Raw genomic sequence first — 72,089 nt, 5'->3', positions numbered from 1 at the left:
AGCATGGTGTTGTAATTTCTTAACTATTTAATTGATAAATTAATATTATACTTTGATAGGATTTGTCTCAATTTAATGCTTCTAGATCCATTATTTTGTCTTGATGATAAAGGTCAACCCAATATTACTCAGTGTGATGGATCCATAAGCATTATCATCAAAATTGAGAATGTCACAATATTCTTTAATGAAATTTGAAAGCAAATCTTTAATCAAAACAAAGATGCATATGCAACTTTCACAAATATTGAAAGAAATGGTGATAACAACGATAATTATGAAAAACTAATAACAAAGACACTATTACATGTATTTAGTGATTCATATAGTATTTATGGTCTTCAAAATAATCAAGTAAATGTTGTTCATGGTATAGGATATAAGCCCTTAAGCATTTTCAGAGATAAATATTCAGGGGAGACGAGTTTCCCTACATTGTTCTAAGGAGAAAAACAACCAATTGAAATTACATATCACAAAATTCGTCAATGAGAATTTGGAGATGAGTTTCCCTACATTGTTCTATGGAGAAAAACAACCAATTGAAATTACATATCAGAAAATTGTTCAATGAAAAGTTTTTCACAAATATCGTGATTTTGCATATCATACAACTAATATGCTTTACAAAGAAATACAAACAATCCTAAACAAGTGTTCAATTGTATTCGGACTTGGATAAGGAAAGGGTCATTAACAAAATTTGTTAACAAGTACTTGTCATGCGATTCAAAAGTACTTTCAACAAATAGTAAAAGTATTCAACACCATTGACATACACAAGCTTGTAAAAACAACAAGAAAACATGCATCGTAGTTTCAATTTTCCAATTTCACCAATAAGAAAGACATAAATAATTGAACCTATGAAATTTGATTATGCAACCATGAAATAAAATGCAAAATTGATATTCGATACCCTAGAAAATGTGAAACTTGATGAAATGTATACATTTGATAGTTTCCTTAATAAATTAGGTATAACAAAAATTGACTGCATCCTTACAATTCAATGTAGTCTAAATCAAATAACAATATTATTGGAAAGGAAGCCAAAAGACATATGGGCTAATAGATTTGATCGACATATTCCAATGATCTAGAATGGAAATACTGATGGTCAATTTGTACTTGACTATTATGCTACAACTGCATATTATAGTTCATACATGACAAAACTAGACAAACCAACGACATCAATGTTTAAACATATACAAAATGATTCTCAAGAAAAGGATCTTGACATCATAGAAACAATTACGATAATTGGAAAAACTCTACTAAGCCTACAACAAATGTCTACACAACAAGTTGTATATGTAGTATTGTCATTTCTACTTAATAGTGGCTCAATAAAATGTATATTTATTAATACTTTACAAATATATGATTGGACATTTGTACTAAAAATCCGAAAAGAATTGCGACGTTATCCAAATGATTCAGATAACATAACATGCCTATTACTCATCGGTCATTATGTACAACAACCTCAAATCATTGAACATATATGCTTAGCACAATTTGGATCATGCCACACAATAAAGACAAGATGCAAAGAAAGTTTGACAAGGCATATGTCATAAGATATGTAAGATACAATAACCATAATGACTATGATAACTACTATAAAGAATGATTGATATTATATTTTCTATTTTCCATTTTCATGGGAAAATATTCTACTTGGAAGAATGCATATCTATCAACTAAACAAATCATAAAATGCCATGAAGAAAACTTCATAAACAAAACAATAACATCATGGACTGATTTTGACAACATAGCATATGAAGTTGAAAACAGAGATAATGAATTGTTTAATATAGATATATCTAAAGATCAAGAAATAGATATGGAGACATGTGATGAGTAATATAACATCAATTTAAATTTTGAATACTTGCAAAAGGTTAGAAATGGAAAATCAATAGTCGAAAGACCTTACCAAATCATAAAAGAGTCACATTTTTTGGAAGAAGCAGATTTTTATCGAATGATGATACAATTGATTAGAGAAAGAAATTATAGTTAAGGAAATAATGACAACAAAAAAAGCAAATCCAAATCAACCAATACACTTTTTTTTTATAAGTGGTGCGGGTATTGGAAAAAAAATTATCGCAAAAGAAAATTTCTAATCTCTAATCCACATGTACAATAACATATTAGAATATTACACTATGCATTTAACAAATCAGAATAACTTCCCCTTAATAGTGAAAATTTAGGTACATTAACAAAACATTGTCAACAACTCTGTGTACTACTTATTAATGATGCATCCTTAATAAGTGCAACAATATTATACCAAATTCACAAAAATTTATGAGAAATAAAGCATAACCCATTAACCTATTTTGGAAATATTAATGTAATATTTTTAGTTGACTTATTTCAAGCACAACCTATCAAAGATTCTCTAATTTTTGAATACCGAATTCTAGAAAAGGAGAAAACATCATACCACTTTTGGAAGGAAAAAATAAAATGCTATGAGTTACATATGACAATGCACCAAAAATATAAAATAAAATATTGAAATCCTTAACAAAATTCGAATAGATCAATAATCTAATGAAGACAGAATATATAAATGATCATTGCCATAGACCGATTCCACTAACCCCATTATTTCTAACCTATTTTATAGGAACAAGGATGTAGAAAAACACAACAAATAAATGTTGTTACATGTAAATGAAGAATTAATACTTATTAATGCAATTGACAAGCATGAAAGTAGGTAAACAACTTATTCACCATATGAAAAAAATTAGGTTAACACCAAAAATTCTAATCAAATACAATCTTCTCATCAAGCTATATGAAGGAAACTATAATGTAAAGGATGGCCTTGTTAGTGGTGCTGATGGAATATGTAAAAGATATACAAAAAAAATGAAGATGTAGATGTAATATGGATAGTTTTCATAAATTAAAACATTGATAAATTGAAAAGAAAACAATATCATGAACTATAAGACACAAAAATCTCATCAAGTTGGACTCCAGTGTTATACATAATCTACGAATACGGATAGAAGTATCTTCCCTGTATTGTGTGGCCTAGCCTAGAACAATAGAAAGACAAAGAAGCTAATGTTTTCCTTAAATCAAACAGATAATGGGATGAAGCCTACCTGTGATCCATAGTATGCTTCGCTCCTCTCGTGGCTCGAATGCTCCAATCCTAGCTCTGATCGCTATAATTAGAACTTACACAATCAAACAAAACAAGCCAATGATCTATGAAATCTATGTAACATCATCTAATTACTTTATTCAATGGATCAACATGGCATTGAAATACATTAAATCATAACATCGCATATAGGAAAAAAAATAACTCTTTGCATTAATAGAAATGGAGTGAGTTACAACCAAATATAGGAGTTGATATTGTAGAAGAGCTCCTCCAAGTTGACTTATGCCTTCTTTGCTACAAAGTGTACCTCTATGTCACCCTAATATATAGCCAACCCATAGATTATGGATGGCCACAAATATATAGAAAAGGATGGTAAGTTGGGAGTTCTTATTCATTTACCAATATAGGCTTGAGATCCACTCTTGATGGGAGGATGAGCTCAAGTGATAAGGGATGAAAAATCCAAGGTAGGATAGGATAGGATTCAAGAGTTTTATTTGAGGTAAATAGTTGTAACAACTCTTGGAAGCTTCTAGAAGAGGAAGCTTCGAAAATCTTTTTATTTTTCCTGAATTTCTAGAATCAATGCACCCCAACATAGGGAAACTTGCTGGTGATCAACCCTACCCAGCATGGAGAAACCTATTGGTGAATGTAGGTCCACAAGCTTACAAATTTCATTGGTGCTTAAAATCACTGATTTGAGGCAGTTTCATGCATAAACTATGGGATTAAATAGAGCCATGCTTAGGGATTTGTGCAATGATATTCTCAAGGGGTAAAAGGATGTTGATTGATCTAGTTTGTAGGCCAATTGACCAGATGTGAAAAAATAGCCTATAAAATATTTCCCCCTAAAGTGCAAAGTCAGAAATGGGAACTGATGACTGAAGTGATTTACTTTGTGACAAGTCAGGATCAAGAACCACTGACGATATTATCTTCCATTACAATACATTTATATCATGATATCTTTGTTGAGGTAGGCATACCCATACTTAACACATAAGCTAACATTACATGTACAATGATCAAAAGACACGTCCATTGATGAAAAATGGTGGACCCATGATTGGATGACTGTCTCAGTGATCATAGCCATCATATACTATGATCTTGTATTAATCCTAAAATCGCAGCCCGAATGGATGAAATTAGATTTGGGGTCTTCTATATTGTTCACACGACCGTCCAATGTATGAGTCTAACCATGTGAATCAATGAGCTGGAGTCAAACATGGTAGACCCCATCTGATTACTCGCCAATGGTGTAAGTTGTTAATAGATGCGAGGGAAACCACCGATGATGTTAATGAATCTCAAGGTACTGCAGTACGTTCCGTATGGTGTGAATGAATGAGTTGAAATCGAATACCACATAGAATATTTCAGTCAAAGGGAAATGATGTAAACCTATCACCGAGAGTGAGGAAACTTACCATTGATGTATGCAAGCACCAAGGTAACGAAGGGTTGTTTCTAAGTCAACTTCTCGGATAATGATTTGATGTTGACAAGAAGCAACCCATCACAGGAGGGCCTTGATGTATGCCCCATCAACAACATGTGTATCATGATTTGAGACAGAATGACGATGATATAGAATTGGACCAAGAATGATAGACATGGAATTAAGGCTTAAGAGTATTGTATCAGATATTTAATGAATTACTTATCTTGAACATAGTGGTGACACTGAATGGAGTTGGGAACATTGACCCAAAACTGAAAATGGAGGCTTTGAAAACGATAGGATGAACCAAAAGACAAGAAGATTTCCCAACCCAACAACCACGATGATGAAGTGAAAGAGTGTCGTGTTCAAGAGTGAATCGTTGCCATTAACAAGTGGAGTACACTATTTTACCAATTTCGCTAACCATACAAGCCAATACCTCTTTATTTTTTAACAAGATTGAGGAGGATAACATATGCTTGATATGTAAGTTCATCCTTCATATGAATCCCTCCTAGTATGTTTAATGAACCCTGGGAAGGAGTGGTTTGGCCTCGTCATGTTTGAAAATTCCATCACTAGATGTTTTAACAAGTCCAACAAAGGTAAAACTCAACATCCTTTTCATGTTTAGAGAGTTTGAAAAAGAGGTGAAAAAGAAACCTCTAGATGTTCCTTTTTGTAGATAGTCCCGTGAATCTGAAAAGGCATAAAATATTACGCAAGAGAACCTCTTAGCCATCCTCAACTAAGGTATTCCATTTTCATAAATAATCTGTCTCAGTTAGGAAAAGGGTTAAACTTATATTGAGTAGACGTCTTTTCATTTATTTTAGCGAGTTCGAAAATATAAGTGCTCGACAATCTTTTCAATTTTGGGAGTATGAAAAGAGATGAAGAGGACTCCACCCGGAGGAATGAGTGGTATACAGGGTAGCAACTAGTTTCCATCATGATGTAACTACTAAAACCATGTAGAGGTTAAGAGGTTGACTAGTAAGACCACTCATTGCAACTATTCCTCAGGAAAGGATAAACCAACCAAGTGAAAGCGCATGATCAGCCAAACAAATGGTGATGATGGAATGAGAAAACCAAGGCTTATCTAGCAGAAATAGGTAGATGATAATGGAAATCACAAGGGATAGGATGAAAATGGTTTCATTTCTTAAACAAGCTTGAAACATGGGAAACTAGGCTTGAGATTACTTGAAGAAGGTTTCACTTTTTTGACAAGCTTGAAACATGAGAAAAACTATGCTAGGAATTGGTTTCATTTTTAGGCAAGATTGAAACATGAGAAAAACTGTGCTTGAGATAAGTTTGCATTCCCCCAACATAATCACTCAATTCAAGGTACATGCCCCCAAGCTTCATTTCACTCACATAAGTAGACTACTAGTTACTAACAGGTGGATGGAATGGAGGTTCATTTACGATATCCAGTTAAAGAATCAACTGGGAATTTATGAGATCTAATTAAATACTCAACTTGGAAGGGGATCTAGTTCATTTTTTAATGAGATTGAGACAGGAAAATAATAATGCTCTAGGGACCTTGTTTCATTTTTTAATGAGCTTGACACAAGAAAAGGAACTCTGCTCCAAGGACCTTGTTTCATTTTTAACAAGCTTGACACAAGACAAGGAACTCTGCTCATAGGATCTTCTTCAATTTTTTAATGAGCTTGACACAAGAAAAGGAACCTTGTTTGGAACCTTGATCATCGCCCATAAGAAGCCATGGCTTCCAAGAGGTTCTCATTTTATGGGAGAACAATACTCTGGAAGGGATACATATCAATTGATCTAATGCAAAGATCGGGCTCCAATGCCCTAATACATGATGCACTATATCACTTACTAGATCATCAATAGACATGGGCATGGAACATGTTTCCACAAAATTAATCTATGGTGGGGGAGATACTACTTTTATATAAGGACCATTTAGGGATGTTTATTGATTGGGAGTCAAATTAGGACCAATGAATGAAAGATGGTCAATGGCCACGATTTTTCCTTCATGCGGGAAACACATCACACAAAAGAGTGAAGAGATAAGAGCTCCCATGACATAAACATAATCACACCCAAGGATTAAATTAAAATACAAAGAGCCTTGGACAACCATCACATCGATATAGAAAATATTTCCTCCCAAAGTAATATGCAACGTAGGAAGGACCCCTAACGGTTGACTGGTTCCTCTGTTAAAATCCAACAGATTCGAGGTAATGGGCACAAGTTGTAGAGAACCTAAATCTTGCCAAGTGGTTGAGTACATAATACTAATAGACATGCCTTCATTTATGATTGTGCTAGGTACGACCACATTATAAGCCTGTACTATGATCTGGAAGGGCATATAAGGAGGAAGATGATATCCTGCTAGCTGATTCAATCAAAGGAAGTGACCACACTTATTGGAGGGGGTGTTGTGGGAGAACTTCCCCCTTGTAATGTGGGAACAAGAGGATTTCCTCCTAGTTCATTGGAATCTGAAGAAATAAGAAGAACTTGAGTGGTATGAAGTTCACTCTCTATGAGAAAGGTATGATCAACTAAAGGTGGAATCGAGTCAACCATTTTCTCAACCAATTTTTGGTCGGGAACTGACTCATGGGATTCAAGTTTAGAGAGAGTGGGATTGACTAGAGATGAATTCTGATCAATCACTTCATACACTAGTGGAGGATTAGGGGAAATATTTAGATAACTAGCTGGAAGATAGGGCTGAGAAGATGTAAGGTTGTCCAACACTTTTGAGGCTTCACCCATATAAGGGCAAAGTTGAATAGGATGATTCCCTTCACATAACTTGCAAGGAAATTTGACTTTACCCTTCTTCCAAGTGGGCCTTACTATCACTAGGTAATGGTTTATCACCAACATGATCTCCAGAGGCTGATGTGAGCCTGTGGACCACACTTCTAATACCTTGGGAATACCAGGATGATCTCTGAGATGGTGGTCACCCTTACATAACTTGCAAGGGAATTTAACTTTACGAAGCTGATTGGAAGATATCTCCATACTAGTTGCATCGATAGAAATGGATGCTTCATTTCTCCCTTGCTTATTTTGCTTCTTCTTCATCATCCTTTTCTTCTTCTTCTTAGCTTCCTGGTTACTAGGATCAAGACTTTTACCAGGTGAGGAGGAAGAACGGGATGAAGAAACAACGGGTGAAGAAGACAAAGGGTCAAATTTAGGATCAACTTGAGGTCGATATTGTTCAGGTGGAGGAGAATTTAGTTAAGGATCATTTTGGACATTCGGAACCATAGGGGTCAAAAATAACCAAATTGGTAAAGAAATGGTACATATGAGAAGGGACAACATTGCCATATAAGGAGCACCAATATTTCCAAAAGGAGGAAAATTACCAAGATTCACATCAGAGGGGTTTCCTTGATTGATAGGCTCGGGAATTGTTGCCATTAGTCTCCACCTAAGATCTACTAATGAGTTGTTCCATGGGGAGGATGTTGTTCTGTGGTCAGTTAATTGATTTTATGAGTTAAAGACACAAATAAAAACAAAGAGGGGTAACTAGGCAAAAGGGTTACCAAGCAACCGTGAACTGCAAAATACACCTTGGAGAACCAAGGACTTAACGTACATGTAGGAAACATACACAAATTTTGTTTTCGATGTATCATAGTATACAAGACGACTAACTCGGTTACTTATGGCGAGGATATAAATTACCTATGGTGGACTTCCAAAATATACTTGACGATACGGGGAAGTGCAATCTGTAGTAGTGTTGTCTAATGTGTAATTATTCAATGAGATTGTTCCCATATAATTTTCATGTTTGGAGGGCCATCCAATATACCCGAAGGTACGTGGAGTATGATCCTATCCATTTACGTGTGTGGAATGGGGTATCACCCCCGAAATGAAATGATGGAAAAAAACTACAACTCCTACATTTAAAGACATCATAACACGTCTCTAGCCTAGACCTCTTTGGTCTATGAAACCAAAGATTCTGGGTTCAATCCCTAATGGAGTCGCCAATTTTTTATACGTAATCTACGACTGTGGATAGAAGTATCTTCCCTAGACTGGGTGGCCTAGCCTAGAACAATAGAAATACAAAGAAGCTAATGTTTCCTTTAAAGAAAATGGATAATGGGATGAATCCTACCTATGATACATAGTATGCTTCGCACCTATCTTGGCTTGAATGTTCCAATCCTAGCTCCGATCGCTATAATTAGAACCTGCACAATCAAACAACACAAACTAATGATCTACGACATCTATGTAGCATCATCTAATTACTTTATTCAATGGATCAACATGGAATTGAAATACATGAAATCATAACATCACATATAGGAAAACAAAGAAATATTTGCATTAATAGAAATGGAGTGAGTTACAACCAAATATAGGAGTTGATATTGTAGAAGATCTCTTCCAAGTTGACTTGTCCCTTATCTGTCACAAATTTTATGTCTATGTCACCCTAATTCATGGAATAATGACTCTTCACAACAACAACATGAGAGTATAATCTATCTCCAAAAGCCAACCCCTAGCTTGTGGATGGCCACAAATATATAGAAGAGGATGGTAAATTGGGAGTTCTTATCCATTTACCAATCTAGGCTTGAGATCCACTCTTGATGGGATGATGAGCTCAAGGGATAAGGGATGAAAAATCCAAGGTAGGATAGGATAAGATTCAAGAGTTTTATCTGAGGTAAATAGTTGTAACAACTCTTGGAAGATTTTGGAAGAGGAAGCTTCGAAAATATTTTTATTTTTCCTGAATTTCTAAAATTAATGCACCCCAACACAGGGCAACATGTTAGTGATCAACCCTGCCCAGCATGGAGAAACCTACTGGTGAATGCAGGTCCACGGTCTTACTGACTGTAGTGGTGCTTAAAATGACTGATTTGAGGCAGTTTCAGGAAAAAACTTTGGGATTAAGGAGGTTCATGCTTAGGGCTTTGTGCAATGATGATGTCAAGGGGTAAAAGGATGTTGATTGATCCAGTTTGCAGGTTAATTGACTAGATGTGACAAATAGCCTATAACACCAATATTACACATTTCAAAACAATTGACTTGTAATAGTAAAAGTTCTCAAATCATAGTACATAAATAATTTCTAATATACTAGCTTGTGCTAGAACAATACATCAATCGTAGGGCTTGGAATTAGATAGAGCTGCATTTGATCCAAATCATATATCAACACATGGACAAGTAGCCATATCATTAGGGTATAGATTTGACATGCACCCCTACTCGTTAAGTACATTTTTTATGAAGGGTTTATTTTTCAAAATTCCCTTCACATTTCATTTTATATATATTTATGCATGTCATCTAAATTTTATTATTATATCTATTTTATTAATTTTTTCCAAATAATTTTTTTGTTGATATGAGTTTTGTGCAGGTCACAATGTGAAAATATGACTGAAGAAATCACACCAAAAAATGCGACTAGTCGATGCTCGCAACCTCAAAATGCAGGGTCAAGTCATGGTAACCTTGGCATGTGACTATGCGACCTATCCCTTAGTCACAAAATCATATTTTAAACTTTCAACACATAACCATAAAATACGACTTAGCTTGATTGCGACTATGTGACCTCTCCTCAGGTCGCAAGGTCGCAATGATGTGCCCAAGAATGCAGCAAAATATTGTGACCTCCATTGTAATGTGACCTCGCGATCTGTCTTGCCCTTAGGTCGCATAATTGTGATTTTCATCCTCAAACATGTTTATGGAAGTGCAACCTACCCCTGAACTATGACCATACGACCCCCAAAGTCACAAAATTGCACTGCTTGTTCTTAGACAAGTGACCAATAGATGTGCCCTATGTTGGAATGCGATTCTACGACTTCCACAAGTTTCATTTCTAAACATAACTACTTCTAGCCCATAAATTTTGACATGCATTGTGATCTGTAATAGGATTCCAAATTGCATTCTCATAATGCGATTAGCTTCTTGTTATGACATAACAAATATTTTAGGAAACTGATGAAATGAGCCATCATTAAGGACATATATTCATAACATTGTTTATGAGAATAAGGCTCTTCACATGTTGTATTGGGTCATTGTTCAACAAAGTGACCAACCTGTTTTACCCTTAAGTCACTTTGTTGGAGCACATATGAGAATTCAAGGATCACGTAGTTTAGCAAGGTCAGTTTTGATATTGGTTGAAGTTTTTAGGAATGCTAAATGGATTTTCAAATCATGGAGTGTCGTCATTTCCAGGCATGCACTGAATGATTGTTTTAATGAGGCCTTGGTGCCCATCAAGCAAATGTAATAGTCTAGTGTGAACCTAAACTTGGTCACCAGTTTTACTCTCGGCATGCACACATTTGGAAACTTTACACCCTGGTGAATACATTTAATAAATACTTTAAAACACCTTTGTCTTCCTTTCAATAAATTTAAAACATTTATGTGAAACTTCCCATGGACCAATTAAGGGCATCCATCCAGCATATATTAATCTAGGAAATAATACACTTGCATGATGTTGTATATACCATAATGAAGCCAGGGGTGGACTAAGAGAAAGTACAAGGGATCAAGGTAATAAGATCTTGGCATGTATGAATAAGGTTGGAAATGTTTGGAGGCACCACAACACCCAAACACTAGCAGAAAAAAATGATGGATCAAATGTGACTTAAATTACCTAGGTAAAAGAAGATGCCCAAGATTAGTTGGAACAATGCACAGAAACAAATGAGGTTGGGAACTTGACAAAGGAATACCTCACCAAGAATATGATACCCAAATCACTATGTTACAACTCACTTATTGGTACACATTGTTGTGGTCATCACAAAATATTCAGAGTTGTAACCAAAGTGACATCATTTAGGAAGTTCTAAACATATCTACGGATGACGACAAATCCTAGGGTCATTTTTCATGAGATATCAAATGATAGAGCTACCTCCTGAGTTATGTCATGGCTCCTGCGTAAGCTATACATACCATAATGACATTGTGGTGTTGAAAGGGGCTACACAAGAGTCCCAATTAGTGTCTTTCTTTCAATCAAGTGATTACGTTTTTAATTCCATTCTTTGTTGGAAAGTATGTATGACCAATGTAATTTGATTGCAGGTAGAGGAAAAGAAGCAAGAATATTGATCTATAAGCAGGGATCAGGTTTTCTTGCAAGAAGTTGCACAACTAGGGTTTTGAAAAACATGCTGACTAGATCCATGTAGTTAACAAGGTAGTTCATCAACCATTGATGGCAAGTGTATTACCAGGAAAATAAACATTCACACAAAAAATGAACATTACCACCCTATTCATCAACCTATACGGTCACCATAAATTTGTAACAACATTATACACTGATATTAGTTTTCCAACAACCCTCTCTATTCTCTTCACAATTCCTCTTCTATCAATATGTACATATTTCTGATCATAATTCCCATAGCTATGTAGAGATTAATTGGGCACATAATAGTCATTGGACATGAGAGAATGGTGCAGAAGGTCAAGCGTCATGAGAGTAGATGAAAGGTCACCCTCCTCACTTCTACAAGTAGACCTTCATGCCTCATTTGGGGGGGACCTTTAGCACTTGATTTGGGACCAGTAGTAGATGGTTTATTTGTTCTTGAGAGCTAGAGGCACTCTACCCTTGGAAGCTATGAGGGTGAGTTGAAGTGAGGATAGGGTTTTGCGTTGGATAATGGCATAAGAAGCCCATGGCCCACTGTTGGGCTTTGATGAATTGCATGACATGTACTTGTATTTGTAGCAACATTAATAATATGTTCTTCATTTTTTGCACTGATTCCCATGCTTATTCATAGTAGTTGTATCAGTTATTTGATATAATCGCTACATTTGTATGTGTGCTTTCATACATGCAATATGTTATGGACTAGTTTGTAGTTGTTGCATGTATTTTTTCTTTCGAATATGTTCTTACTTATTCCACGCCATGTCGGTGATCTATTGTGAACTAATTTTCAATTAACCTTTGCCATGTTCTTGTTCATGTATGTGTGATTGGGTTTTGGCTCACTGATCCCTCTCATGGCATACCTCTTCTTAGTATTGTGGTGACTTGCTTGTACCTATTTGTAGTTTGTCAATCTTGGGCTGAATTTGTTTCATTGTCTAGGCATTTCATTCTTGTTCTCACTCTGACATCTTTTGATTTGATAGCTAAAAGTGAAATATTCATGGTAGAAGTCGGGCCCACATACTGGATGGGGCTCCTATCCCAAACGATGTGAGGTCTAATTGGGACTTCAAATGGAGGAGGACCCCTAGCTATTGGTGCTACATTCCATCTTGTCAGTATATTTTGGTGCTAGAAGGAGGGCTAGATGTCAAGAGCCCTTGGACACTGTATTTTGGTTTCATATCTTTAAATGGTTCAATCTTGAATCTCTATCCCCAGCTGATTTTTGAAAAGAATTAATATTTTGGTGCCCATGGAAATAGTCTATCACTTGTCATAGTGGAAGTTTGATTGCGAGGGTCAAACACCAATATTTGGACATATTTGTCAAGTAATTAGTTTTTGTCACTCCAACGAAATACACTACAAGGATGTTATGGGAAGATTGTTCACCCTCACACTTGAAGGTCGCGCCAAGTAGTGGTTCCACATGTTTCCAACTACTTTAATCCACTCATTCGAGCAACTCATCAGTGAGCTCCGTCAAGCCTTTGACAGGTACAATTTTCAAGATGTTTTTTAAAGGATAAATCAACTCTAAATGAAGCCCGAAGAATCATTAGAATATTTTGTTGGTAGGTTTATTCATACTTGTTGTGAATTTCTTGAAAGAGACGTAGACTCGGTGTATTTGTGCGACAAATTTTTCTGTTTGGTTTATTTTCCTATACAACATGCTTAATTTGAATTGAATCTCGGTCATCATGATAACATACAAGTTACAAATTGGCCTGATCTTATCCCTAATCTTGTCTTTCCTATCTCTGTGAGTCAGAAAAGTCCTTAAGCCTCCAAGGAGGAAATTACTGCATGTGAAATTCCTCATACTCATTCAGATTCATTACCCAATGAAATTCTGGTTGTAAACAATTTAAATTATGAAGAATGTTTGCAGGGAAAGGAATCAAGTCGTCTAGCTCCCGAAACTCTCATATATCCTGTTAAATATGAACATGATTATCAAGTTGATGTAACATCTCTTCTTGTTGATGAAACCCAACTCGAGCTTGTTAAACATATGCCTAATTTTATTCTTGAATTCCATTCACCTGTTGGAAATGACTTAGGTCTTGTCTAAGATAAAGTTGAATTTCCTATCAAATCCATGGAGAATGACGCGCATGAAGAATCATTTATTCCTCAAGTTGACACTAATGTGTGAGGTGTAAGTCATAGATATATTTTAACTGCAACTGATGTTCCTTCACTTGAATCTTTTCATTCATTGTACCCTGATTTATTTGATAAGTCTATTGGACCAGTAATTTCCCTGAATTCATTAGATATTCTTCCTACTAGTTTTAATTATGATAAGATACATGATAGTGTTACCTCACAATCAAAGGATGAAAATAGTGAATCTCCTATATGTGATCTTTTCAATCTACAATATTTACCAACTGAAGAAGAAGATTTGACATCGCATGAAGTTCAAGATAGTACCCCGGTCAACCTATTTTCACTTGATCCAAGACGAATCTTATGAGTCAAATACCCCATCTAATCGAATTAATGAATTTGGAAATTGTCACCAAGTCGATAATATCTTCACTGATACTATTGTTAACAATTATTCACATTCACCTATTGATCTTATGAAGCCACCAAAATTTGACGATTCACCTTTCGAAGGTTGGGGGACTCATCAGGAAGTTGAGGAACTTCAGCTTCTACTGATGGTTATGTGAGGTCCTCAAGATCTTGATGAGATCACTGAACTAAGTGAAATTAGGGTTTGTCAAATTAGGGTTTATGCACTCCACTCTCCTCTCAGCATCATCTTCCAGATGCGGGTTCATCTTGGAAATCCTTTGATTTGAATGATGTTTCTCCAAGAACATCTTTCCACACTCTGTCATTCGATACACGATACTTGTCTTCTAAGCAGAGTACACCAACCATTATTTAAATTCCTTTTGATTCTTCCTTTACTGGTGTAAATTGTCATCAGGCACAAGATGATGTTGTCAAGTATTCCACTATATGTGAGCAAGAAAACCACAATACTCAATTTTTTCCAGAGCTTCATCTTGTTAGTTCACCTCCTTCTTGGGAATCTGAAGAATCTGATCTTTTGGAAAACCATTTGATCCTTGTTAGAAAATTTGATGATACCAACAATTTATTCACTGATGGTTGTCTTGTCACATCTAATGATGACCATATGCATTCACTGGTTGATCTTATGAAAACACTAATATTTGATGACCTAGCATTTGAGGGTTCAAAAATTTGTCTAGAAATTCAGGCACTTCAGCTTCCGATGAAGGTCATGTTAGGTCCTCACGTCCTTGACGAAATCCATGAACAACTTGAAACTAAGGTTTCTAAAATTAGGGTTTTTGTGCTTGAATTCACTGGTATCTTTGTTGCACCCGGTGAACACCCATATTTTCAGAGTCATGAAGTTGATCATCCCCAATATCATGATAGGATTTATGAATGACTTGAAGGATATTATCTAGCTAATTCCTCTGCAACCAGACAACATCTTGCCTCACTTGCATTGAATTTAGGGTTAAGCATGAATGAATGCATCTCATGGATGGATGATTATGGTTTTCAAGTTTATAATTCTATTAACCAGGATAGTATTGCAACTTGAATTGAATAGTCCTTTCTAGCATGTTTTCCTGAAGGTAGACGTGGCCTCCTTGCTATTGTGCAAGTTTCACAGGTAAGCATTATTATTTTTGCACAATTCTCTATACTGATTCTAATCGCTGACATCTTTGTTTTTGCGGGTTGGGAACTACTGCAGTGGCTACATTGGAAGTTTGATTTCACATGACCCGACCTCCTCTCTAGTTAAATTAGGGTTTTACGTTTAGGCTAGTTAGGGTTTTTTAATTAAGGTTTACTTATCCAAGTTTTCTAATTAGGGTTTATTTCCTAGGATTTTATTTATGGTTTAAATATGCTTTGCTATGTTTTCTTTATTGTAGGTAGTTTATTTTTCTGCACTATATTATGCCACCAGCTTGTATTCATATTCGTGCAATAATCATTGTTGCATGACATTCATGAAATCTCTGCATATGCACGACATGGGTCTTTTAATTACAATTAGTTGATTTCTTCTTTGCATTTACATAGCATTACATGGCATTCTATCTCTGCCTACTGCATTATATCATGCATTCACCTTCTTACATAAAATGTCAATGAACTAGTGTTTCATTTTCTCTTTTATGCATGCAGCTGCATGACCCTTCATAAACGTGGAGCCCTTTGAACCTTTGGTGCTATGAATAGATTCCTTACACTTGTTTGCACATGTTCAAAGCTTAAAAGGACTTCTTTAGCCTCCTTTCATGGGATGAAAACCCTAGAAAAGTTTCCTAGTCACTTTTCCCTAATACTAAAACCCTAACCCTAATGATTACCTATGGTTGTGGTTCCTACTCCAAGAGGTAGCCTCTCATAGAACCACTAATCAACACTGCTTCCAAAACATGTCTCCTAGCAGTCTATTTTATTGACGAGGAAAGTACGAGAAAGTACTCGTGGGGGAACTCTAATTAGTTCAAATGACCTATATCTATAACTTGAATTCTATTTCCAGCTTGGTCCTAGATGTTTCATGGTATGTGTTCATTGTTCACCTGTCAATTAGAGATATTATGTGGAAGCAGTGCATGATCCAGGTGGATATTGGTGGCCACCTGCCAGGTCCACCTGGACCCCCACCATTGTCTTTCTCAGCATTTTCAGTTTCCTTAATTGTAGCACAGTTTACTATTTTTAGCAGTTTTTCGGGTCCTGAACTTCCGGAGCCGTTTTGAGGCCCTAAACGACGTTTTTTTGGAATTCTGAAGCGACCAAGCCCTATGTTGCCTCCCCCCAAAGTGGTAGTACTCGGATAGATCTTTCTAACGAGCTATCGTACGCGTCAAACGGAGATCGTATGCCAAAGTTATGACCCCGGGAAATTGATGTACCAATTTACCCAAATGGGGCCCACAATTTGGCGTTTCATCTTCTAGGGTTAGGTTTCGGTATGTGAAGGGTTTTCCATTGTTTCTCAACAATAAATAGGCCTTCGAGCCTCATTGTAATACAGTTCAGAACAGTTCAGAGGCATGTAGCCATCACATCTCTTCTCAGAGATAAGCTACCATCGCCCTAGCTAGTTTATTGCCATTTCTGTTTGTAAGCATATGTCAGTATTTTCCATTAATGAAATGAAGTATTATTTTCCGCTGCACCTTTGTGTATATGGTTATCTCTGTAATTTGTTGCGTTCCTGCTTAAATCTGGATCAGTGGTATCAGAGCGGTCTGCTTTTTCTCTGTTTTTCTTTGCATGTCCCCAACAAGGTCGGGATATAAGGAGTTAGGGCTTGAACTGGTTGAACCTTTGCAAGACCAGCCTCGCAAATCCCGACGGCCTCCCATGGCGGACGAGAAGAAAGACGAGGGGGCAGGAGATCCCATCAAAATCTTGCTCGAAGAAGCGCTCGAGCGACAACGGAACGCGATGATGGATAGCGTTGCGCAGATCCTTCAGCGGCTACCTAGAAGCGGCGCATCGGCTTCCAGCAGCGCCTCTGGAAACGCCACACCCTTTAAGGTACAAGTTAATTTTGAAATCCCCATATTCGAGGGTCAGATAGACGCCGATGCCGTAGATAAATGGTTAAATCTGCTAGAGGGTTATTTTTCTGTTCATGAATTTTCGAGTTGGGAAAAGATTGTTTTTTCTCTTCTCAAAGCAGCCCCCCACGTCAAGGACTGGTGGGAAACCTATTGCGAGCAGAAGGATGAAAGTACTGGCTCACTATTTTCAGCCGCACCCACCTGGGATTCGTTCCGGGATGCCATCAAGGAGCAGTACTACCCTGTCGGAAGCTATGAGGATGAATACATAAAGTGGACCACGCTGCGGCAGGGAAGGGACCAAGATGTGCTGGAGTTCACCAATCTTTTCCATACCCTTCGCACAAAGTTGGGTATCAAGGATTCGGAGCAACATTTGATACTCAAATACCGTGGCTGCCTGCACAAGTACATCCAGGAAGAAATACAGTTCCTAAACATCCCCTCGCTCGGCGCAGCATACCGGTATGCCGTCAAAGTCGAGCAGAAGTTTAAACAAAAGAAGCGAGACTTTGGATCTGCGAATCCAAAGCAGGGGAAAGGTGCCCCTAAACCACAGAACAAAGGACAAAGCCAAGGCGGGACAGCCCAAGACAACCAGCTGAAGCTGCAAGCAAAGAGCAACGCCGCGAAGCCGAGAAAGGACACTGGAAAATGGTGCGAGTTCCATAAGAGCTCCACTCACAACACAAGTGAGTGTCGGGCCAAACAGTCACTGGTGGCTGAGCTAAAGGTTTCAGAATCAGATGCATGTTCCGACTCTGAGTCAGAACCCGATAAGGGGTATGAAAAAGGGAAGCAGATCATTGATGCGGATCCCAGCGCCACTGTTGCTACCGCAAAGATCCAGAAAAATGAACCCGAAGATCCAGAGGAGGAGGAGCGTCTCTTCCACTCCCAGATGTGGGTCAAGGGCTCCCCGATACAGTTCATTGTTGATAGCGGGAGTCAAAAGAACCTCATTTCGGTAGAGGTCGTGAAGCGGTTGGGCTTACCAACCACAGCACATCCACAACCATACACCATTGGGTGGCTTTACCAAGGGCGAGATCTTCGCGTGAGCCAGCAGTGTCGCCTTCCATACAACATCAAGCCCCTCACGGATGAGGTATTGTGTGACATTGCTCCCCTTGAAGTTTGTGATGTATTACTAGGACAACCATACTTGTGGAAGCGACATGCTGTGTATGAATCAAGGCCCCGTGCTGTTATTATTACATTGGGAAATAAGTTGTTCAGGATACCAGAGGTACCACCACCTGCCGCCATCTCTTTGATTACTGCAAAACAATGCAGTAAGATCATTTCCAAAACCAGGAAATTTGTTTTCCTGATGATACGCCCTCAAGGGAAGAAGAAGACAGTGGCCGCGGCCTCCAAACGAGGTCCCTCTACACGGCAGCTACAAATGGACAAGATTGTGGAGGAGTACAAAGACATCTTCACCTCCCCGGCAGGGGTTCCTCTGCACTGTCAAGTCAAGCACTCCATTGATCTGACCCCAGGTGCGCCGCTACCCAATGGACCAATTTATCGGTGCTCCGTTCTGGAGAACAATGAAATCAAGAGGCAGATTCAGGAGCTCCTACAGAAAGGTCACATCCGTCCGAGTTCTTCGCCCTGTGGGAGCCCGATAGTGTTGGTACAGAAGAAGGATGGGACGTGGAGACTCTGTATTGACTATCGGGCGCTGAACAAGATCACTGTCCGTAATAGGTACCCGATCCCGCGGATTGATGACCTCCTAGACCAACTAAAGGGGGCGAAATATTTCAGCAAGATCGATCTGAAGTCAGGATATCACCAGGTACCAATTGAACCCTCAGATGTGTGGAAGACTGCCTTCAAATCCAAGGAGGGCCTCTTCGAATGGTTGGTCATGCCTTTCGGATTGACGAATGCTCCTGCAACCTTTATGAGGCTAATGGATGACATCTTGCGGCCATTCACCAACTCCTTTGTAGTAGTATACTTGGATGACATTCTGATCTTCAGCCAGAGTTGGGAAGAGCACCTCCACCACATCCGACAGGTTCTCCAAACACTGCGGCAACACAAGCTATGTGCCAATTTGGAGAAATGCACTTTTGGCATGACCGAGGTCCAGTATCTGGGATACATCATTGATGAACAGGGGGTGCATGTCGATCCAGCCAAGGTCCAAGTCATTCGGGATTGGCCCTCTCCAACCACTCTAACAGAGCTCCGCAGCTTTCTAGGTCTTGCCAACTTCTACCGCAGGTTTGTGTTGGGATTTTCTCATATTTCTTGGCCCTTGAGTCAAGTCACCAAGGGCGGGGCGAAAGCAAAATTCTTTTGGTCTGAATCTCAACAGAAGGCATTCAGGGAGTTGAAGGATCGCCTCTGCACGGCACCAGTGCTCGCGTTACCAGATTTACAACAACCATTTGAGGTCGAGACAGATGCCTCTGACTATGCTATTGGGGCAGTCCTTACTCAACATGGACATCCAGTGGCATATCACAGTGAAACACTTTCAGACACAGTCCGGAAGTACCCCACTTATGATAAAGAGATGTATTCCATTGTACAGGCCTGCCGACAATGGAAGCATTACATTTTGGGGAAGGAAACGGTCATCCACACAGACCACCGACCTCTGCAATTCATACAGACCCAAGGGAAATTGCAGAATGATCGCCATCAGAAGTGGTCTACATACCTGCAACAGTTTCACTTGAATATCAAGTATAAAAAGGGCAGCACCAATAATGTTGCAGATTGCCTCAGTCGACCACCGATCATGGCGCTAACCACCGTGCTCAACTCTTGCGGGCACGAGACTTCTGATTGGCCACTTCTCTACAAAAGCGACCCAGAATTCGGCCACACATACCAGACACTCTTGGAGGGTCGGCAGGTTGCAGATTTTCACCTCCAGGATGCCCTATTATGCCACCTCGGTCACCTTTGTGTTCCTTCAAGCGAGCGTGCCAAGATGATTTGGGAAGCACACTACAGTCGGGCTGCTGGGCATTTCGGGGTCGAGAAAACAGTGGCAGTACTGCAAAACTATTTCTATTGGCCGAATCTTCGACAGGATGTTGGGAAGTACATCCGATCATGTACTGCCTGTGCCATTGCCAAACCGACCATTAAGAAGCAAGGCCTCTATACCCCGTTGCCTACCCCTAGTCGACCTTGGGAATCCATCTCCATGGATTACATGTCAGGCCTTCCTTCCACTAAGCATGGAAATGACTGTGTTTTTGTGGTCGTCGACAGGTTCTCAAAGATGGCCATTATGATGGCCTGCAAGAAGAATATCACAACAGAAGCCACTGCTAAACTCTTCTTTGAACGAGTGTGGGTGCACTTTGGGATCCCACAGTCTATCATCTCAGATCGGGACAGTCGGTTTCTCAGCACATTTTGGTCCAGTCTCTGGTCAATGCTGGACACCAAACTCACGAAGTCCACAGCCTTCCATCCTCAAACTGATGGCCAGACAGAGGTTGTCAACAGGATGATTGTGCACATTCTGTGCATGTATAACTCAAAGCATCCACGCACATGGGACGAGAGCCTCCCCTATGTTCACACAGCTACAACCGAGCTCTTCACAGCTCCACTGGCCATAGCCCTTTTCAGGTGGGTTTAGGATTCCAGCCACTATGCCCCATTGATGTGGCCATGCCACTTGCAGCTACTCACATGAATTCAGCTCATGTCCAGTCCGAAACAGATAAGGCCACCAGCTTCATTGAGCGCATCCAACATATTCGCCAGCAGGTCCATGACATTCTTGAGAAATCAAATGCCAAGTACAAGCAGCGACATGATCAACACCGGGTGCCACACAAGTTTCAGGTGGGCGACAAAGTCTGGTTGCATTTGCAAAAGGAACGCCTTACTGGAGCCTATCGGAAATTGAGACCACTTCGATATGGTCTTTACACCATTACTAAGGCTATGGGAGACAATGCATTTGAGCTCAGCATTCCCCCATTCCTTGGCCTGCACCCAGTGTTCAATGTGGACCGCCTTCGGCCATACTTTCCACCATTGCTAGACACATCCGACATTGCAGAACAGCTCAAACCCACAGAATTAAATCCAGATTGCATGGAACAAGCTGCAACTGATCGGATCATGGACACACAGATCAAGAACACTCGCCAACAGCATATCCAACTGTATCGAGTTGTCAAAGCAGGCCAACTCCTTCAGCAGGGCAAGTGGCTCACCAGGGAACAAGTTCAGCAGAGGTTTCCTCATCTCATGGAGGAGCTCAACGCAATGGGGACCATTGCTTCCTAAGGGGGGAGGAATGATCCAGGTGGACATTGGTGGCCACATGCCAGGTCCACCTGGACCCCCACCATTGTCTTTCTCAGCATTTTCAGTTTCCTTAATTGTAGCACAGTTTACTATTTTTAGCAGTTTTTCGGGTCCTGAACTTCCGGAGCCGTTTTGAGGCCCTAAACGACGTTTTTTTGGAATTCTGGGGCGACCGAGCCCTCTGTTGCCTCCCCCCAAAGTGGTAGTACTCGGATAGATCTTTCTAACGAGCTATCATACGCGTCAAACGGAGATCGTATGCCAAAGTTACGACCCCGGGAAATTGATGTACCAATTTACCCAAACGGGGCCCACAATTTGGTGTTTCATCTTCTAGGGTTAGGTTTCGGTATGTGAAGGGTTTTCCATTGTTTCTCAACAATAAATAGGCCTTCGAGCCTCATTGTAATACAGTTCAGAACAGTTCAGAGGCATGTAGCCATCACATCTCTTCTCAGAGATAAGCTACCATCGCCCTAGCTAGTTTATTGCCATTTCTGTTTGTAAGCATATGTCAGTATTTTCCATTAATGAAATGAAGTATTATTTTCCGCTGCACCTTTGTGTATATGGTTATCTCTGTAATTTGTTGCGTTCCTGCTTAAATCTGGATCAGTGCATGAGAGCAAACATAATTCAGAAAATATTTCAGTTTCTATCAGACAAGAAGCAACCTGGTGGCCTGGGTATATGCAATATAAACAAATGCCCAAATCCTGATATAATTTCTTCTAAATTTGGCTGAAACCCTTCTTCTTCTCTCACTGGAGTATCTGTCATCTATTGCTAGACTGAATGTTATAATAATGCCCTTTTCTCTTCAAATCACCCCGCTTTCCTTCTTACTCACCCCAAACCTTATTAGCGGAAACAAATTTCACCTTAAGGCCTCCTTTCCACTATCAGGACTATAATTCCATAGGAACTATAAAAATATGCTATTGGATGGGTTTTGAATGGGAAATAACATAAATAGTGTAAATTACACTTTCAGTGCTGTAAACTAAGGGAAATGTGTTTTAAATGCAAAATACACAGTCGACTGGCTTCTATTCCAAGGAACAAAATAACACTATCGGCGGCTTATGAATGGTCACAATGCTAATTCCACAGAACTACACTATCAGCGGGTTTTTACAAGGGAAATGTTAATACCAGAAATACACTATCAGCGCTTGTTTTCAAAGAAATGCGCTTACGCATTTAACACTATCGACACTTGTTTTCAAAGAAATGCCAAGTCTCTTTCTTTTTTCGTGCACAGCATCCCACCAAAGTGCTGCATGGCCTTTTAGCTTGGTAACAACAAACTTTAATTTCTTCTCATCTTCTATTTCTTCATAGTCAAAGAATTTCTCCATGCCATTAATCCAGTCTATCAATTCTTTTGGATTCAGTCCTCCTTCATATATTGAAACCTCAGTCTTTGGCCTAGCTGTGGATCTCAACACTGATTGGAAGAATCTCATCTCAAGAGTAACTACTACAACTTCCTCCTCTCCTTCAGCTTCAAACTCAAGCTCACTAACATCCCCATCATCTATGTTTCTCTCTGCTGTTAATGCCTCTAATCTTGCTTGCATCTGTTGCACAACTTCCATCACTTCAACATTTGCAACTGGCTGTCCTCTTCTACCATGTCCTCTTCCAACTCTGAAAGCCATATTAGCTTTTCTTCTTCTACTTCTGAGATTCAATTCAGTGTCAAAAGGTTGCCCTGATACCACTAATGGTGGCATGGGTATAGGCGATATAGACAAACGCCCAAATCCTGATATAATTTCTTCTAAATCTGGCCGAAACCCTTCTTCTTCTCTCACTGGAGTATCAGTCATCTATTGCTAGACTGACTATTATAACAATGCCCTTTTCCCTTCAAATCACCCCGTTTTCCTTCTTAATCACCCCAACCCTTGTTAGCGGAAACAAATTTCACCATAAGGCCTCCTTTCCACTATCAAGATTATAATTCCATAGGAATTATAAAAATATGCTATCGGAGGGCTTTTGAATGGGAAATAACATAAGTAGTGTAAATTACACTTTTGGCACTGTAAATTAAGGGAAATGTGTTTTAAACGCAAAATACACAGTCGACGGGCTTCTATTCCAAGGAACAAAATAACACTATCGGCGCTTTCAAAAACACTATCGGCGGCTTATGAATGGTCACAGTGCTAATTCCACAGAATTACATTATTGGCAAGTTTTTACAAGGGAAATATTAATACGAGAAATACACTATCGGTGCTTGTTTTCAAAGAAATGCACTTACGCATTTAACACTATTGGTGGGTCCAACTATCGGCCCTTTTAAATGATCCTTTCCCCAATGCGATAACATGTAGTGTTATCAAAGATCGCAATCAGCGACTCCAAAGCCTCCTTACCAACCTCTTCCGCCTTGGGTCTTGCGATCCGATAAGTCACGGGCCGATAAATTATAGAACCACCCTTATAAGGGTTCGGATCGGAAATCGGACTTTGACACTTTTAAAGGGTTAGTTCCTCCCCACTCTAACTCAACGATGCGATAAAGGGTTAAGACCCAATAAGGGTATCGACCCTATTTGATAGAGTTTCAAGTTCGAAACTCTGCTTCGGCTAAGTATTTTCACGGTTTCTCTATGTAAAACAGAGTTTTGCCTGCGGAACTCTGTAAGAAAATAAAGAAGCCAGGCTCGCCGATATGAAGGAAAACACAGTATAAAGGCTCCAACCGAAGTATTAATTAGAAAACAAGGCTAAATCACTGATATTCAGACTTAGAAAGAAAACAACGAAACCAATGCACGCATAATTAAAGACTTACGGGTAAACATAGTTCAGATGCACAGAAAGGTTTTTCAGAGATCACCATGCCACTGGGATTGACCAATACATAAATAAAATAACCCTTTTCCTTATAAAATATGCAATCAAAAGCCTGCGATCCAAATCCCCTTACAATTGCATCCAAATTACACTTATACTAGTTCGTATTAACAACCAGATCCTTAAAACAGGGGCTTATTTAATACAACTATCAGTTCAGGGGAACATCCTCCTCGAGAACCTCTATTATGATTTAACTAATCCTATCGATTTAGTGAGGACATCTCCTCGAAAACCTCCACTATGCTCAACTATTTGGCATTTATTACAACATGATTCATCCCTAAATTCTATCTCTATGCTAACTAGAAAAACATGGAAATTGATGGCTAAAGGATCCCACTCCTTTGCTTGTATATTTTTTTGTATTTTTGGAATAAGTTGGAAGATTTTTCCCTCCAAGTATTATGCTCCTGCATCAGACTCCTGAGGACAAAATTCTTCATGGGCTCCTGTCCATGAGCTCCCCTATAGAACTGCCCAGCTTCTGTAGCATGCTTTTTGTTACCCAAGTAGCTTCAGCAGTTGGCTGATCCTTCCATTTTATCAAGTACTGAAAGGTACTCCTATCCTCTGGGCTTCTTGAACACCTTCTTGTCCAAAATCCTTTCTGGCTATAACTCTTTTGCTGTAGGTAGCTGCTTTACCCAGTCAATCTCTTGTGTCTCTTGATCTTGTGCTATATCATCTGCAGTTTCACCTTCATACTTGTACAGGTCTGTAACATTAAAGATTGGGGATATTCCAACATTAGGGGGTAGTTCAATCTCATATGCATTTGCTGAAAACTTTTTTAACACTCTGCATGGTCCAATTTTCTTGAACTTTAATTTATTATACTCCCTCTTTGGAAATCTTTCTTTTCTGAGGTGTGCTAATACCAAATCCCCAACTTCAAAGTTTACTTCTCTTCTTCTCATGTCTGTTTTGGTCTTGTACTTGATGTTGCTATCTTGCAGTTGCTATTTCACTTGTTCATGTATTGTTTGCATTTCAGAAGCAAAATCTTCTCCCTCTGCACTTCTCATCTCTTCTTTTCCCAAGTTTCTCAACTCAGAGACTCCTCTTGGATGCATTCCATAAACAATATGGAATGGAATTTGTCCTTTACTCCTATTAGGTGAGTCATTGTATGCATATTTAGCTTGTGCCGATACTTGATCCCATTTTTTGGATGTTCTACAGTAAGACTTCTCAAAAGATTGCCCAAACTCCTGTTCACAAATTCAGTATGTCCATCAATTTGTGGATAATAGGAAAAAATGAAACTTAATTTAGTTCCCAATTTCTTCCATAATGTCCTCCAGAAACGTCCAACAAATTTGGAATCTTTGTCTGAGACAATACGCTTAGGCAACCCATGCAATCTTACTATCTCCTTGAAAAACAAATTAGCAATGTGAGTAGCATCACTATTTTTATAGCATGGAATAAAATGTGCCATTTTTGAAAATCTGTCTACTACAACAAAAATTGAGTCATTACCCCTTTGAGTATTTGGTAAGCCTAAAAGAAAATCCATACTTACCATATCGCAAGGCCTATCTGGAATTGGTAATGGAACATACAAACCTACGTTTTGGCTTCTTCCCTTTGCATATTGACAAATTTTACAAATTCTCACATACTTTTCCACATCAGATCTCATTCTTGGCCAGAAATAAAATCTATTCAATTGTTCAAAAGTCTTCTCTATGCCAAAATGTCCTACAAGTCCTCCACTATGTTTTTCTTTGATTAAATTCTCCCTCATTGAATAGTTTGGCATGCATAGCTGATTTTTCTTAAACAACAGTCCATCTTGTAAGAAATAATCCAACCATTTACTCCTATCCATCAAAACAGGTTTCTTACAAGCTTCAAATACCTCTTTAAAATTTGAATCTGTCTCATATAATTCTTTAAGAAAATCAAATCCTAACACTTGAATTTGACTCTCTTGAAGTAATATATTTCTCCTACTTAAGGCATCTGCAACTTTATTTGATTGGCCATTTATATGTTTCAAAACAAAATGGAAACTTTGAAGATACTCTACCCATTTAACATGTTTCTGGCTGAGCTTTGGCTGCTGCATAATAAACTGTAGTGCATGGTTATCTAAATAAATGATGAATTCCTTTGACATTAGATAATGCCTCCATTTCTTCAATGACTGTACAATTGCATAGAACTCCTTATCATAAGAAGAATACTTCTTTTTGGAATCATTTAGCTTTTCACTAAAATAGGCTATAGGTCTATCTTCTTGACTTAAAACACCTCCAATTGCTTCTCCACTGGCATCACACTTCACTTGGAAAGGCTTACTAAAATTAGGTAGAACCAAAATAGGCTTTTCAGTGATTTTCTTCTTTAACAGCTAAAAATTCCTTTATGCTTCAGCAGCCCATCTAAATGGTTGTTTATCCTTCTTTATGGTCTCAATGATAGGTGCATTGATCTTATTAAAATTTTTGATGAATTTCCTATAAAAGCTAGCAAGACCATGAAAGCTTCTTACCTCAAAGACACTTTTAGGTGAAGGCCACTCCATGATTGCCTTGATCTTCACTAGATCCATCTTTAGCCCTTTAGCAGAAATAAAAAAACCCAAGTACACTAGCTCTTCTTTCATGAATGAACACTTCTTCAAATTCAACAATAATTTCTCTTGTTGTAGCCTTTGTAAGACATAATTCAGATGTCTCATGTGCTCCTCCTTAGACCTGCTGTAAACTAATATATCGTCCAGATATACTATCACAAATTTACCAATGAATTCTTTAAGTACTTCATTCATGAGTCTCATAAACGTACTTGGTGCATTTGATAACCCAAAAGGAATTACTCTCCACTCATACAATCCCTCATTTGTCTTAGAGGCAGTTTTCCACTCATCCCCTTCTCTTATCCTTATTTGATGATACCCACTTTTAAGATCTAGTTTTGAAAAACACTTTGCCCCACTCAAGCAATCCATTAAATCCTCAATTCTGAGTAAAGGAAATATGTACCTGATTGTGATTTTATTGATGGCTCTTGAATTTGTACACATTCTCCAGCCTCCATCTTTCTTTGGACTCAAGACTTTTGGTACTGCACAAGGACTCAAGCTTTCTCTGATCAGCCCTTTGTCTGAACCTGTTTCCTAACCTCATCATTTTCTTTAGGGGTCATTCTGTAAGATGCTTTGTTAGGTAAACACTCTCCAGGAATCAAATCTATATGATGGTTGATTCTTCTAATGGGTGGCAACTCAATAGGTAAATCATCAACAATGATATCACAATAGTTGTCCAACATTTCTTGAATTTCAATGGGTAAATCAGAAACTTTAGTGGAAGTCATTATTACCTTGGGCTTGCAAATTGCAACGAAATTTACCTCATTCTCTTCAATCTGATGCAAGTATTCCTTTCCTCCCAGTAACAGAGTTTTTGGATCAATACTCTTTCCTGATGCATCTTCTTCTTTCATGGGCAGCAACGTATGATTGATGCCATCTTTACCAAAATTGTAGGTGTTTCTTTTTCCATCATGCATAGCTCCTCTGTTATATTGCCAAGGTCTTCCAAGAAATATGTGAGACACATCCATTGGCATCACATCACATGCAATTTTCTCCTTATATTTTCCCAACTGCAACTCCACTTCACATTGTTCATTCACTAACAGTTGATGTCCCTTTTGTAACCATGACACCTTGTAAGGTGTTGGATGGTTCATTGTCTTCAGCTTCAATTTCTCCACTACTTCTGTAGAGACCAGATTGTCAGTGCTGCCACTATCAATGATCATCTGAAAACATTTCCCTTGAACCTTACACACTGTTCTGAACAAGGTCTTTCTTTGTGATGGTTCAACTATCTTCTTTGCTAGCTTGAGCACGACTTTATTTATTACCAAAGATTCTTCTCTCTCTGGTATATTTTCTTCTTCTTCCACTGCTGATGTTGGTGCTTGTCCCTCAACTGGAGCAACAATTGCGTTCCTCTAGCTTGTTCCTACATTCTCTGGGCACTCAAAAGCTCTGTGTCCCAGCTTGTTACATCTGTAACATCTTACTTATTTTCCTCTTCCTCTGCCTCCTCTTCCTATAGAAAAACTCCCTCTGCCACTTGCATCACCATGCTGGGTTGAGCTGCTGCTAGCTCCATATTTAGGTGCTGTAGATCTTCCTCTACCACGTTGACTTCCCCTTCCTCGGAAAGTACCTCTCCCTCTGGCAGACTACTTTCTCATGAGTTTTTCTTCAGCTTTCAATACCATCTGATAAGCGTCCTCTACTATTTTAGGAGACAGTATGCTTATCTCATCTTGAATGTCCATCCTTAGACCATTCACATATTTAGCCACCTTCTCATCTATATCTTGAGTTTATCTAGCTCTTATGTTCACCTTATAGAATTTCTCTGTGTACTCTTTCACTATCATATACCTCTGTCTAAGATTTTGCATCTGTCTGAACAAGGTTTGTTGATAATTACTTGGCAAAAACTTACCCCTTAGCTTTGCTACCATTCTTCTCCAATTTATGATTGGTTGCTTGCCAAGTCTTTTTTTCTGCACACCATCCCACCAAAGTGTTGCATGGCCTTTTAGCTTGGTAACAACAAAATTTACTTTCTTCTCATCTTCTATTTCTTCATAGTCAAAGAATTTCTCCATGCCATTAATCCAGTCTATCAATTCTTCTGGATTCAGTCCTCCTTCATATATTGAAACCTTAGTCTTTGGCCTAGCTGTGGATCTCAACACTGATTGGAAGAATCTCATCTCAGGAGTAACTGCTACAGCTTCCTCCTCTCCTTCAGCTTCAACCTCAGGCTCACTAACATCCCCATCATCTATATTTCTCTCTGCTGTTAATGCCTCTAATCTTGCTTGCATCTGTTGCACAACTTCCATCACTTCAACATTTGCAACTGGCCGTCCTCTTCTACCACGTCCTCTTCCAACTCTGAAAGCCATATTAGCTTTTCTTCTTCCGCTTCTGAGATTCAATTTAGTGTCAAAAGGTTGCTCTGATACCACTAATGGTGGCCTGGGTGCAGGTGATATAGACAAACGCCCAAATCCTGATATAATTTCTTCTAATTCTGGCTGAAACCCTTCTTCTTCTCTCACTGGAGTATCAGTCATCTATTGCTAGACTGACTATTATAACAATTCCCTTTTCCCTTCAAATCACCCCACTTTCCTTCTTAATCACCCCAACCCTTGTTAGCGGAAACAAATTTCACCATAAGGCCTCCTTTCCACTATCAGGATTATAATTCCATAGGAATTATAAAATTATGCTATAAGAGGGCTTTTGAATGGGAAATAACATAAGTAGTGTAAATTACACTTTTGGCACTGTAAATTAAGGGAAATGTGTTTTAAACACAAAATACACAGTCGGCGGGCTTCTATTCCAAGGAACAAAATAACACTATCGGCAGCTTATGAATGGTCACAGTGCTAATTCCACAGAATTACACTATCGGCGGGTCCAACTATCGGCCCTTTTAAATGATCCTTTCTGCAATGCGATAACATGTAGTGTTATCAGAGATCGCAATCGGTGACTCCAAAGCCTCCTTGCCAACCTCTTCTACTTTGGGTCTTGCGATCCGATAAGTCACGGGCCGATAAATTATAGAACCACCCTTATAAGGGTTCAGATCCAGAAATCGAACTTTGGCACTTTTAAAGGGTTAGTTCCTCCCTGCTTTAACTTAGCGATGCGATAAAGGGTTCAGACCCGATAAGGGTATTGACCCTATTTGATAGAGTTTCAAGTCCAGAACTCTGCTCCGGCTAAGTATTTTCACGGTTTCTCTGTGTAAAACAGAGTTTTGCCTGCGGAACTCTGTAAGCAAATAAAGAAGCCAGGCTCGTCGATATGAAGGAAAACATAGTCTAAAGGCTCCAGCCGAAGTATTAATTAGAAAATAAGGCTAAATCACTGATATTTAGACTCAGAAAGAAAACAACGAAACCGATGCATGCATAATTACAGACTTACAGGCAAACATAGTTCAGATGCACAGAAAGGTTTTTCAGAGATCACCACGCCTCTGGAATCGACCAATACACAGAGAAAATAACCATTTTCCTCAGAAAATATGCAATCAAAAGCCTGCGGTTCAAATCCCCTTACAATTTCATCCAAATTACACTTATGTTGGTTCGTATTAACAACTAGATCCTTAAAACAGGGGCTTATTTAATACAACTATCAGTTCAGGGGAACATCCTCCTCGAGAACCTCTATTATGCTTTAACTAATCCTATCTATTCAGCGAGGACATCTCCTCGAAAACCTCCACTATGCTCAACTATTTGGCATTTATTACAACATAATTCATCCCTAATTGCTATCTCTATGCTAACTAGAAAAACATGGAAATTGATGGCTAAAGGATCCCACTCCTTTGCTTGTAGATTTTTTTTGTATTTTTGGAATAAGTTGGAAGATTTTTCCCTCCAAGTCTTATGCTCATGCATCACAACCTCTCTTGCCCGTAAAATAAGCTAGATCCCTCATTCGTCTTAGTGCCATAAACGCACAATAAATAATGCCAATGCGCACATGAAAAAATAAAGTGAAGTAAAGGGTAAAGGATTGATAAAGGCTTCCTGCATAGAGAGGTGATGCAATGAATTTGTTGGGGTACCATCGAGGCCTCTTGGCAGTGGAGCAACATTCGTTATTTCTTGATGTGACTCTGCCAAGGTATTTTCTAGGCCTGCTAGTAACAGAGCAATACCAGAAACCTATTTTAAAATTCTGAATACAATAATCTCTCTACCTTGTTCTCTACATCATCATTAACTATTTTCATGTGTGAAATTATGATGTGGTGTTTAATGACAAACAAGACCTAGATGAGACACAGAGGAAGGGCATATATGTTAAAGGCCAAGAAACCCTAGCAGTACCCATAATACCTAGTTAAATACTTCCTTGCATTATTCACCAGACTCAAGTTGTTAAAGCAATGGAGTCAGAGAATTTGGATTCTACAACAGCTACAACAACTCCCAAAATTTTTGGGTACATCCCAAAATTTCGGGTCCCCCCCTGTGTTTTCCTGAGGCTATAAAGGTTATTACCATGTGATAAGTTGATCAATCTCCCCATGACCTATTGTTATCTAACTCTATCAATGTCTATGCTTTAATGATCTATTTTCCTTCTTCTTGCTTGGTCCATGGTGTCTCTCATCAAAGCATACACATTAAGGTTTTAGTAACTATGTTTATTTCGAAACCCTATGTCATTATGAGTGCATTCAACGTCATTTTCTGAGTTAGTTTGATAGAGAGATTAAACTCGTATAAGTAAGCTAGTTTACATAAACCTTGATATGTGGCATGTGTTCTTCTATGAAAAGAGCATCTAATATATTTTAGGCATTTACATTGATGAGGTGAAGGTCTTGTGGACCTTGTGGAACTCACTTAGGCAAACTTTTAATTTCCTTGTTTATTGTATGTAAGGCTTTATGATGAGGCACATATAAATTCCTTGTCCTCAATGATTTGGTTAATTTATAACTCATTAATGGTATGCAAAGCAATATTTGGAGGTCATACAAACACACAATTTATATTATCCAACACAACCTTAAAAGGATGGCATGTGCAGCGTGGTGTTTATGCCTCATGGAAACTCATTTTTTGACACAGGTCATTGGAATATTCTCTTGGATAAGGAATTTGTATAAATTTGTCCTTGGAAACCATGGTGCATGATTACATTAAACAATGAAATGACACCAATTGGGAAGAGAAATGATAACATATTCTAAGGGATGAGGCACGCTCTTTATTACATGATGGGAGTTTAAATTAAATAAAGTTGGACATGCATAATGGATATTTAAATTAAATAAAATGTTTCGTGCCTTTGATGAAAAAAAGGAGCAATTCGTGTATTATGCGCAAAGGCCGTTCAACATATGCTTTGTTAAAGGTGTTCACAACTAATGAGAAAATCATGTGACCTCGGGTCAATGGGAAAGGGATTTTGGTATCTTGACGCTAAAGGGTCAATGCACGCTACAATGGTCACAGAGCTACCAATAAATCATGCACATGAGTGATATAAATAATGCACGTGCAAAGATTCAACACAACAATGTGATGGAATGGAAGTTAGTATATGTGCAATCCACACCAAGCGTAGGGAGAATATATCAGTTATTAGCCTCCAAAAAAATGCAAAGGATTCAAAATATGTGGCAACATTTCATTCCAAATTTTTTTAACCAAAACATTGGAATCAAATGTTAAAAGGCATGTTAAATTCCATATAGAAAGGCTAGCGCGTTGAAGGTATAGTCATAGTTCAATGGGAAAGGAAATGAAAGACATATTTTGTGGATAATACAATATTTCAAGGGGCGCATAATGCACTAATTGTGCACAGGTTTTGTTTAGTTGATGTGGGATGTATGTGAAAGGTCACATATTATTTTGATAAACAAGTATGGTGTAAAAAATCATACATCAGATATTACACCATCTTTATTAACCAACAAGTGTAGGAACACCTCCATTCCACACAACTAATTGATGATTGCAGCGTATATGTATGTATGTATGTATGTATGTATGTATGTATCTATATGTATATATATATATATATATATATATATATATATATATATATATATATATATATATATGTATCTATATATATGTATCTATACATGTATATATATATATATATACATATATCTATACATGTATATATATATGTACATATATCTATACATATACATATATATATGTATGTATATATACATATATATATGTATATATATATACATATATGTACATATACATATATGTACATATACATATATATACATATATATATATACATATATATACAAATATATATACATATATATATGTATATATATATATATATATCAAAGGCTAGTGACAATTTTCAATTATCAAATCTTTGGTGGATTACATTATGAGCATATTATGCATTCAATTGAACCTGTTACAGGCCCCTACAACTCTACAATGTGGTGATATAAATAGAACAAATATGGCATTGAAATAATGTTAGTTATTTCTCGGTGAAAATGTCGTAGGAAAACAAAGATATCGAGAGGACACATGCTTTGGGAAAGGATACCACCGGAGTTCTATTTGTTGAATATTCTGGTGACTATACCCAAACGATGTGATGTTGTATCTACTACTCAGAAAAGGGTACGAGACTGAAAATTTTGTAGATTGCGATACAATGTCATATGTAAAGCCACCAAATTTTACTCTTTGTATCAAGTATTGGTAATGCATGAGGGAAAAAATCCTTGCTTTTGGCAGTTCACGCAAAAGGAAATTGTTATCCCTAGCCATCATTTACTATGGTGATAAAATAGCCAATTGCACAAGTCCGAAGCCAAGCAATTGATATTAATATGGCACACAAAGAAGACAGAAATGTGAAGATTGAATTGGTTGGTTTTTCCTCAAGAAGCCATTGAATATGGGATAATTGAATAGCTTAATTATCCTGACGAAGGTATAGAGGACCGTGGTACTGTTGTTGACCTTAACAAGTGGTAGTTAATCTAAATAGTGGAGATCAGTTGTTTAAAACACCATAAGCTTATTTCCACTTTCAAGATTACATAAGGGATTATGACATCCTATGAGGTTTCCCTGGTAGTGGTCGTATTTATAATTTCAACCTATATCTACAACTTTGTAGGCTATAAATCCTAGGAAAATAACAATAGTTCCATTCTCTAGCACATTCTTTTAGGCTACTGATAGGATCCCCACTTATCAAGATGATGCCAGCAAGTAAAAGGGTCTTTCTATAGCTGAATCTTTGAAATGGGAGAAGGGAGAGTGATTGGTTCCAAACCACATTTATTAAAATGCGACCAATCTACAGGTTACAATGTGAAAATACAACTAAAGAAATTGCACCAGGAAATGTGACTAGTCATCGCTCACAACCTCATAATACAGCATCAAGTCATGTTAACCTCAACATGTGACTATGTGACCTATCCCTTAGACGCAAAATCGTGTGTTAAAGTTTCAACACATAACCATCAAATGTGACCTAGCTTGATTGTGACTATGTGACCTTTCCTTGGGTCACAAGGCCATAGTGATGTGCCCAACAAACTAACAAAAGAACATGACCTCCACTGTAATGTGACCTCACAACCTATATTGCACTTATATTATTTGATTAACATCGTAGGTGACATAATCGCAATTTTCAGACTCAGGCAAGCTACCGGAAGTGCGACTGCCCCTCAACTATGATCATGCGAACCCAAAAGTCACAAAACTGCACTTCTTGTTCTAGGACAACCGACCAACAAATGTGACTTGTGTTGGAATGCGATTATACAACTTCTACAGTCACATTAATAAAAATAACTACTCATAGCGCAAAACTTGTGACATGCATTGTGATCTACACTAAGATTCAAAATCGCATTCTCATAATGCAATTAGCTTCTTGCTATGACATAACACAAATTTCAGGCAACTGTTGAAATGAGCCATCGTTGTGTGCATATATTCATGACATTGTTTATGAGAAGAAGGCTATTCACATGTTGTATTGGGTCATTGTTGAACAAAGTGACCAACCTGTTTTACCCTTAAGTCACTTGGTTGGAACACATATGAGAATTCAAGGATGACGTAGTTTAGCAAGGTCAATTTTGATATTGGTTGAAGTTGTCAGAAACATGATATAGGTTGTCAACTTGTGGAGTGCAAGGATTTCCAGACCTACACTGAATGATTGTCTTAATGAAGCATTGGTGCCCTTTAAGAAAAATCAATAGTCTAGTGTAAACCCAAACCTGGTCACCGTGGTGAATACATTTAATTTACACTTTAACACACCTTTGGCTTCCTTTCAATAAATGTAAAACCTTTATGTGAAACTTCCCATGGCCCAATTAAGGGCATCCTTTCAGCATACATTAAGCCGAGAAATAACACACTCGCATGATGCTGCATATACCATAATGAAGTCAGGGGTGGAGCAAGAGAAAGTAGAAGGGTTCAAGGTAATAAGATTTTGGCATGTATGAATAAGGTTGGAAATGCTTGGAGGCACCATGACACCCAAACACTAGAATAAAACAATGATGGATCAAATGTGACTTAAATTACTTAGGTAAAAGAAGATGCACAAGATTAGTTGGAACCATGCACAAGAACAAATGAGGTTTGGAACTTGAAAAAGTGATCTAGGTGGCTCCAAAAAGGCTCAAAAATAAAATTCTTCATATTTGATTGAAACCAAAACCAGAGCATAGATCTCATTGTCCTGATTCCAACAATGCAGACGACACTAAAATATGAGTTTGTATGAGAAAGTTATTGTAGTTTGAAGTTTGCACCAAAAAAAGAAGAAGGTCAAAATTCAACTAGAGGGTGCCACGTGACACTCCCATAGGCTTCCATGACAGCCCAATTAGTAGACCAGGTGGACCACAATAGGCGATGTCGCAATATCACAAGTCAACACATGGCATGTAGGTGACAAAAGTGGCATATGATGTGGACCAATGACAGCCTGCCACATGGACTAATCACATGGTGCCACATGGCACCTCAAATTAGGCCCAAGTGGTCTTGGCATGGTACAACCCACATTTTTGTCTTATTCTCATGCTTTGGGGAGTGAATCGTTACAATATGGTCATACATATACCATATATTATGTAGCTTGAAAACTATATTAAAACCAAAATTGGGCTATAAAACCATATTAAAGAAAAATTGAGAGTCCATGGGTTTTGAACCCAAAACCTATTCAAAAACAAGTTACTTAATATGAATATGCCAACCACACACTTTGTCATATTCACCCTCACACTTTGTTATAAAATGCCATTCAAATGGTTCAAAGGGGACCATGGAGAATACATGAGAGATGAGGGTGCAAGTAAGCCAATGAAGTCATGAATCTCATAATTATGCTAAATTTATACTCATTTTTCTCAAATTTTTGCGAGGAACACAATGGTGTGATTAGTTTTTTCGTTTGAGTAGCCGAATTTCAGTCATCCCGTAGAAGAGAATCTTTGAGATTCCCGGGGAGCCCAAATTTGGCCGAGTCAGAAGGGGGTTGAGATTACTGTCAAATTTCACGATTTTTTGCCAAGAATTCAATCGTTCAATTTGTTTCTTCAGCAGAGGGGTGCACTTTTAGGCCATCCCCAGAAGTGGAGGTATAATATGCATTGATTCCATGTCTTATTTTGACTTTTTCTGAGATGATGATTTGATGTTGAGATAAGCTTTTATGCCACTTTGTGAGAGGATCCTTGTATGCCACTTATTGTGAGAGTTTGATATTTTATCATGTTGAAGGAGAGCCTATATGAGTGAGAGTTATTATAGGAGAACGTCTCATGAAGAGACATGCCACTCTAGTTAAGGCAGTTCTTCCTTGTATTGATAAAGAATACATCATGTAATCATCATCATCTTGTAGCATTTAATGAAGCAGCCTCCCCACTCTTGACATCGGGCCCAGAGACGTAACCAACACTAGGTGAAATCCATTATCAAGTTGTGTGTGTGTTCTCTGATTTGATGGTTTCCTTTATGTTTCCTATTCTTTTAAGTATGCAAATGTGGTTTTTAATACTCTTTCACATGCAATTTTTCTAACATCACAGAAGTAAAAGATCTTGATTAATTCTTGTAGTTGAGAGAATCTGGATCAAGTTTGGTATCAGAGCCATCTTCTTGCTTATGTGAATTGTGAGTGTGAATGATAAAGAGAGATTGAACATGAAATAAGAAGGAAAATATAGGGTCACAAATATCTCTATGAGGACCTCCTCAAGATGACATGCATGGTAGATATAATGTATGTAGATTATGAGCAGAAAATGGCAAAAGAGGAATTGGAGAAAGAGAAAGTAGAGGACGATGCTCCATCTCCATATTCAAGTGAATATACTTCTTCTTTATCTTCTTATCATCATTCAAATGAATATATCAATGAAAGCATTCAAACAGAGAATGTTGAATTGAGGAAACTTCTACAAGAAGCAGAGATTGCAAATTCAACTACGAGCTACGGAAGAGGCCTTGGAAAAGTTGAAGTGCAATGAAGGCTTAGAAAATCCATCATCACCTGCTTTAGAATCAATAGTTGAGGTAAAAAATGTTGGTTTTTCTTTAGTTTCATTTTCCCATGATGTTATTTCTATTGGAAGCATGGAGATACCCATTTCAAGAACTGGCATGAGACTCCTTACCAAGATGGGGTATAAAGGAGGAGGACTTGGTGTTAATTGCCAAGGGATTAATCAACCATTGGAGGTTGCACAAATACCTCAATTTGCAAGTTTTGAGTACACAGAAGGAGAGTGTTTGAAGGCAGTAGAAGATTCAAAGCCATTGTCAAAACCATTGAGGGAAGAGGATGCTGAAAACACATCACCATCTTCCCATGATAATGCACATTGAAAAATAAGAGTTAAGGCGAGTCCACATCACCAGGATCGCACCAGAGGAAACCAAGTGAGGTATAAAAAGTATCAATATGCTACTATTCCTTTTGATTACGGGAATATTGCTAATGATGAGAAAAGTTTATGGTATAGAAAACCATGTAGTTTTTTTGGCTTATATAACCATGTATTTTCCAAGTGTTGGAAAAGAATGGTAGTAGGAAATAGGACAAGACATGAAAGGCCTTCTCCACATCAGGGAAGGAAGAAGGTTAAGCAGGGATAGAGGAAGAAGATTTTTTGTAGTCATTGCAATAGAGGTGGACATCAGAGAGCCACAGGTTGGAGGCTCCATCCAAAGTAGTGTCTTAAGAAGGAAGAAGCACCTGCGAAGGAACCAGTTGGTGAGGTTGTTCAACAAGAAAATCAACTACAGGGAGGTGATCCATTCACTTTGTTGAGTGAGAGATGGTTTTATTAGATATAGTAGTTTGTCAAGGCTGCATTTTGTAAATCACATGTTATGAAATGATTGTAGAAGTGATGAAGTGGTTGTTATCACTTATGAATTCAACATGATGATGTTTTTGGCCTTTTGTTGATAGTTTGGGGTATTGGTTTCTGTTGTGATTATGATATAAAATTGACCAAAGAGTGTGTTATAAACTCTTGGAAAGTATGGGGTTTCCTTGTGTCATGATAGGTCATGTAATTAAAAATGTATTTTACAAGATATACCATAGGTTTTCATAGACTACATGTGTTTGTTCATCACTTATGGCTCTGAAGTACAAAGGTGAAGGAGAAGGATGTGTGGCATGTTAAGGAACTTGTTGTGCAAATGAGGGAGTACATCAGATTGCAGATTGTATTTATGCTTTTGGAGGACCAAAAGATCCTAAGTGGGGAGGAATGATCCAGGTTGCTCAAGAAAGGCTCAACAATCAAAGTCTTTATATTTCATTGAAACCAAAATTAGGGTGTAAAGCTCATTGTCCTAATTCCAACGACACAAACGACACTAAAATCTGAGTCTGTATGAGAAAGTTATTGCAGTTTGAAGTTTGTAGCAAACAAAAACAAAAAAGTCAAAGTCAAAAGTCAACTAGAGGGTACCACATGGCACTCCCACAAGCTTCCACATGGCAGCCCAATCAGTAGACCAGGTGGACCACAATAGGTGATGTGGTAATATCACAAGTCGACACATGACATGTGGGTGGTAGAAGTTGCATATGATATGGACCAGTGAGAGTCTACCACATGGCCCAATCACATGGTGCCACATGGCACCTCAAATTAAGCCCAAGTGGGATTGGCATGGTGCAACCTACATTTTTCTCTTATTCTCATGGTTTTGGGAGTCGTTACAATATGGTTTGAGAACTATATTAAAACCAAAATTGGGCTTTCAAACCATATTAAAGAAAAATTGGGAGTCCATGGGTTTTGAACCCAAAACCTCCCCAACAAAAAGTAACTTAATATCACAATGCCAACCATTGTGTCAACCACACACTTTATCTTATTCACGTTCACACTTTGTTATAAAATTTCATTCAAATGGTTCAAAGGGGACCACGGAGAATACATGAGAGATGAGGGTGCATACGGGCCAATGAAGTCATGAATCTCAAGAAGATTCTAGGAATATTTTCGGAGCATATGTTAGGGAAAAATTCAAAGAATATTCTCTATGAGGAATCTTTAATATTCCATAGTGTAGGTTTTAACCCTGTACAAAAATTACCTGCATACGAATTCTAAAACACAGAAAACAAACAATGCGAGAGCATAACGCATAAAACACATATACACATAGATTTTCCCCTAGATCCCAAAACCGGGACTACCAGCTTGATTTTTCATTATGTTCCTTTCAATGTTACAATACATATTTATACATGCCGAAGCATTCAATACCATGGACCGAAAACCATCGCATCCAAAACCATGTGCAAAAATCATGCACAAAACCACAGGTAGGTCCACCCAACCTGACATAGGGTCCAAAACCAAAATTTTCCAGGGCGCTACCCCGAACCCCATAGAGTGGGGTTACCTGCAACCCTCAAACCCCCTGTGACTCCCCCCACTATGCAATCGGTGCAACAAAGGGGGGGCTCCGCCCCCGTTCTAACCCCCCGGTTAACTACGTGGGCTAGTCGTGGAAAGAATATAACACAACCCAACATTCTCCCACTTGTTGTTTTCTTTCCATAGGGGGCCACAAGAGAGCTTAGTCATTTATCCAACCCTGCAACGCCCATTGTTTCTCTACACTAAGAGAACTTCTCAGAGCTCACAGATTTTGTCAATGCATCTGTAGTATTCTTCAAAATGTCCACCTTTACCAACAACACCTTTTTGTCTTTTATCATATCCCTCACAAAGTGATACTGAACATCAATGTGCTTTGTCTTATAACCCTTTAAACCATCCTTATACCCAATAAAGATTCACTTTTCAGATTTACTATCCAACTTGGTTCATTTCTCCTTTGGAACATGTACATATGCATCACATCCAAATACCTTCAGATGTGAAAGAGAGGGTTTCTTACGAGTCCATACCTCTTGTGGAGTCTTATCCTCCAACGCTGATGAAGGTGATCTGTTGACCAGGTAACATGTTGTCTCCACTGCCTCTACTCAAAATTCCTGTCCTAACCCGACACCACTAAGCATGCTTCTTTCCCTTTCCATCAACGTCTTGTTCATTCTTTCTGCAACTCCATTTTTCTCAGGTGTATCTAGAGTAGTCTTCTGCTGTGTTATACCACAGTTCTTACAGAATTATTCGAATTCCTTACTGCAAAACTCTCCACCATTATCTGTCCTCAATATGTTTATCTTCTTGTCTGTCTGGTTTTGCACCATAGCCTTAAATTCTTTAAACCTGTCAAAGACTTCAGGTTTCTTCTTAAGGAAATATATCCATGTATTCCTTGAGAAGTCATATATAAATGATACATAGTACATAGACTTACCCAGTGATGGAACCTTCACAGGTCCAAACACATCATTGTGCACAAGCTCTAATATCTGTTTCGCCCTCTTACCACGAAAGGGGAAACTCACCAGATTTTGCTTCCCATATACACAATTTTCACAGAAATCAAAATCCAGAGAGCTATTACTCATACCTTCTACCATACCTTTACCATGAAGTATTCGAAGGCCCTTCTCTCTAATATGTCCAAGCCTTTGATGCCACAACATGGTCTTCTCTCTAGAGACCACTAAATTTTCTGCTCCACTTTCAGGAACCACAGAACTGTTGCACCCATCAACAACAATGCTACCTTGCAGCTTGTACAAAGTTCCAATCTGAACTCCCTGCATTAATACCAGCTCCCCGAATCATCTTGCAAGTATCCTTCTTGAACACTGTTTTTACACCTGCATCATCCAGCTTGCTTACAAAAATTAGATTTCTGGCCAATGCAGGAATATGTAGGACACCCAGAAGTGTTCTAATGCTTCAACCTTGCAATTTCAACTTTACTTTTCCGCGACCAATGATTCTAGCCTTCCTATCATCCCTTAAGAAGACATCACCACCATCATATTTTTCATATTCACAGAACCACTCTCTATGGGGAGTGAAGTGAAAGGATGCACCTGAGTCAATCAAACAAGCCTCATGATTTACATGTGTACTTGAAGAAGCCAAGTACACATCCCCACCTTCATCTAAGGTGGTTTTCACCTCTGCAGAAGGAGAATCATCAAATCCCTTTCCTTTGTCAGGAGCTTTAGATTTACAATCCATTTTGTAGTGCCCTTCCTTTTCGCATTTCCAGCACAACACCTTTACAGGTTTTCCTGGAGATTTAGATCTCCCTCTAGATTTAGACCTCCCACTCGATGACTTATTTTTGTTTTTTTTCTGGGACCGTCCTCATACAGATAAGGCATCACCATTCTGGCTCTCCATATTTTTCTGTCTCATCTCCTTTGTCAGCAAGGATGAGACTATTTCATCCAACTGCAAGTCAATTGTATTGATACCTATTGCAATAACCAAACTATCCCACGAATCTGGTAGAGAACACAACAAACTAATGCACTTATCTTCATTTGAAATTTTGATATCAACATACGATAACTGACTTACCACAATATTAAATGCATTCAGATGCATTGTCACTGAGTCTCCATCTTTCATCCTCAGGTTATACAGCTTTTTACGTAGGAACATTTTATTCACTAGAGACTTAGATTGGTACAAAGTCCCTAACTTGTCCCACAAAGCCTTTGCCGTAGCTTCCCCTGATACATTCAATTATACTGAATTTGAGACACACAATCATATTTTGCTCTTTGCCTTCCAATCCAAATTCTTCCATTCTTCATCGGACACTCCCTTTGGTTTAGTACTTGGATCTACCGCGATCCATTGATCTTTGTCCACCAATAGATCCTCCATCTTGAGTTTCCACAACTCAAAACTCTGGCCATTAAATTTCTCGATCTCTATTTTTCCACTACACACCATATTCTTTCACCACCAGAATCGATCTCGCAGATCTCCCATTGAACAGGGTCTACCACAGGCCCGAGCGAAACCCCCCAGCAACAAAGGCATCCCCTTGAAGCTAAAACAACTCTGATACCAAATGTAGGTTTTAGCCCCCTACAAAAATTACCTGCATACGAATTCTAAAACACAGAAAATAAACAATGCGAGAGCATAACGCATAAAACACATATACACAGAGATTTTCCCCTGGATCCCAAAACTAGCACTACCAGCTTGATTTTTCATTATGTTCCTTTCAATGTTACAATACATATTTATACATGCCAAATCATTCAATACCATGGACCGAAAACCATCGCGTCCAAAACCATGGACCGAAAACCATAGAGTCCAAAACCATGTGCGAAAATCATGCACAAAACCATAGGTAGGTCCGCCCAACCTAACACAAGGTCCAAAACCAAAATTTTCTGGGGCACTGCCCTGGACCCCATAGAGTGGGGTTACCTGCAACCCTCAAACCCTCTGTGACTTCCCACGCTACGCAATCGGCGCAATGAAGGGGGGGCTTCGCCCCCCTTCTAACCCCCCAGTTAACTACATGGGCTAGTCGTGGAAAGAATATAACACAACCCAACACATAGGGGAAGAATTTTGAAGGTGTCATAATTATGTTGACTTTATACTCATTTTTCTCAATTTTTTGCAAGTAACACAATGATGTGATCAATTTCTTCATTTGAGTAGCTAAATTTTAGTCATCTTGCAAAAGGGAAATTTTGAGATTCCCTGTGAGCCCAAATTTGACCGAGTTAGAAGGGGGTTGAGTTTACAGTCATATTTCACGATTTTTCACAAATAATTCAATCGTGTAATCTGTTTCTTTAGTAGAGGGGTGCATTTTCAGGCCATCCTTGGAAGTGGAGGTATAAGATCCATTGATGCCATGTCTTCTTTTGATTTTTACTAAGATGATGATTTGATATTGAGATCCTTATATGCCACTTTGTGAGAGGATCCTTGTATGCCACTAGTAAAGAGAGTTTAATATTTTTTCATGCTAAAGGAGACCTTATATGAGTGAGAGTTCTTACTCTAGTTAAGGGAGTTCTTCCTTGTATTGGCAAAGAATACATCATGTACTCATCACCATATTGCAACATTTAATGAAGAGGCCTCCCCACTCATAACATCAGGCCCGGAGTCATAACCCACACTGGGTGAGCTTCATTATCAAGTTGTGTGTGTTCTTTTATTTGATGGTTTCCTTTATCTTTCCTCTTCTTTTAAGTATGCACATATGGTTTTTCATACTCTTACACGTGCAATTCTGCTAACATCACAAGATCTTGATTAATTTCGGTAGCTGATAAAATCCATATCACAAAGGAAGAGCTCACCAAGCATATGATACCCAAATCATTCTGTTACAACTCACTTATTGGTACACATTGTTGTGGCCATCACAAAATATTTAGAGTTGTAACCAAGGTGGCGTCATTCAGGAAGTTCTATTCATATCTACAGATGAGGATAAAACCTAGGGTCATTTTTGAATGAGACATCAAATGAAAGATCTACCTCACGAGTTATATCATGGCTCCTACGTAATCTATACATACCATAATGACATTGTGCTATTGAAAGGGACTACATAGGAGTCCCAATTAATGATTTTCTTTCAATCAAGTGATCAAACTTTTAATTCCATTATTTGTTGGAAAGTATGTATGACCAATGCCATTTTCTTGTAGGTAGAAGAAAAGAAGCAAGGATGTTGATCTATTAGGAGGGATCAAGGTTTTCTTGCAAGAAGATGCACAACTCGGGTTTTGACAAACATGTTGACTAGATCCACGTAGTTGTACAAGGCACTGCATCAACCATAATTGGCAGGTGTATTAGAAGGAAAATGAAAATTCACACAACAAATGAAAATTTCCACCCTATTCATCAGCCTATACAAATCACCATACCTTTGCAATAGGATTGGCCCCTGACATTAGGGTTTCCAACAACCTTCTATATTCTCCTCACAATTCCTCTTCTATCAATATGTACATATTTCTCATCATAATGATCATAGCTATGCAAAGATTAATTTGGCATGTAATAGTCATAGGACATGAGAGAATGGTGAGGAAGGTCAAGAGTCATGATGGTAGATGAAAGGTCATAGGAGGAATGTGAAAGGTCACCTTCCTCACTTCTATAAGTAGACCATCATGCCTCATTTAGGGGGGACTTTTAGCACTTGAAATGGGGCCAGTAGTAGATAGCTTATTTATGCTTGAGAACTAGAGGCACTCTACTCTTGGAAGCTAAGAGGGTGAGCTAAAGTGTGGCTAGGGTTTTGCGTTGGATAATGGCATGAGAAAACCATGTTCCACTGTTGGTCTTTGATGAATTGAAGGATATGTACTTGTATTTGTAGCATCATTAATAATATGTTCTTCATTTTTGGCACTAATTCCCATTCTTATTCATAGTGGTTGTATCGGTTGTTTGATATTCTCGCTACATTTGTATGTGTTCTTTCATACATGTAATATGTTATGGATTGGTTTGTATTTTTTGCATGTATGTATGCTTTCAAATCTATGATTACTTATTCCATGCCATGTCGGTGATCTATTGTGAACTAATTTACAATTAACCTTTGAGATGTTCTTGTTCATGTATGTCTAATTGGGTTTTGGCTCACTGATCCTTCTCATGGCATAAATCTTCTTAGTGTTGTGGTGACTTTCTTGTACTTCTTTCTGTATGTTGTCAATCTTAGGATGACTTTGTTTCATTGTTTGGACATTTAATTCTTGTTCTCACTCTGAACTCTTTTCACTTGATAGCTAAGAGCGAAATATTCATGGTGGCAGTTAGGCCCACATAACAGATGGGGCTCCTATCTCAAACAATGTGGGGTCTAATTATGACTTCACATAAGGGAGACCCCCTAGCTGTTGGCAATATATTCCATCATGTCAATAAATTGGGGTGCTAGAAGGAGGGCCATATAACAAGCTGAGACCTTGGAACTTGTATTTTATTTTCATATCTCTAAATGGGTCCATCCTAAATCTCTATTCCATGATTCTTTTCTAAAAGAATTAATATTTTGGTACTCACGTAAATAGTCTCACTGGTCACAATGGAAGTTTGATGGTGAGGGTCAAACAATGGCATTTGGACATATGTGTCAAGTCATTAGTTTTTGTCACTCTAACGAAATACACTGCAAGGATGTTATGGGCATATTTTCCACCCTCACGCTTGAAGGTCGATTCAATTAGTGGTGCCACATGTTTCCAACTGCTTCAATCCACTCATTCGAGCAACTCATCATTAAACTCCGTCAACCCTTTAATAGGTACAATTTTCAAGATTTTTTTAAAAGGATTAGTCAAATTAGGAGGAAGCCCGAAGAATCATTAGAATATTTTTCTAGTAGGTTTGTTCATATTTGTTGTGAATTTCTTGAAAGAGACATAGAATCGGTGTATTTGTGTGACAAGTTCCAAAGTTTGGTTTATGTTTCTCTACAACATGCTCAATTTGAAATGAATCCCGATCATCATAATAATCTACAAGTTACAAATTGGCTTGATCTTATCCCTAATATTATCTTGCCTATCTCTATGATTGAGGAAAAGCCTCAAGCCTCCAATAAGGAAATTACTACATGTGAAATTCCTCCTCATCCTTCAGAATCATTCCCTAATGAAATTGTTGTCGTAAATAGTTTAAATGATGAATAATGTCTGCAGGGAAAGGAATCAAGTTGTCTAGCTCCCGAATCTCTCATACATCATGTTGAATGTGAAAAATAAGAACAAGTTGATGTAACATCTCTTCCTGATGATGAAACCCAACTCAAGCCTATTAAACATATGCCTAATTTTATTCCCGAATTTCATTCACCTGTCAGCAATGACTTAGGTCTTGTCTCAGATAAAGTTGAATTTCCTATCAAATCCACAAAGCATGACATGCATGAAGATTCATTGCTTCCTCGGGTTGACACTAATGTATGAGGTGTAATTCATAGATCTAATTTAACTACAATTGATGTTCCTTCACTTGAATCTTTTAATTCATTGTACCCTGATTTATTTGATAAGTCTATTGAGCTAGTAGTTTCCCTTAATTCATTAGATATTTCTCCTACTAGTTTTAATTATGATTAGACACATGATACGTTGCCTCACAATCAAAGAATGAAAATAGGGAATCCCCTGTTTGTGATATTTTCAATATACAATATTTACCAACTGAAGAAGAAGATTTTATATTGCAAGAAGTTAAAGATGGTACCCCGGTCAATCTATTTTCACTCTTTATCCAAGATGGGTCTTATGTGTCAGATACCCCGTCTGATCGAATTAATGACTTTGAAAACTGTCACCAAATTGATAATGTCTTCACTGATACTGCTGATGACAATAGTTCACATTCTCTATTGATCTTACGAAGCCACCAAAATTTGAAGATTCACTTTTCAAAGGTTGGGGGACTCATCAGGAAGTTGAGGAACTTCAGCTTCCACTGATGGTTATGTTAGGTCCTCATGATCCTGATGAGACCCCAGAATTAAGCCAAATTAGGGTTCTGGAAATTAGGGTTTTTGCACTCCACTCTCCTCTCAACGTCATCATCTTGGATGCAGGTTTATCTTGGAAATCCTTTGATTCAAGTGATTTTCCTCCAAGAATATCTTTCCACCCTCTGTTAGCCAATACACGACACTTGTCTACTAAGCAAAGTATTCCAACCATTATTTCAAGTCCTTCTGATTCTTCCCTAGCTAGTGTATATTGTCATCAGGTACAAGATGAATTTTTCATGCATTCCAATATATGCAAGCAAGAAAACCACAATACTCAATTCTTTCCATAGATTCATCTTGTTATTTCACCTCCTTCTTTGGAATCTGAAGAATCCAATATTTTTGGCAACTAGTTGATCCTTGTTAGAAAATTTGATGAAACCAAAAATTTATTCATTGATGGTTGTCCTATCATAGCTAATGATGACCATATGAATTCACCAATTGATCCTGTGAAAATACTGATATTTGATGACCTAGCATTTGAGGGTTCATAAATTTGTCAAGACAATGAGGCACTTCAGATTCCGCTGATGGTCATGTCAGGTCCTCACATCCTTGACGAAATCCATGAAGAACTTAAAACTAGGGTTTTTCAAAATTAGGGTTTATGTTCTTGAATCCTCTGGTATCCCTGTTGCACCTGGTGAAGGCCCATGTTTTCAGAGTCATCAAGTTGATCATCCTCAATATCATTATAGGATTGTTGAATGGCTTGAAGGAACTTATCTAGCTAATTCCTCTGCAACCAGGAACATCTTGCCTCCCTTGCGTTGAATTTAGGGTTAAGCATGAATGATTGCATATCATGGCTGGATTATCACGGTTTTCAAGTTTATAATTTTTTTGACCATGATAGGATTGTTGTTGGCTTCAATAGTCTTTTCTAGCACATTTTCCTTAAGGTAGACGTGACCTTCTTTCTGTTGTGGAGGTTTCACAAGTAAGCATTGTTGTTTTTGCACAATTCTCTATATTGATTCTAATTGCTAACATCTTTGTTTTTGCAGGTTGGGAACCATTATGGTGGATACATTGGAAGTTTGATTTTTCATGACCCGACCTCCTCTCTTGTTAAATTAGGGTTTTAGGTTTAGTCTAGTTAGGGTTTTTTAATGAAGGTTTACTTTTCCAAGTTTTCTAATTAGGGTTTATTTCCTAGGATTTTATTTATGGTTTAAATATGCTTTGCTATGTTTTCTTTATTGTAGGTAGTTTAGTTTTCTGCACCATATTAAGCCACCAGGTTGCATTCATAGTCCTGCACTACTCATTTTTGCATGGCATTCATGAAATCTATGCATATGTATGGCATGGCTATTTTAATTACAATTAGATGATTTCTTCTTTACATTTATATAACATGACACTGAATTCTAGCTTTTCCTACTACATTACATCATGCATTCACCTTCTTGCATAACATTACATTGACGTAGCATTGCATTTTCTCTTTGTTTCATGCAACCACATGACCCTTCACAAACTTTGAGCCCTTTGAACCTTTGGTGCTATGACTAACTTTCTTACACATGTTTGCACACGATCAAACCTTAAAATGACTTCTTTAGCCTCTTTCCACGAGATGAAAACCATAGAAAAGTTTCATGGACACTTTTCCCTAATACTAAACCCCTAACCCTAATGATTGCCTATGGTTGTGGTGCCTGCTCCAAGAGGCAGCCTCTCATAGAACCACTAATCGAAATTGTGTCCAAAACATGTCTCCTAGAAGTATATTTTATTGACGAGGAAAATACGAGCAAGTACTTGTGGGGGAACTCTAATTAGTTCGAGTGACCTATATCTGTAACTTGAACTCCATTTTCGGCTTGGTCATGGATGTTTCCTGGTATGTGTTCATTCTTCACCTGTCAATTAGAGATATGATGTGGAAGCAAGGCATGAGAGAAAACCTAAATCATAAAATATTTAAGTTTCTATCAATCAAGAAACAACCTCTCTTTCCCGTAAAATAAGTCGGGATCCCTCATCCGCCTTGGCGCCATAAATGCCCAATAAATAATTCCATTGTACACATGAAAGAAAATAAAGTTAAGGGTAAAAGATTGAGAAAGGCTTTCTGCATAGATAAGTTATGCAACAACTCTACCAGGGCACTACCCAAACCTGCTGGAAATGAAGCAACGTTTGTGATTTCTTAAAGTGACTATGTTTGCGTATTTTTTAGGCTTGTTGGTAGTGGAGCAATACCATAAACCTATTTTAAAATTTTGAATACAATAATCCATCTACCTTGTTCTCTACATCATCATTAACTACTGACATGTGTGAACTTCTGATGTGGTGCTTAATGACAAACGATACTTAGCTAAGACACAGGGGAAGGGAATATCTATTAAAGGTAGAGAAACCCTAGGAGTACCGATAGTACCTGGTTCAATACTTCCTTTCATTATTCACCATACTCAAGATGTTAAAGTGATGGAGTAAGATAATATGGATTCTATTAGTGGTTCACCAATTGTTGTAGCCGCTACAACAACTCCTAAATTTTCTTAGTACATCTAAAAATTTCAGGTCCCCCCGTGTTTTCCTAAGGCTATAAGGGTTATGACCATGTTATAAGTCAATCAATCTCCCCGTGACCTATTTCTATATAACTCTATCAATGTATAAGCATTAATGACCTATGTTCCTTCTTCTTTCTTGCTCCATCGTAGCTCTCATCCAAGCATACCCATTAGGGTTTTGGTAACTATGTTTCTTTCAAAACAATATGCCATTATGAGTGAATTCAAAGTCATTTTTCGAGTTAGGTTGATAAGGATATTCCACTCATACACGCAAGCTATTTTTCATAAACCCTAATCTGTGGCATGCATTCTTCTCTCAAAAAATAATCTAAGATATTTTAGGCATTTACATTGATGAGGTAAAGGTCTTATGGACCTTGTGGAACTCACTTAGACCAAACTTTTAATTTCCTTATTTATTAATGTAAGGATTTATGATGAGGCACATATAAATTCATTGTCCTTCATGATTTGGTTGATTTATAACTCATTAATGGCATGCATGGAAATCTTTGGAGGTCGTACAAACACACAATTTATATTATCCAACGAAACCCTAAAAGGATGGAATGCACAACATGGTGTTTATGCCTCGAGGAAACTCATTTATTGACTAGGGTCATTGGAATAGCCTCTTAGATAAGGAACTTGTATAAATTTTTCTTTGGAAACCATGGTGCATGATTACATTAAACAATTAAAAGACACAATTGGGAAGAGAAATTATAACATATTCTAAGGGTCAAGGAACACTCTTTATTACATGATGGGAGTTTGAATTAAATAAAATGGGCATGCATAATGGATATTTAAATTAAATAAAATGGTTTGTGCCTTTGATGAATGGAAGGAGAAAGTCATGTATTATGCAAAAAGGGCATTCAACATATGCTTTGTCAAAGGTGTTTACAACTAATGAGGAAATCATGTGACCTTGGGTCAATAGGAAAGGGATTTTGGTATCTTGACGCTAAAGGGCCAATGCACGCTATAATGGCCACAAATTTGCCAAGAAATCATGCACCTTAGTGATATAAACAATGCACGTGCAAAGATTCAACACAACAATGTGATGGGATGGAAGTAAGTATATGTGAAATCCACACCAAGCATAGTTAGAATATATCAGTTATTAGCCTCCAAACAATGCGATGGATTCAAAATATGTGGCAACATTTCATTCCAAAAAAAAATTAACCACAACATTGGAATCAATTGACAGAGGCATGTTAAATTCCATATAGCAAGGCTAGTGCGTTGAAGGTATAGTCACAGCTCATTGGGAAAGGAAATGAAAGACAATATTGAAAGGGGCGCATAATGCACTAATTGTGCATAGAGTTTGTCTTGTTGGTGTGGGATGTATGTAAAAGGTCACATATTATTTTGATAAACAAGTATTGTGTAAAAATCATACATCAGGTATTACACCATCTTTATTAACTAACAAGTGTAGGGGCACCTCCATTCCACAAAACTAATTGATGATTGTAGCGTATATGTGACAATTATGATCATATTATGTGTTCAATTGAACACATTACATTGCCCCTACAAATATGCAATGTGACGATATAAATAGACCAAATATGGCATTTAAATAACGCTATTTGTTGCCCGATGAAAGCGTTGTAGGCAAACAAACATCTCTAGAGGACGCATGCTTTGGGAAAGGATACCAACGAAATTCCACTTGTTGAATGTTCAAGTGACTATACCACGATGTGACTTTGTATCTACCACTAAGAAAAGGGTATGAGACTAAAACTTTTGTAGTTTGCGATACAATGTTGTATGTAAAGCCACCAAATTTTATTCTTTATATTGGGTATTGGTAACATATGAAGGAAGGAATGCTTGCTTTTGGTGGCTCACACAAAAGGAAATCATGCTTCGTGGCCATCATCTACTATGATGATAAAATAGTCAATTGCACAAGTCCGAAGCCAAACAATTGATATTAAGATGGCAACAAAGAAGACAAAATTGCGATGAGCAAATTGGTTGGTTTGTCCTCAAGAATCCATTGCATATGGGATAATTGAATAGGTTAATTATCCTAATGAAGGTATAGAGGACCATGGTCCTGTTGTTGACCTTAACAGGTGGAATTTAATATAGATAACAGAGGTGGGTTGTTTACAACACCATAAGCTTATTTCCACTATCAAGATTACCTCAGTTATTATGACATCTCGAGAGGTTTCCCTGGTAGGGTTAGCATTTACAATTTCAACCTATACCTACAACTTTGTAGGCCATAAATCCCCAGAAAACAACAATAGTTCCATTCTCCAACACATTCTTTCAGGTTATTGGTAGGATCCCCAATTAGAAAGATTATGCCAACATGTTCAATGGTCTCCTATAACTGAATCTTTCAAATAGGAGAATGGAGAGTGATTGGTTCCAAATCACATACGAAAATGTGATTAGTCTACAGGTCACAATGTGAAAATACGACTAAAGAAACCGCACCAGGAAATGTGACTAGTCACCGCTCGCAACCTCAAAATGCAGGTTTAAGTTGCAGAAGCATGTGTTGAAGTTTCGACACAACCAAAAAATGTGACTTGGTCTGATTGCGACTATGCGACCTCTCTTCAGGTCGCAAGTTCGTAATGATGCTCCCAACAACATAGCAAAAGAATGCGACATCCATTGTAATGCGACCTCGCGCACTATCTTACCCTCAGATTATTTGATTAACGCTGTAGGTCACATAATTACGATTTTCAGCCTCAGGAAAGTTACCAAAAGTGTGACCTGCCCCTTAACTACGACCATCCGACCCCCAAAAGTCACAAAATCACACTCCTTGTTCTAGGAAAAGTGACCAGCAGATGCGACTTATAATGGAATGCGATTCTTTGACTTCCACTAGTAACGTTTCTAAACACAACTAATCATAGCCTAAGACTTGTGACTGACATTGTGATCTGAATCGGGATTCCAAATCGCATTCTCATAATGCGATTAGATTATTGTTATGACATAACACAAATTTTCGGAAACCATTGAAATGAGCCATCCTTGAGTACATATATTCATGACATTGTTTATGAGAAGAAGGCTCTTCACATGTTTTATTGGGTCATTGTTGAATAAAGTGAGCAACCTGTTTTCCCCTTAAGTCAATTGGTTGGAATGCATATGAGAATTCAAGGATCACGTAGTTTAGCAAGGGTAATTTTGATATTGGTTGACGTTCTCAGGAACACTATACGTTTGTCAAATTGTGGAGTGTCATGATTTACAGGCATGCATTGAATGATTGTTTTACTCGCTGCATGCACACATTTGACAATTGTACACCCTAGTGAATACATTTAGTATACACTTTAACACACCTTTGGGTTCCTTTCAATAAAATGTAAAACCCTTAAGTGAAACTTCCCATGTCCCAATTAAGGGCATCCTTCCAACATGTATTAATCTAGGAAATAACACACTCGCATGATGTTTCATATACCATAATGAATCCAGGGGTGGACTAAGAGAAAGTAGAAGGGATCAAGGTAATAATATATTGGCAACGATACGAATAAGTTAGATCTAAGACTTTTGTGATCCATAATGTGGAATATATGTCTTTCGGAACAATCACATAATCTGAATTTGGTTGACATTTTGAACCAACTAATGTCGTCCATCCTCAGGACAAGGTGAAGAATCAATCGATCTTAAGGAATAAATAGTATGGATGCATCATTGCCCAGAATTAGCTGTTGAAAACTAGTCGTTGGTAAATTAGTTAGAAATTCTTGGAGGCACCACAACACCCAAACACTAGCAAAAAACAATGATGGATCAAATGTGATTTAAATTACCAAGGTAAAAGAAGATTCCCAAGATCATTTGGAACAATGTAGAAGAACAAATGAGGTTGGGAACTTGACAAAGGAAGAGCTTGCCAAGCATATCATACCCAAATTATTCTGTTCAAACTCACTTATTGGTACAAATAGTTGTAGCCATCACAAAAGATTCAAAGTTGTGACCAAAGTGACATCATTTAGGAAGTTCTATTCATATCTATGGATGATGAAAAAACCCAGGGTCATTTTGCATGAGACATCAGATGATAGCACTGCCTTCTGAGATATGCCATAAATCATGTGCAAGATATACATATCATAACGACATTGTGGTGTTGAAACGGGCTACACAGGGGTCCCAATTAGTGTCTTTCTTTCAATCAAGTTATTACGCATTTGAATCCATTATTTGTTGGAAATTATGTATGCCCAATGTCATTTGATTGCATGTAGAAGAAAAGAAGCAAGGATGTTGATCTATGAGGAGGGATAAAGTTTTCTTGCAAGACGCTGCACAACTAGGGTTTCGACAAATATGATGGTTAGATCCACATATTTGTACAAGGCACTGGCATCAACCATTGATGGTAGGCGTATTAGCAGGAAAATGAACATTCACACATCAAATGAACATTGCCACCCTATTCATCAACCAATACGGGTCACCATACCTTTGCAATAGCATTAGCCCCTGACATTAGGGTTTCCAAAAAGCCTCTATATTCTCCTCACAATTCCTGTTATATCAATATGTACATATTTCTAATCATAATTCCCATATCTATGCAAAGATCAATTGGGCACTCAATAGTCATTGGAAATGAGAGAATGGTGAGGAAGGTCAAGAATCATGAATGTAAATGAAAGGTCACATGGGGAATGTGAAAGGTCACCTTCCTTACTTCTATAAGTAAAACCTCATGCCTCATTTATGGGTGGACTTTGAACACTTGAGCTCGGACTAGTAGTAGATAACTTATTTGTGCTTGAGACCTAGAGACACTCTTCTCTTGGAAGCTTGGAGGGTGAGTTGAAATGAGGCTAGGGTTTTGCCTTGGATAATGGCATGAGAAACCCATGTCTCACTATTGGGCTTTGATGAATTGCAAGATATGTACTTGTATTTGTAGTAGCATTAATAATGTTATGGATTGGTTTGTAGATGTTGCATGTATGTTTACTTTCGAATATGTGCTTACTTATTCCACGCCATGGGAGTGATATATTGTGAACTAATTTGCAATTAACCTCTAGCATGTCTTGTTCATGTATGTATAATTGGGGTTTGGCTAATTGATCCTTCTCATGGCGTACATCTTCTTAGTGTTGTGGTGACTTTCTTGTACATCTTTATGTAGTTTGTCAATCTCGGGCTGACTTTGTTGCATTGTTTGGGCATTTAATTCTTGTTCTCACTCTGACATCTTTTTATTTGATAGCCAAGGTTGAAATATTCATGTTGGCAGTAGGGCCCACATACCAGATGGGGCTCCTATCCCAAGCGATGTGAGGTCTAATTAGGACTTCACAATGGGGAAACCCCCTAACTGTTGGCCGTACATTCCATCCTGTCAACATTATGAAGGAAATCAAAGAGGATGCTATGTCTAACCAAATGAAAATATTTTTCCATATCCAATTTGATGAGCATTCCTTTGGCTCCTTGAATTTTGCTTGAAAGAACTACTTTTTGAAATAGTATGATATTGTTTATGATCTACCTTTTTTTGGATAAATTTTCTTTGGTTTTCTAAAATTATCTTCTGGAGAGGAGGATTTATAATATTTGAGATAATTTTTTATATGATCTTCTACGAAATATTACAAAGAGAAATGGGTTGAAATCTATCAATGTAGGATGGATTAATTTCCCTTGGAATTAGTGCTAGAAATGTTGAATTGATCCCTTTGATTTTGAAATTTTTTGGGCATAGGATGTTATTCTTGTTAAAATATTCTTAATTATTATCCAACAATGTTTGTAAAAATGGGTAAAGAATCCATTTGATCCTGGTAATGTTTTTGGATTAAATGAATTCAATACATCCAAAACTTCATTGGCTATAATTAGTTGGATCAAATTTTCATTTTCCTCTCGGGTTATTTAATGAGGGATATTCTCCAACATGTTTGTTGTAGTCTTGTCATCCATCGAAGGCTACTCTCTACACAAATTGGAATAGTGGTCTATTGCAACCCCTTTAATTTGATTGTACATAGTCAAATTCCCACCCTTAGTTGTATTTATTTTACATACATTGTTCCTCCAGATTCTCTACTTGGATTGTTTGTGGAAAAAATTGTGTTTCTCTCTCGTGCCTTCAACAATATACTCCTAGACTTAAGAAGTCACATTTCCTCCTCATTTCTCAATTCAGTTCATAATTTTTGAATTTTTTTTGCCTTCCATTAGTAGAATATGGTGACTATTTGTTGTTACATTATTTCTTGAGTTTCTTTTAACTAGATGTTCAAGATGAGAATATACTCCTTATCTTTTTATTGATAATATTTAACCTATATTTCAAGTGCTTCCTCAACCTTTTTATATTTTTCTCCTAGATGTATATCGACAATACATTTATCCATTGATTCCACACATTTAAGACAAGTTCAAAGAATTCATGATTCTATGTCTAGATGGGATTGTACTGGAATGGAAGAGGTCCATAATTCTCAAGAGAGGATAGTGTAGGAGATATTGGTATATGATTAGAACTTGACCAAGGGAGGATTTGAGATAGGGGTGTGATGTTTTCTTCTAGAAAGGAGTTATAGACAAGGAATTTGTTAAGCCTAGCAATAATGTGTCTGGGTCCTAAACTTCTATTGGACCAGGTGTATTTCCCTTTTATTGGATTAAGATAAATAAGGTGACAGAATGAGATACATTTTTCTCTAAAGGTGAGTTTTTCTCATTTTTCACTAAAGGGATCCCTACCAATGAGCCCCCATTTTTTCCTAGGCATGGATGGTGGTGTTGAGGTATCTTGTATAAATATTGTTTTGTTCGTAGATTGTATCTTTCAATCTTGATCGAGAATTCTAGCATGGAACTTTATTTGGATATGAACTTGGCATGTACACCTTGAAAAAATTGATAATCTTAATTGATGGGTTATGAAGCAATCTTACAATGATTGAATGCATTGAGGATAGTTCTTAGATGAATTGGAAGTGGGATGATGACCATATGCATAATCCTCTTGATGCTCATTTTTAACTAATAACTTTTCCAATACTATTTTTTCAAACTATGTTTCTTTTATGGAGGGTTACTTTTTCCTCCAGTTTAGTCTCTTGTAGAGGAATAATTTGAGGATTCCCTACTTTGATTATGTTCTTTACTATTTTCCATTTTTCATCACTCCCCAAACCTATGCGGTTCTAGGAGAGAAATTTCATCATTTACTATTTGCTTTAGAAGCTCCTCCCATAGGAGGAACTAAAGCACCTTTAAATTTTCTAGTGTTTCCAATATAGTATCCCTCTATAGTGCATTGAATACCTATTCCTTTATCCAAGTTTGCTTGTTCTTCCCTCTTTTTCTTATTATATTTTCTTCCCAATTTCATTATTGATTTGATTATTCATCAGTCTTTGGTTGCATATCCTATAATTTCTCCTTTATTGGATTAACTTCTAGAAGTACTAGACCAATACTAGATCTAGGGGTCCCTATGATTTTGTAGATTGCAGGGATTGCTTCTTTAGAAGGGGGGATGATGGTTTCCATTGAATGAAAGAGGGCATACTCTAATGGAGGAATTACTTATAATTTTTATCCCTCATTATCTCCTATATTGTTAGTTTCTAGGGATTTGATTGATACAAGACTTCATATCCATTGATCTATGAAGAGGAAGGAATTCGCTTTCTAGAGGGTGAGGGAATTTTTAGGGGTTATTTATAACGGGGATCTTGTGAGTTAAGGGGAAGGTGAGGAAGGATAAATGACGGAGTTTGGAGGTTCGCTCTTGTATTACTCATCTCCTTTTAGGTTTCTACTATTATTCTTCACACTTGGCCTATTTCTGCTATATGGGGATTTTTGGGAAATTTATTGCAAAATGTCTATATTCATGGCAAGTTTTGCATTTGAATCAGAATATGATCATAATCCAACTTTTGAATAAAATTCCAATTGTCTAGGTTGAAATTAATGGCTAATGACATCACTTTTTCTAAGTCCACTTCTACACATATTGTGGCACAAACAAACTTTCCATATTTGGGTTCAACTTTATCTATGTATTTCCCTAATGGATTTTCTATATTTTTGAAGGTGCCTCCATTTCAACAATTAAGGGGTAAATACAGAATCTTGGCCGAAACCATAATTATTGAGGCTCTATCATTTTTAGGATTAAATCCAGGGTTCCATTTATTCAAATATAATCCTTGTGTTGCCATGATGTATGGGCCACACCTAAAAATTAAGTCCCTATCTTCTTTTTCTTCAAACCTGAATGTGGAAAATCCTTTTGCATAAAAAGATAATGAAATCTTACCTTTTGTTAACGTCCTCCAATTTTAATCTGCCAAGGATGCTAGCATTGAAGGAGAAGGTTAGATTCCTATGAATTTTCCAATGAGCCCCCATTTTACATGATGGAGTGCCATGATGTGAGATTGTGAAATAATTAGAACTTTAGGGATCTCCTCCATACTTTTTATGAACTTGGATTGGGGGTTTTTTCCGATCTAGTCTGAGCTAAGATAAATGAGTTAAATGTAGCTATGTATAGTAGGAGAGGATGAGGAGGAGGTAGGCCTCCTCCTCCCGAGGAGTGACTCATCATTGAAAGCGAAGTGGGTAAGGGTTAGGGTTTCACATGTGTATAACTAAAGAAAAAAAAACATGACGCCAATGTGCAATAACTGTATACGCTTTTTATGAGGAAGCTTCAAATTATGAAATTTTTATACAATTGAGGAGAGATATATAGGTACTCATAAATATCTTTCCTTCATTGAATAATTATGGGTTATATATTCAACATGTTTAATCCTATATTGAAAATATTATGGTGCAATGAGGTATTTTCAAGAACTTGAAGCATTTAAAATGCTTCTTTATTCTATATTGTTAAGTCTAAAGATGGGATGTGCATTCCAATACTAAAAATATAAGTTTACTTACAAGGACAATGGTATTGGAAATAAAATATACTCACTATTAAACTATTAGGGTTTAAGAAATTCTATTTAGCTAGTAAGTCAAAGATAAAGTAAAAGACTTAGCTCATGCCAATACCTTAGCTCACAATATTTCTTTGCAAGGCATAATCAAACATACGAATTGTTTCTAGCATATATGAGCCTAAACCCAAAAAATATGTAAAAAATATCAATATATTTTGTTAACCAAGATTACTCCAATCACACAAGAAATTTGGAGAATACATCAATATTATTCTTATCATCATCCCCTCCCTGTTTGTTTTCTCCAACATCCTTCTCCCTATCACCATTCTTTTTATCTCTACCACCACCACCTTCCTTCTTCTCCCCACTTCTTTCTTGCCCCCATCCTTCATGTTCCCTTCCTAATTGTCTCCATCCTTATTTTGTGGGATGATCTCCACATAATTTCTAATCTTTTTTTGAGATAAAATGTCTCATAATTGTTATTACAATGAATGAATGAATTGAAAGTAAGGATTAGAGCAAGCTATATATATCTATATCTATATATATATATATATATATATATCTTGGTTGACTAAGAGGTTAGGTGTGGGATTTGGAAGCCAAGAAAATAAATGTTTGTTTGTTGCTTGGAGTTTTTGTATTGAAGAGTAGAAATCATATTCATGATAGTTATGGAAGCTCCATTGATGATGTGGGTTGATATCCTCAACTATTTCACTTTCAATGTGTTATTCTTACTATTGAATGTGGGATTAGAACCATTATTGTTACTTTGGAATGCACCAAAACAACACCAAAATGGATCTTAGAAGAAACCCATCTCTTTTATATAGACTAAACACCTTCAGTTTATCTATAAATAGTGTTGAGGAGGTTGGTGACTCTTAAAACTAGGAAAAATGAGAAAGTGTTAGATAATGCAGTAACAATACAAGAGAGAAACAAGGCTGAAAAGTAAGGATTACAACAAGTTATACAATTATTTTTATTTTTGGTTATCCATGAGGGATTTGTGTGATCTAGAAGCCAAGAAAGGTTTTGTTTTTCTTGCAATTTCTGTATTATATAGTAGAAATTGTGTAAAGGATAATTAGGGAAGCTTTTCCTTATATGTGGGTTTTCATGCTCAATTGGTCCATTCTCATTGTGCTACTAAATCTGGTGATTAGAATCATTATTGTTGCCTTTGGATGGGGGATTTTTTAAGAACGGCCCTAAGTATATAGGTATAATAAATGGAAAAATCCTCATGATACAGGAAAATTTGAAGACTATTTTATCAATAGTGTAATATGTACATATAATTTTTTGGCTCAAGTGCTCAATCTGCATATATCCTTTGTCAAGTATTCACAAAAAAACTTATTGAGAAGGTTGAAAAGGGATGATAGAATGATCTCAAGAATTTTGAGATTTCTAGTATTTTTCTTGCACCAGAATTTTATTGAGACAATATTTTAAAATGAAATTGCATACAACCCTTGCAATACATATGCAAACCTTCATGGTAAATTTGGTGGAAATCCATACAAATGAATTTCATAAAACATGAATTATAAAAAGTGATGAAGAAACATATAACATAGTATCTTTATCGGCCTAATTAATAAATCCTCAAATTATCACCAAACATAATAGAAATGCATAACGCATGCAAATAACTCTCTCGATCATGAAATTTAGCCATATCCCACCTTCCATGCCACATACCTCCACAATTTCTTTGATAACTATGTAATCCAACAACATTAAGGATTTGATAAATCTGAAAAGGTATAATTTCTAAGTAAACAATTGAGCCATGTTTCAACAAATAATTTAAAGTTATTATATGTTGCTTATTGGTGCCTAGTAATGAAGCCTCCCAACATGAAATAAAAAAAGGTAACACAAGTTGCCTAGATATTAGTTTTGTAACCTTGGTGTAAAGATATCAATAACACATGCAAGCAAAGTAGCTAAAGTTCAACCATAAATCCAATATGCAGTACACTGTTAGAATATGAATAAAAATCATAGAAAAAAATGAACTACAACTTTAAGCATATCTTTGGAGCATTATCACCTTTGTTTCTCACTCTAGGTCCGTATATTGTAATATTTTTATTTCAAAATGTACAAGGCACCATTCAAAATTTTCAAGTAGTTATTTACAATTGAAGCATTTAGAAAACTAACCATCAAAAGTTATGCTCTGTTTCCATATTACCTACAAATATGAATCTATCATTGAGATAATAGCCTTCACCATTAAATGTAGTTTACATGTACAAAAGAATGTAGTACAATAACTCCATTATTTGTCAAACCATTGTAACAAGCTATAGTGTTGAAGTTTGGGTGTTAAGGCAATGAGAAGACATTGATTACATTGCCATTATCTCTTTTCACTCTCTCTTAGATGTAACAACCCATTTTCATTGAGAAGCAATAAATAATGGTACTTTTTGGTGTAGGTTTTATTGTGCTTCAAGTAACAAGTTGAGCATTTCTTTCTTGCCGTGGTTAGGCAATGACTCCATTCCATGACCCCTTCTCACTCTCTCCTAGAATGTAACAACCCATTTTTATTGAGAAGCAATAAACAATGGTACTTTTTGGTGTAGGGTTTATTGTGCTTCAAGTAACAAGTTGAGCACTTCTTTTTTGCCTTGGTTAGGCAATGACTCCCTTCCATTACCCCTGGAAGGTGTCCATGCATTCGTTTTGTATTTTTTTGGGGAATATATTAAAAATTCTAGCACATTTAAGGCTAAGAGATTAACTATACTTATTCTAATATTATAATATATGCATAGATAATATAAATATATTTAATATTGTTTTCTGCTAAGAGATTAACTATACTTATTATATATATGCATAGTGTTTGGTACCAACTTACCAAAGCAAGTTAAGCTCTTAATTCTTTTATCAACCCAGGAAAGTACACTTAGAGGTGCTTACCTAAAATATATAGATCTAGAAGGATCTAAGATTCTAATGGCTACCTAGTGGACTAAATTAACAGTGCTTTCTACAAAAGATCCTTAATTATCCTTTTTAATCACTCAAACATCAATCTAAATGAAACAAATACTATGAAATTCTAGTTGCAATAATAACAAAAGCAGAGTGTTGATGATTGATTGTAATACTACATTCCCTTACAAGAATATTGCTTCAAAGAATTTTTACAATCACAACAATTCAAAGTATTTTCAATTTAAATCACACAGTGAATAAGATGAGCAATGTTATAAACCAATATCAGTTAGATCTCTTACAAGAATCATTTACCAAACTGAAAATTGAATTTTAAAACTCCATTCTTAAATCACTTTGGAAATAAAACTAGAACTATCCTTCAAAACTAAAGCTAGCAAACAAATCTGGAAATTGAATGACAACAGTATCTAAATATCAATTTCAAGATCAGGATTAGTTGAGTCCTCTTACAAGGCTCTCTCTTCACAAAAAATTCAAGTTCTCTTAACTGATAACTCTCCTAACATAAATTTTAACTCTGAACATGAAATGATTAGCTGCTAAATTCGAATTTGTAGCTAGTAAGAAAAACAGAGTAAAGATAAAATGTACTAGCAAAGGGGTGAGGGTCCTTCAACACTCCACAAGTACACTATGAGATGATTCAGAAGAGTGTAGCTACTAAATCTTGAGACATAAAATTTCTGAAGAAGTTTGTATTAAGTCTGGAATGAAAGATACACAAGCTGTCTTCTCATATGTTCACAAAAACCATTCTAAAACATAGTTTTCCCATATGGGTTATTTATCGTGAATTCTATAACAAAAGCAACTATTGTTTCTCCATCTAATACTAACAATATTCTATTAATTACATCCCAAGGAGGTCGAATTTAGGTCTGTTCCTCCATTTATGCAAAAATTCTAAAATTGGAAAATATCTTGTGCACAAAAATCAGGAAAAAGTGATGAAGTGGCTCGGTTTGACCAGCTTTGACTGGACTTTGTTTTCTCCAAAACTGAAAGTGAATAACTGCTTCACCATCCTTGCACATTGTACTTTATGCCCATAATCCTCGAATTTTCCCACCTATGCTGCAACGTGTCAAACAATGAAGCAATCACAGGTTGTTACAACTTCGTTTGATTTTTCTGAAAAATGTCATTTAAATATAAAAATTTCAAATATTAATCCCAAGCTCAAAATAATGAAAATGACAACATATGACTTAGTTTCTAAGGATTATTGTTGAATAATGAAGGTTAAATGGCCAAGAATGATAGTTAAAAGATGAATTTGGAATGGAATGGACAGTCAAATTTAGATACCAACATCCTCCCGAACCTAAGAATTTGCATGTCCTCATGCAACCAAGTCCTAACCTGTCAAGTGTTGTCTTCTGCTACTGCCTCTGCCTCTGCTGCTTCAAGTAGAGCATTTATCTTCATTTGTGCTTCATATTCTGTTTTCAGGATTTGATACTTGGTCTTAATTTCTTTCTTTTGTTTGTAAAGTTTGTAGGCCTTCCTACAAATTTGTATTTTATAGGTTGAGAGTTTCTTAACTTTCTTCTTCAGTTTTTCATTCTCTGCTTGAAGCTTTTTGCTTTGTATTTTAAGTGTCTCATTTTCTTCTTTTATTACTCTTTCTAACACTTCTGATTCCTTAAGCTCTTGTTGTAACTTCTCAACCTTTTTCTCCAATCTTCTTCTCTTTTTACCTGAAACCTGTTGTTCATGTTGCTCTTTTTCCTTGTCTTTATCTTCCAGTCCCTGTACATAGTCATATTGTGCTTGTTGTAGGACATCATCTTCCTCCAAAACTTTCCTTTGCTGGCCAAACTTTCTTTTCTTGGATTTTCTTGTGTAAGCAGTAAAAATTTTGTCTTGGTTGGCTCTTTCAGCATCTTCCCTCACCATTCTTCTTGTCCTGACACTGCTGGTGGATGGAATAGAATTTCTTTGTCTAAATTTTTCCTCTATGGCATCTACATCAATCACTGGTTCTGCATGTTGCTGCTCCTATAAATTCTGTTGTTCCTCTTGTGGCTCTTTCTGTTCCTCATCAGTGACAAATTCATTAGTTATCAAGAATCTTTCCCATGTTATACCTATCTTTTGTAATTCAACTTCAATCAGAATTTTTATCAAGCCAAAATGATGTAAACTTGTATCCTTATTCTTCCTTTTCTTTTGCATAGTCTTAGACATTTTTGTCAGGCTTTGTAAAAGAAAATAGGGCAAACTTATAGTACAATCTCCTCTCAGATGCATCAATAACTTAATATGATAGAGGAATACAACACAGAATCTACCTTCACAAGTTATAAATTTTTGAATTATATAAACCATCTCATCCCATGGATGGATTAACCAGCTTCTAGGAATCCCTGATTTCCAATCAACTGCTGATAATCTTGACATGGATATAAAAGGTGCCCATGTTTTCTCTTTAAATTGTTTGGTTTTAAAGTATTTTTCTCCATTTGGGCTTATACCAATTGCTTGAGCAATGGTGTCCTCCGAGACCCTAAATGACAGGTTGCCTACAACTGCCCTTTCCCCATTAAATGAAGAAACAAATTCTTTTGTTGTTTGCTTGTTATGCCCACTGTGTTTTTCTAAAAATGACATCCAACGTTTTGCCCTAAGTATATCTATACAATCCTTATGATATCTGGAAGGGTCAAACTGTAATGGTTCTGCCCGATTTGCCATGAGAGGAAAGGAAAGACTATGTCCTGTTATCCTGTATTTGAGAGGAAGTTACAGTTTGTAAATAATTCTACCATAGTATGTAAAAAAAATCACTGCAGTCCTTCTTGCTGTAAAACAAAAAACTTTTTTTTTTACTAGAGTTTATGGTAAGTCAACTACCAGGGCTTGATTTTTATGCGTAACTCTTGGAGGACGCTGCCAATAAAGCTGAAATCTCCCTGAATTTGATTCTGGTGGTTGTTGTGCCCTCTTACTCGTATGTTGAAAGTGTTATTGTCAACATACACATAAAACGTTATTTGCTTGTAAAATCAACTTATAACCTTCAGGACAAGCGTTTTCTACAGGGAATGCATTTCTTTTTATTTTCATGACCTATTTATGCACTAAACCCTCAATTTCTCCATGTAGCCTTTCTCAAGGGTTTTTAATGATGTCTTTGGAATCCTGGCAGCAGTGAAATGACTTACACAAGGTGTTTATGATGTTTCCAAAGTCCTGGCAGCGTAAATTGCTATGATGGTTATGGAGTCCTGGCAGCGTAAATGGCTATGATAGTTGTGGAGTCCTGGCAGCATAAGTTGCTATGATGGCTATGGAGTCCTGGCAGCGTAAATGGCTATAATGGCTCATACTCAAATGCTAATGATAACCTTTGGTGTCTTGTTTTACGGCCCATTAGATAGCCTTCAAGTTATAAGAGTATTAATTATGATGACTTGCTGATTGGACCATTAAAATTTTCTTATGATCACTTACCCTTAGTCATTTCTTGCTTCAAAAACGAAATTTGTAGGTTGAAAACCATACAAATTTCGTAAATTCTTCATGACCTGCACTGTGGCTGATAAATCCTCTATTTTATGACTTGATTTCTTTGAAAATTCGATCCTTAAGTATGCAATTCAGTCTTAGTTTGGACAGGTCTGTTGGTATCCATGACTATAGGTCGATTAGAATTGTTTGTATAGGATTAAGGAATATATACAAGGTAAGAATAGGGATATATACAAGATAGAATTGTATGTTCAGAAATAGGACATAAATAGGAAATGGTTATAGTTACAGGATATAGGTAAAAGGGTAGGACTTAGGATAAAAGAATGAATGATATAGGATAGGCTAGGTATTTAGAAACTAAAATCAATAATTATCACAATTCATCATCTAAAATTTGAAATTAATAAAAGAAATTGAAATACTTAAAATGACAATTCTTACAGCCCTTCAATATTTCTTTGTGTTGGAGCTGGCTGTTGTTGCTTGATATATGTAGGCAGAATGTAATGGTGCCCATTTCTAAATGTAATGTCTATCTCTTTAAGTTCTAGTCTTCAATCTTCTTCATCTTGAATGTAAGCTTTCTTATTGCTGATGTAGTTTTCCTTTGAACAGATCCCATTGTAAAAATGTACTCAAAACAGATCCTTTACCTTAAAATGATAACAAGTTTCTTCTGAATAGGTCCTTTCTGAGAAGTTATGATTACAGGTCCCTTGCTGAGAAATGAATGATAACAGGTCCCTTCTGAAAAATGAATGATAACAGGTCCCTTCTGAAAAATGAATGATAACAGGTCCCTTCTGAAAAATGAATGATAACAGGTCCCTTTTGAAAAATGAATGATACAGGTCCCTTCTGAAAAATGAATGATACAGGTCCCTTCTGAAAAAAATGAATAATACAGGTCCCTTTTGAGATATGTTCTGATAAGCTTTTTCCTTAGACTTGCTAAAAATGAAGACAAACCATTTTGTCTATTGGAGATAAATAAACTTTGTAGGAAAATAGGAAAGCATGAACAAGTTCAGGCTTCCTTCTCCCCAACTGATGGTTTGACTTGTCCTCAAGTCATGATGTTTTGGTCTTAAGTTTCAATTTGAAATGACTGTTTCTTTTCCAATTTTTGTACTCAAAATTTAAAAAACTAAGAATTCTTGCAAGCCAATTTCTTGGTTTTCTCACAGGAATTCGTGTTTAGACTATGCCATATCTGGATTTCATAGCTAAACATTATTTTCTTTTTCTTTTATTATTATTATTATTATTTTTCTTTTTCTTTTTTTTTTATGAAATCAAAACAAATTAAGGTTTGGATATTACAGCTGATTGTTGTAGTATCTGTACCTCCTTTTCTTGTGAAACAGTTCTCATAAAATCTTCTCTGTTAACAGGTTTATGGTAGATTCATAGCCTGTGTCCATTGACAAGATATGTTTGTCCTTCTTGGTCTGTTGAAGTTACTTTCATTGATCCATTCTCAAAGATTTCAAGTATTTCATAAGGCCCCATCTAGTGAGTAGTGAATTTAGCCTTATGATCCTTGAATTTGGAATCGAAGAGCAATGCCCAGTCACCAATTTGAAATTCCTTCTTCTTAATCATCTTGTCATGCCATTGTCTTCTTTGCTGCTGAATCATTGTTGTCCTTTGCACGGCCTCTTGTCTCATTTCATCAAGTTGGTTTAATTGCATGATCCTTTCTTGCTGAGCTTCTGAAAGGTCCATCCCTAGATCTGCTGCCAATTTATATGTATGTATTTGGAATTCTATTGGCAACATGACCTCTTTACCATACACTAGCTAGTAGGGTGAGAACCCTATTGTATTTTTCCAAGTAATCCTATATGCCCAAAGTGCTTCATTGAGCTTGTCCACCCAATTCTTCCTATTTGTGGCCACTATTTTTTTCATGATGCCTTCTAATGTTTTGTTTGTAGACTCTACTTGGCTATTGGCCTATGGATGATAGGGCATGCTTCTTCTATGCTTGATTGGTACTTCTCTGTTATTTCTTGAACCAGTCTTGATGTGAATTGAGTCCCTTGATCTGTAGCTATCTCTCTAGGCACTCCATATCTAACAAAAATTTCTTCAAATAGGAAATTGACCACTGTTTGTTCAGTTGCCCTTACAAGTGCCTTTGCTTCAGCCCATTTAGTGACATAGTTGGTACATACAAGAATGTACTTCTTACCTTTGTATGGTGGATTGATGGGTCCGATAAAATCAAGAGCCAATTTTTCAAATGGCTCTAGATGCACTTGTGATTGGAGTGGCATTTCATCAGAGGTAGTTGGTCGTCCCATGTGCTGGCAGCTGTCACAAATTCTTACATACTTCTTTGTATCTTTAAAAATTGATGGCTAATAATAGCCAAGGCTAAGAATTTTGTGTGCTATCCTCTTTGCTACAAAATGGCCACCACATGGTTGATCATGGCAAGAGGTTAGTACATCAATTATTTCATCTTCTCTAATGCATCTCCTAATAATCATGTCATAACCGGTGTAAAATAAATCGCCATTAATCCCTGAGTATCTTGCCCTTTGTTTGATTAGCCTTTTCTTTTCCTTTGACCTGAACGATGGTGGCACTTTTCCTGTGGACAAGTAGTTAGCCAAATCAGCATACCATGGTGTTAAAACTAAAATTGCAAACAAGTTTTCATCAGGAAATGAATCTTCAACTTGGACAACTTCATTTGGATTTTGAAGTCTAGAAAAGTAGTCTGCTACCTGGTTTTCTTTCTCGGGTCTATCCAGTATGGTGATATTGAATTCCTGCAATAAGAATAACCACCTGGTGATCTTGCCATTAGTAATAGGTTTGTTCATTAAATATCGAATGGCGGAGTGATCAGTGTGAACTAGGACCTCATATCCAGTTATGTAGTGGCAAAATTTCCTTTTCTGTAACTGTGTAATTAAATTCTGCAGGGGTCAAATTCTTGCTAATGAAATAGATGACATATGTTGAACCATCTTCTTTTGGCCTAATGAGGCTCCTATTGTTGTGTCAGATGTGTCAGTTGAGATATGAAAAGGTAGTGTCCAATCAGGTCCTCTCAAAACTAGAGCAGTGGATAATTTTTCTTTGAGCTTTTCAAAAGTAGTTTGATAATTACCCTTCCAATCAAAAGTTACATCCTTTGCAAGAAGTTTAAACAAAGGCAAAGCTATCTTACTAAAATTTGCAATAAATCGCCTGTAATAGCTTGCATAACCAAGAAAGCTTCTTACATCTTTTTGAGTTGTTGGAATTGGCAATTCAACAATGATTTGTATTTTGGTTTGATCTACTTCAATTCCTTTGGACGAGATGTGATGCCCTAAGACTATTCCTTCATTCACCATCATATAACATTTTTCATTGCTGGTCTGGGCAGGAAGCAGCTATATTTCTGTAGACGCCTCTGGAGCCTTAGGCGGTTTGGCCATTCTGTGGAACCCGCAGATCATCTCATTATATGACTTCCATGCCACTCTCCATCTTATTCAAGCCTCCTTCCACCTCATAGGCACCGGAATCCATGGGCATCTCACAAATGTTTATTTTCCTCAGACAATACAGCAAAAATTAGAACTGCTGGAAACGATCTCTATCCTCAATGAAAATAGGCAATTCCCGCTTTGGATTGGTGGCGGCGACTTCAACATAATAACATCCATGGAAGAGAAGCAAGGAGGTAGAATCAGGCTCGACAGTGACAGTGATGGCCTCAGACAATTCATTCAAACCAATCAACTTATGGACATTCCAACCTCCAATGGAATCTTCACTTGGACTAACAAGCGTCGAGGTATTCATCATATTGCTTCTAGGCTTGATAGATTCCTTCTTTCTGATAATGCAATCCACCTGGGTGGGGATTTCAATGCCTCCATTATCCCCCAAGGAGGATCTGATCACTGGCCAATTTTGCTACAATGGTCCAGGCCAGGTAACTGCTGCAACAGACCTTTCAGATTCGAAGCATTCTGGTTCACAAATGCCAATTTTAAGGCAGTAGTCAGCGATGCATGGGCATCTTACACCCCGCCAGAGGGAGCCAAAATGTATCAATTCCAACAAAAATTGAAAAACTTGAAACACGTCCTCAAAGTTTGGAATCGCACAAATTTTGGTAACATCCAGGCAAAGCGCCAACAATTGGAACAACAAATGCACATACTTCAACAAACTCTCATTCTTGAAGGCAGAACAGACGAACAAGCACAACAGGAACAGATACTCTGGAACCAAATTGAAGAGCGTCGGAAACAAGAGGAAATACTCTGGCGGCAAAAATCCAGAATCAACTGGCTAAAAGAGGGGGAGAAGAACACAAAATTCTTCCACAAAGCCACCATTCAAAGGCGAATGCACAATAATATTACCTTCATCAACAATCAACAAGGTGAAAGAATTGAGGAACATGAGGACATGGAAAAGGAATTCACAGGGTATTTTAAGGAAATTCTAACGGAACCCATAGATAACAGGGATGAAGCAATCAGAGCCATCACGCAGCATATTCCAAGCATCATAACTGCGGATCACAATAACAAACTACTCCAGCCCACGTCCATGCAGGAAGTTGAAGAAGCCATGGCTCAACTCAAGGATGGAAAAGCTCCTGGGCTTGATGGCTTCACAGCCAATTTCTTCCATGAATTTTGGGAACTCATCAAAGTTGAGGTATGGGACCTCATTGAGGAATCCAGAAGCATGCACTGGATTCTCCCGGCCCTCAATACCTGTTGAGACTCAAACCTGCACTCATTTACCCATCCTCCCAATAGCCTTTTCCTACTCATTTCCTTCTTTTGTCATCATTTCCTTCATCAACTTGTTCAATTCATTTCATTATAGGACTTTTTAACATGATTTGCTAATTGTGCTAATGATTGACTGTTGGTTTAGATTTTTGGTTCAAGTGCTGCAATTCCGCAGCTTATACAGGGTTTCCGCAGCCGATCTCTGATTCCGCAGCCGATCCCAGATTCCACAGCCATTTTCTTATTTGCTATGCTCCAGGTGTCCTCCAAGGGAAAGAGCCACATGGGCAAGTTTGTATGACTGTGTACATGGTGCGTGTGCTGTTAGCTCAGCCAAACTGGTCGTCTACACCCCTGGTCAACGCGGAGGTAACTCTGGTCAAACGGCAAGGTTGCAAACGGTGGCACGGCTCTGCGTGTTCAGATGGAGCACGGAACGCACAACTGGCCTCTTCTTTAGCCACGAAGACTGCAGGGGACAAGAATCCAACAGCGGATTTATCAACCACGATGACCGTTTCCTAAATCCGTGCACGGTGCTGCTGAACGTGTCTTTTGCACAGCTTTTAGTTAGCTTAGTTTACGCACAGAACAGTTTGTGTTTCTGCTATAAATAAAGCGTTTCCACACGCTGATTAGTTAGCTTTTAAGTTAGTCTTTTGCTGTTGTTATTCAGTTTGTAAAACTCTGTTTCAAGACTATTTTACACAGTGTTTACGCTCCCCACTGTATTTTATTATGTGCTGATTTAATACCAAGAAGACAGTTTTGTTCTTACCTGCGTAGCTGATCTTTTTAATTGGTTGAAGTGGATGGAGGGCCCCTGTCTGCTACAACCATTGTACAATAGCTTTTAAATTTATTTTCCTACATTTCTTTTTTCTAATTTCCCATGTATATTAATGTACAGTTTGATTTCTGCAATTTTGATTTCTTTTGACATGTATATTATTGTACAGTTTGAATTATGCTGCTTTACATTTCCGTACTTTTCATGACTGATCAGTGTGTTTTTGCAGCTTTATTAGGAGCCCGGGACAGTGTGCTTTTCCTTCTTTTTATCACTAGTGGCATTTGAAGTTGTCTTATCTAAACTGCTGACTTTTGCTTTGATTTTCATTAGTTTCCTTGCCTAGTTTACTTTATCAGGTTTTGTCAAGTTGCTAATCTCTTGATGGTTCTTTTATCATAATTCACTAACTTTTATGGGACCAAAACATCATTTAATTGCAGCTTGGTTTATTTAGTTTTAGACTCATATTGCTAATTCACTCCTAACTCTTTTTCACATGATCAATTTAGCTAAAGGCAGAATGTTAAGGGAGAATTAAGTAGTGTGATTTGTCACTTAATTTTTGCATTGCTTTAGATTCAATAGAGGAGTTAGAGTAGTGTTCTTGCTTTCAATTGAGTTAATGAAGATGTCATTTTCATTCTTATCAACAGTAAAGGTATTGGACTAGTGCCATTGGTCTTTTTGTTTGATGCTTTACTTTCATTTGAAGCTTTAATTTCATTCCAAGTTATTGTTCAAGATTTCTCTTTAAATTCCAAGAAGCATTTAGAAATCGCCACATACACACACATTCACTCACTTGTTTATAACTTCATCACATCACATTAGGAAGATAAGTCAAACATGAACTAAAAATGACAAAAAGAACTAGGAAAGGTTGCTTAAGTATATATTGTACACTTCACTTCATCAGCTTACGAGCCTCGGGTTGACAATTTATGATAGCAATTTAGACAACACTAAATTGACCAAACATTTTTGGCGCCGTTGCCGGGGAAGTGAAATTAGGTAGCCAATTTCTAAAAAAAAAATTAAGAAAATTTCAAGAAAGGGAAATTGATAACCTCTCAAAGTGTGCTCTCGTCTTGCACCTAGAGTGATCTGGAGGATCATAAAAGAGAAAGTTATTGGTTTAATAGTTTCTTAAGTATGCTCTCTTCTTGCACCTAGAGTGACCTGGAAGATCAGAAAGAGAATTATTAGCCTGACTTGAAGGAAAATAAAAAATGACATGCATAGAGCTAGAGATTCTAGGGGAAGGTTTTTAGCTAGAGCCAAGAGTTCGATTTTAACAAGTCCATCCACTTCAAGGAATAGACAAGAGACACGTCCCTCATCTCCAACTGACACTCCTAGCCCTAGGATTCCTGGAATTCAAGAGGCAAGAATTGACTCTCCCACACCTTCTATTGAATTTG

The sequence above is a fragment of the Pinus tabuliformis genome, chromosome 3_2, assembly GCF_031772625.1.
Source record: "Pinus tabuliformis cultivar Carrire ecotype Pingquan chromosome 3_2, CPIR1, whole genome shotgun sequence".
Classification (NCBI taxonomy): Eukaryota; Viridiplantae; Streptophyta; class Pinopsida; order Pinales; family Pinaceae; genus Pinus; species Pinus tabuliformis.
This window is presented reverse-complemented; position numbering follows the sequence as displayed.